This window comes from Gossypium arboreum, chromosome 9, assembly GCF_025698485.1.
Source record: "Gossypium arboreum isolate Shixiya-1 chromosome 9, ASM2569848v2, whole genome shotgun sequence".
Lineage (NCBI taxonomy): Eukaryota > Viridiplantae > Streptophyta > Magnoliopsida > Malvales > Malvaceae > Gossypium > Gossypium arboreum.
The window spans coordinates 85,651,954-85,717,613 of NC_069078.1; the positions used below are offsets into that span (position 1 = coordinate 85,651,954).

At 30.4% G+C, this 65,660-nt stretch overlaps 6 protein-coding genes and 1 pseudogene across 15 annotated transcripts; 2 read left to right on the forward strand and 5 right to left on the reverse strand.

The window, feature by feature from the left end:
• The first annotated feature begins 9,881 nt into the window (after positions 1-9,881).
• LOC108456697 (importin beta-like SAD2) lies at positions 9,882-19,532 on the forward strand. Its single transcript, XM_053019157.1, has 23 exons — positions 9,882-10,343; positions 10,440-10,575; positions 10,696-10,783; positions 10,914-11,063; positions 11,389-11,551; positions 12,255-12,439; positions 12,526-12,699; positions 13,244-13,389; positions 13,470-13,593; positions 13,701-13,881; positions 14,023-14,182; positions 14,380-14,421; positions 14,592-14,710; positions 14,793-14,991; positions 15,755-15,886; positions 16,595-16,698; positions 16,864-17,043; positions 17,417-17,556; positions 17,685-17,824; positions 17,959-18,113; positions 18,363-18,489; positions 18,595-18,790; positions 19,340-19,532. The coding sequence occupies exons 1-22, from the start codon at positions 10,254-10,256 to the stop codon at positions 18,756-18,758; spliced, it is 3,099 nt and encodes a 1,032-aa protein (XP_052875117.1). The 5' UTR covers positions 9,882-10,253; the 3' UTR covers positions 18,759-18,790; positions 19,340-19,532.
• A 322-nt stretch (positions 19,533-19,854) lies between these two features.
• LOC108456699 (protein SEMI-ROLLED LEAF 2-like) lies at positions 19,855-32,296 on the reverse strand. 10 transcript variants are annotated; one of them, XM_053019166.1, is made up of 22 exons: positions 32,132-32,296; positions 31,921-31,981; positions 31,486-31,546; positions 30,647-30,721; positions 30,046-30,161; positions 29,081-29,195; positions 28,406-28,534; positions 27,412-27,459; positions 26,871-26,998; positions 26,576-26,772; positions 26,192-26,481; positions 25,912-26,061; positions 25,463-25,828; positions 25,230-25,379; positions 24,261-24,336; positions 23,342-23,469; positions 23,048-23,239; positions 22,267-22,395; positions 22,079-22,189; positions 21,443-21,643; positions 20,502-20,637; positions 19,855-20,406 (listed from the first exon to the last, which is right to left on the reverse strand). In XM_053019166.1, coding segments are annotated over exons 5-22 (2,583 nt in total). In that variant the 5' UTR covers positions 30,048-30,161; positions 30,647-30,721; positions 31,486-31,546; positions 31,921-31,981; positions 32,132-32,296; the 3' UTR covers positions 19,855-20,371. The 10 variants fall into 10 exon arrangements, with proteins under 10 accessions (XP_052875126.1, XP_052875124.1, XP_052875120.1 ...); XM_053019164.1 differs by having other exon boundaries at positions 31,921-32,016; positions 32,132-32,293; XM_053019160.1 differs by having other exon boundaries at positions 31,486-31,651; positions 32,132-32,286.
• Positions 32,297-38,276: 5,980 nt separating this feature from the next.
• Positions 38,277-39,375, reverse strand: LOC108455885 (tetrapyrrole-binding protein, chloroplastic-like). The gene has a single exon (XM_017754457.2). It carries the CDS (start codon positions 39,211-39,213, stop codon positions 38,452-38,454), a length of 762 nt encoding a protein of 253 aa, XP_017609946.1. The 5' UTR covers positions 39,214-39,375; the 3' UTR covers positions 38,277-38,451.
• A 575-nt stretch (positions 39,376-39,950) lies between these two features.
• LOC108456516 (calmodulin-like protein 7) lies at positions 39,951-40,526 on the forward strand (annotated as a pseudogene).
• Positions 40,527-42,864: 2,338 nt separating this feature from the next.
• LOC108456448 (flavonol 7-O-rhamnosyltransferase-like) lies at positions 42,865-43,581 on the reverse strand. Its single transcript, XM_017755026.2, has one exon. It carries the CDS (start codon positions 43,537-43,539, stop codon positions 42,982-42,984), a length of 558 nt encoding a protein of 185 aa, XP_017610515.2. The 5' UTR covers positions 43,540-43,581; the 3' UTR covers positions 42,865-42,981.
• Positions 43,557-44,307, reverse strand: LOC108455287 (flavonol 7-O-rhamnosyltransferase-like). Its single transcript, XM_053018656.1, has 2 exons — positions 43,630-44,307; positions 43,557-43,586 (listed from the first exon to the last, which is right to left on the reverse strand). The coding sequence occupies exons 1-2, from the start codon at positions 44,305-44,307 to the stop codon at positions 43,557-43,559; spliced, it is 708 nt and encodes a 235-aa protein (XP_052874616.1).
• Positions 44,308-47,647: 3,340 nt separating this feature from the next.
• On the reverse strand, positions 47,648-49,241 carry LOC108455870 (flavonol 7-O-rhamnosyltransferase-like). The gene has a single exon (XM_017754439.2). The coding sequence runs from the start codon at positions 49,201-49,203 to the stop codon at positions 47,830-47,832; it is 1,374 nt and encodes a 457-aa protein (XP_017609928.1). The 5' UTR covers positions 49,204-49,241; the 3' UTR covers positions 47,648-47,829.
• Positions 49,242-65,660: the final 16,419 nt, after the last annotated feature.

A 65,660-nucleotide genomic window follows, 5' to 3' on the forward strand; every position in this document is an offset into this window, starting at 1 on the left:
GATTTATTTAACAGTACAACATATATTCTTTTGTAAAAAAATGAATAGGTTTTTGTTTCCTGTCAAATTAAACAGTACATTTTGTTGACTGCCCGTAAGGGTAAGAAATTTTAATTGGATTGTTTTCACGTTGATCATGCATGCATGTGCATAACATGCTTCTTGCAATAATGGCAATAGTTAATTACGATGTTTTGTTCTCTCGCGAGCGTGTGTATTGGATTTAGTAAGCGAAGTTAGACCCCGGTCTCTAAATTATTATTTTAGTTCTTAAATTTTTTTAAAAATTTTAAATTAGTAAAGATAAAATTATACATTGTCTCTCCCTAAAATTATAAAAATTTAATTTAATCCTTTACAAATTATAAAGATATAGACTATAAAAAATTAAAATTTCATCTTGTCCCCCTAAAAAAATTTTCTGGCTTCACCCCTGCAGTATTTATGACATAAAAATTAGACTAGGCACACAAAATTCAAGTAAAAGTAAGATTGAAAAATCGAAATAAAAATTTTTTATTTATAAAATTATGAGTTACAAATTTTATATAAATATTTTCAATTTTTTCTTCACTTCAAAGATGGTTGAATTTATTTTAGGTAAATGTTGTTTACTTCAAGGCTTGTCGAAAAGAGCATAGATTTAAGGTAATATTTGGTACTTTTTCATGTTATGATTTTAATGAGATGTGATTACAGAGAATGTGATTACTGAAAAAGTTACTTTATAATATTTGGTATGCATGAAAATGTATTGATTGAAAATTCGGAAAAATTACATTATCACGTTTGGTTCATTAAGTACTTTCCTAAGAAAGTAATGATAATTTATGAATTTACCCATCTTAAATAAAAGATAATATTAGTATATTTTATTTTTATAATAAACTTTATTTTTAATAAACATTTGGATTAAATATTTAATGATAAAATTTTAATTGATATTTAAAAAATAATTTATAATGTTAATTGAAAGCAAATTTGTTTCAAATTTGTCTTACATATATTTTGTAAATATAATAATTCACATATAAAATCATGCATATATTGTAACGCCCCTAACCCGAATCCGTCACCGGAATAGAGTTACAGAGCATTACCGGAGTTACCTATTTATTTATCAGATATTTCATTTCATCTAACGTTCATATTTGGAATCAATTAAAATCAAACATATTGTCCCTTAACGTACTTATTTTTCTCGATATGTTGTACTTGAATTTATTACTCGTCTCAATTTAATTAATTTCCTTGTATCAACGTATCAAAGATAATCACCTATTTACATGTCATGATAAATATTATTCTTTTGCCATTTCTTCATAAACATAAATCGGGTAATTCATTATATTGATATTTCATGCATTTAAAAATACAATTCAAGTTACACTAACTTACCTCGTTACTTGTTCATGTTTATAATTTTATTAATTCGATATATTTTCTTTTCCACGTTCAAGTTTTGTATTCTAGTCATCCGGATCTTTACAAATAAATTTGATCGTCGTTTTCATTTATTTCATGTTCTAATACATTCAATTGATGCTCTAAACAAAATTACCATTTTACCCCTAAACTTTTTAATTAATAACGATTTCATCCTTAGGCTAAAAAATAAAATTCTTACAATTTAATCCTTATTTCCAGCTGTTATTCTCAAACAAATTGATAACAACCCATGAATTCTATAAAATATCAGAATTTTCCATAATTTCAACAATTTTCAATTTAATCCTTAAAACATATTTTTCCCCGATCTTGAGCTAAATTAATAATTTCATTCAATTTTGTAATTTTAAATGATAAAATAATCCATTTCATGCAAATTGATCATTTCTAAAATTTTTACAAAATTACCCATAAAGTTTTACTTTTATTCAATTTAGTCCCTGAGCCTAAAACATGCAAATTAGCCATGCTAAATGAGTATTCATACATATTTTCCTCCTCCTCCTCTCCGTTCCACATCTTTAATTTATATAACATGCTACAAATAACAATATCAATAATTTCACTATTTACTTATATGTATATTCAAAACTGTCCATTTGCGTCATAGTCACTAAATTATTTATATCTTGAGCTACAGAACTCGAAATTAAGATCCGATAATTTTCCGTGAAACTAGACTTATGTATCTTCTTACCATAAAATTTTCAGAATTTTTGGTTTATCCAATAAGTACAGTTTATTCTTTAAAGTCACCCTTTGATACGAATCCCGACGTATCATGGTTCGACACAATTCGACAATATCAAGCATGGCCTAAGTTCGAGGGGCCCAAGTTCAAAATGAAGCCTGATCTTAAATTTCAACGAGCTCAATTCAGCCCGATTTTAGCTCAATGAGCTCGTTTGCTCATTTTTCTAGTTTATTTTAATTTAAGCATTTTATTAGTTGCTGGAATAAATTAATTAAGTCTAGTTAAACTTAATTAAATCAGCTCAATAATTTGGTTGTGTTATTTTAATAAATTAAAATCTGGACATTTTTAATTATGTTTAAATGTGTTAGTTAAATTAGTTAATTTGCTTAGCTCATAATTATGTTTAGCTTAATAATAGGGTTTTAATATGTTCCGACCGAAATTAATATGTCCGAATTGGAACATGTTTTAATTTGTTCTAGTACAGCCATTTAACTTGTCTTAGTTTAGGACACATTTATTTCTTGTCCAAATTAATGTGGTTTAAATTTGCATCAATTTAATATGTTCAAAGTGATTAATTTTGGTTTAAATGTGCAGCTATTTTCAACATTAAAGGAGCAAGCATGCGAATTCAATGTGCTTATTGCTACAAATTAATTAATTAGTGAACAAGGCATGGACGGCACATTAAAGAGTCTGGTGCATAGGGGCATGAAACGTGATTAATGCATTAAAAAGTCATGGTGCATGAATAGCCTAGGAGCATGAAACGTGATTAATCCTTGAAGCCTCGCTGGTTGGTGTTCCCAAATGGCCATTTAGTCAAAAGATGGTGAATATTCAATGTTCCAAGTGAATTAAAAGGCCACCGCTGTTTAAGTTTCTCTAGGTGCTTTTTCGGAATAACAAGGGCCATGGCTGATTATAATTAATCCCATTCAGCTGCTCACATTCAACTTCTATATCTATTGTCCATTGGCGTCCTCAATGAGCATTTAAGTCGCCAAGCCTATCCAAATTGGTCAAAGCAATATATTTAATATCATGCACTCTCTTTGGCCGAATATTACAAGATTTTTCAGCTCATTTAATTCTCCAATGATGAGAAAACTTCTAAGAAAATTCTCAACTCTTCTAGTCGAATTACAAAGTGACCATTCGGCTTTCTAGGTGGTGATTAGCTCACCTTTATTTTAAATGAAACCAGTGCATGAAGACACCTTGAAGCTGTCCAAATACGCTCTTAAGGCTGGAGGAAGCATCCTAGAATTTCCTAAATTTTTCTGGAAATTTCAGCTCATTTAAAGGTTTAATTAAGTGACCATTCAGCTACTTTTTGAGGCCATTCGGTTGACCATGTTTTAGGCTATAAATAATTGTTAAATTTCATTTGTAAAAGGTTAGACATTTTTTTTGTTAGACTTTTCACTCAATGAAACTTTGTTAAACTTTCATGGAATTTGTGAGATTTCTTTCTCTCATATTTCGTTGAGGACTTCGTTGGCTTATCTAGGAAGCCTAGTGGCGTCAACCCTATTCTTCACTATCCCGAACTTATCACTATCAAATAGTGTGGCGTTCACCCATATACCGAGGTTCCTACTTTGCTAAGTAGCGGGTCGAGGTTTATCACTTTCATCCTCCACCTTGAAAGGCTATAAGCATTTGGGTCGATATTTTCTAATATTGGTTCGTGCTTGCTTTTAAGAACCCTTTTCTTCCATATCCATCATCTATTTAATTCTTTCACTTTCCCTTCCAATTTAGCCGAACCTATGCATATTATTCTTATCCATAAACCATCATAGAACCATTATACATAGCTTCCGTCCAATTTTTCCATCAACTTCATTTCAAAAGTGAATTGAACGATACTTTCTCGTAGACGATCGGGCAACTCAGCATACGACTCGACTCTTCCCGAGGCGGTTCGTATCACCCTTATTCTGCTGTCTGACAATTCCGACCCTTTTTAACTAAAAATTAATTATCTCATTGTACAGAATTCAAATGATGTTCCCATTTATTTATCTTGAAAATAGACTCATTAATAATTCTAATCATATAAATTTAAGCCCCTAATTATTTTTTCTCCAATTTTTTATGATTTTCCAAAGTCAAAACAGAGGAACCCAAAATCATTCTGATCTTATCTCACAAAATTTACTATATCTCACAATTTACAATTTCATTTCTTACACCGTTTCTTTTATAAGAAACTAGACTAAATAAGATTTAATTTAATTTTTTATTTAACCTCTAATTCGATTCCCACAATTTTTGGTGATTTTTCAAATTTAGACTATTGTCATTGTCTAAAACTGCTTTTAGTGCAAGGTATTATTTACCATGTTTATAACACCCTTATTTTCTTTCTCTACACTATTTTTCATTACTTTCTCTTATTTTCTCTTCACTGACATGACAAGAACATAAGACCATATATAAGAAAACTCTAAATCAACATCAAGTCCATGCTTTTTCAACAATATTAAACTTAAAAATATATTGAAATCTGGATGTTCTTACCTTTTCTTATTGACTTCAATCTTTAACTTGATTTTTCTCTCTCCTCCAGCTTCTATTTCTTGAATCCAACTTGATATTCTTGCTCCCCATCATCTCCTTGCTATCTTTCTCTCTTGATGGCTATGGAAATTCTTTTAATTTTTAGGTGAAAACAATGAGTTTTTGGTGGAAGGACTAAATTGTAAAGAAAGAAAACTTTTTTTCTTCTTCCTCTCTCACGTTGGTTTGCATGGGAAAGAAAAGATGATGATTCTTCATCTTTCTTTCCTTATATATACTAAATAAAATAATAATAAAATAATAAAATATTATTTAAAAATTAATTTAAAGTATTAATAAACTAATATTTATTTATTTAATTTATCTAAAATATCTCCAACATCATCATTGTCTCTAGATTTCTCTCTCTTCCAATTGACCATTTTGCCCTTAGTGATCTTTTAAAATTCCATTCTTGAGTCATCACTTAATTTGGTAAAATTACAATTTAATCCCTCATAATTCTTCACCTATTCAATTTGGTCTTAATTCATCAATTTCCTTGGTTTCTAGATCATTCCACCCTTAAAATATTTGCACTATTAGTCCTTTAACTTTTTATATTTACACTTTAATCCCTCAAATTTTGTGTATTTACTCATGGGCCACAAAACTTTTCTCATTTTTACAATTTAGTCCTTTCTTGAATCAATATGTCATAATATACTTCCCAGTGACATAACTCAATTTTTCCTCTTCTTGTCACTTTATTTCCTTATTTTACTATATTAAGGATAATATCTTACTGTAGAAATTTTCGTGGTGTTACGATATAAAACTTATTTTTGAATAAATTTAAAAAATCATGTAAAGTAAAAGAGGAAATCAAGAAGTAAGAAAAAGAGGGTAATAGTTTTTTATTTTTATGTTTTTAATTGACTAATACTCTAAACCAATATAAAATATGGTTAATTTTGTCTTAATATTTTTTAACTTTCCAATTTATATTGGAATCACATTGTCATGTTCATGAGACCAAGGGAAAGTTTGATTCTAAGAAAAGTAAATAAAATTGGATATATTAGACATTAGAATCACTTTCTAATTGATTAATTTTTCAGGAAAGTGACTATTTTTCATCATACCAAATGCTACCTAAAGGTCTTCAAGACTTGATATTGGACAAATGATTTTGCTTCAAGGTCTTCTAAACATTTTAAAGAAAAAATTTATATTCTTTATGTTGATGCAACCAGATTGAAGAGAACTTTAATCTAAATATCATTTAGACTTGATCTTGGAAGCATAATTCTACTTCAAGGGCCTTCTAAGCTTGATATTGAATAACAGGCTTAGCCACATTTATATTGGTTGAATGAGATTGGAGAGTAGCTTTCTTTGGAACTGAAGTAGCGTACTTCAAAATTTCTTTAGAGGTCTCTTGAAATTTTGAAAAAACACTTTAGTCCCCAAAATCTTCTCTTTTAAGTTTTGATTCTTGAACTTTTAATTTGTGAAGTTATAAAGGATGATTTGAAAGTGATCTCTTTTTTATAGTGTCAGTCAAGAATAAAAGAGAATTCCTATAGAATAATGATTAAACTTTATAATTTATTATTTATCTCATATTACTTTAAGTTAATTGCAATATATAAATACATCAAACTTTGGGGTGCCTAGTAAAATTTTTAAAACTTTAATAGTTTAATGAGATTTTTTTGTAAAATTGAGGTCTAATTTCTAAAATATTTATGAGATTAATGAGAATTTTCAAATATTTTAAAAGAATTTAATTAATTTTTAATTAAAAGGTGTAATGAATTTTTTTAAATTTAAGAAAGAAATCAAAATTTTCCAAGGGTCAAACTCAAAACCCTTTAAGCCACCATAACAATCCACCTCTAGATTAAATTGAAATTTCATAAATTGTAAAATAAATATGAAAAAAAATTTAATGATCTGTCTTCGTGGCATAACAAAAAGCTTATTGGCAGCAAACAGTATCTCATATATTTTGACAATATCCTCGTTGCTAACGCTAAGGAGAGATTGAAAAAAAAAAAAAAAGCGTCGGTTTCATGCCAAGATTGTTGACACAGAAAACGAAAAAATTGTGAACCAAAGGATAACTAAAAAGAGAAGGTAGGGGAAGAAAGGAAATATGAATAACATGAGACTATATTTGGGCCTTTAAGTTTGAAATAAATTTTGCTTCCTATTTGGATATTCGGGCTTTTCTTTCTCTTCCATGTTACAAATTGTTGAAGAATTTCATTATGTATTTTTGGTTATTTATGTCTTTTTGACATAGTACTTAGAATTATTTATAACCTATCTTCAAGTCATAAATAAGAGGGTAATACGCACTCAAACCTACTTCCTCTTACATTGGTAACAATACTCATGCCAATCGAGTTAAGACTCTCAATCAGCGAGTTTTTTTATTGTTAGTTTAATTATTTAGTGATTAAATATTAATACGAATGATGAGAATAATATTTAAATATGTTAGCCAATTTTAAAGGATTAAATTTTAGGTTAAAATATGTTTAAATTTTTTTGTATTTTTTGTGAAAATATGAAATTTAGTCTCTGTATTTTTTCATGATCTTAATCTCTACTTTTTAAATTTTAAAATTCAGGTCAAACACTTTAATACGGCTAATTTTGAGATAATTACAATGTTATTTTTAATTACGTAACTATCAAATGAGTTCTTTTTTTATTTCAAAATGTAACAAAGAACAAATTTAACAATATTAATAGTTGAACTTGAATTTTGAAATCAAAAAGTAAAGGGATTAATTTCTTAGAAATAGAAGTAGAGGGATTAAATTTCAATAAAGTATAGGGACTTGTGGCTTATTTTAATCTAAATATTAAAACTAATGAACTTTGATCCAATGTGTAATTTGATATATGAACTTTGAATTTGTGTAATTGTGCACATGAAACTTTTATTGTAGTTTAAATGTATACACGAAACTTTAATTTTAATTCAATTATACACATTTAAAAATAGATATGTCAATTTATTTTATATTAGATAAATATAATTATTTGTATATGCAATATTTAAATGTAAAAGGGTTTCATATTGATAATTGTGTTAGTAGTTTGTGAAATTGAATCAAATCAAAATTGTCTGTATACAATTGCACAAAATCAAAATTCAAGTATAACATTATACATTTACATTTGACTAAAGTCCATGTGTAGTTTTGAGATTTATCCTAATTTTAAACATTTTCATGCTTATTGAATGGACAACTTGGATCTGGCATATTGAAAAAAATAGTACTATTCAATTCTAATTAAACTATCTATTTTTTTAATACATCAATTTCAAATGATATCCACGATAGATATACATAAGTTTAAATTTTGTTTTATGTGTTTTAAGTATGCCGTGGTCAGATTTCAGTTGTCATATAATTCCCAAATCAACATTATGCTAATGAAGGATGTGATTGATGATGCTAATATTTTAAAGATTCAATTAGAATATTTCGAGGCTTAGGGGTTAATTTAGAATATGAGCCATAGTTTTGAGGACTTAGTGCAAATAACGTATAACATAATGTTTCAATACAATGAAAAAATCGAGTGATGTCAAGGTCCAACCTTTTGAACCGAAAACTAATGGTTCAACTGATTGAATTGGTGGTATAGACCATGATACAAATTACATCACTATGAATTGATTAAAAAATCGAATATTAAGACATAAAATGAGGAGTCGATCGATTGAGTGATTTATAAATTTTATATATTTATTTAATTATTGTTGAACTGACAATTCAATTGAAAATTAATGATCTGACCTACAATATTGAAAAAAAATCTATATTGAATTTAATGAAATATAAATAAACAATTATTTGTTCCAGTGTTTTCTTTTATGGTTAATAAAGTTATTTAAAAACATTGAGGAGTAAAATGAAAGAATTTGCAACTTAAGGATTAAGATCAAATGTACGTTAATAATTTATAATCTATATTATATATAAAAGCACGAGGTTGGAAAAACTTTTTAATTAAAGAAACTACTTCACTTTCCATGATATTACTAAATTAACTTTAAAAATAGTTATATTTAAATTTAAATTAACTAACTAAAAATTATGCTAATTTTAAAATAAACTTATTTATCAAATAAAATTCTATGCATAAAATATAGGAAAAATATCATAATTATAATTTAATTTATAATTATTAATTATTGAGGTAAAAATTATATATTTTAATTTTCAAAAAATTGTGCTAATCTTATTGATGTGAAATAGTATTATTATTTGAATAGAACTCTAAGTATTTTATTTATCACTTAATTATTATTAGAGTTATATCAAATAAAATTTAAGTGTAGCTTTATAAATAGCATCCAATAGTTAGCATATAAAAAATTACTGATAAAAAGAACGAAAATTATTAAAATAATAAAAAGAATGAAGCATTAAATTAATGGTTCTTCAAAGAGGTAATATGGAATTGTAAGATAATATAATATTATGATATTTAAAAAAGTGTTTACATTATAAAGCATGCATTCTTAAAATTGTTTCATTTTTATCCATTTGTTATTTGTGTTGGTGCAAGTAAAAATGTATTTGAGTTTGTTTTGAAAAGAAAGTCATATTTTAACAATTATTTTTAATCTTAAATGTGTTTCTTAAATTAATATAATATATTTTGTATTTATCATTAATTATTATTATGATAAATAAATGCTGTTTAAAATATATTATTTAAAATTAAGAGATTATGAATAATAGATAAAAAGTAATTAAAAATACATCATCTAAAAATTATATGTAAATTGCGGGATTAATTATTATTTTGGAGTTCAAACAATTATTTTCATAATAAAAAGGGAAAAATATTGATACTATCGAGTATCTAGGCACGAATAAAAAGGAGTTATGCTTTGAAAGCGATCTCTTACTATTTATTTATTTTATTTATTTTCTTAAACAGAAAAAAAGAGCATATATCAGAAAAAAGCTTTTAAAACGAATAAAGTGAAGGCTAAGATAAAGTAAAAAAAAAGAAAAGAAAGAAGAATAAGCAATTTTCGTTTGCTTCCTTTAAACTAAGCTAATCCAACCACTCAATGGATCAAAAATCATATTTTATTTAGCTTTTAATTTTATTAATATTAATTTAATTAAAAAAATTAAACTTCAATTTTAATTATTGGGGATTAGTCTTTACATTTATACTGATACGTGAAAAACACGCTCGGAGGCATGCACGTGCGGTTGCTCTCCACGATTAAAGAAAAGAGCCAACGGCATCGTTTCTTACCAATTTAATAGTGGACGGCGCGTGAGAGTAGAAGTGCTGGTTTAGTTTAGTTTAGTTAAACTACCGTAAACCCTAATCATTTTAAATATATTTTCTCTAGCTGTTTAGCTCCAGCTCTCACTCGCGATCTTCACGGTTTTTTTTTTTTTAAATTTTAATTTTAAATTCCGATCTTTTTCCTTTTCGAAACCCTAAATTCTCATCTCATTGAGCTGAATTCAAGCTGCTTGGGCCAACAATTTTTTTTTTGGTTTTAAATTCCCACTTTTAATCATCGGATTTAAGAAATATGGATCTTCCAGGTCTTGTTGTTGTTCTTCAAGCTGCACTTAATCCTAATCCTGCTGAACGCAAAGCTGCTGAGCAAAGCCTGAATCAGGTTTTTATTTTATTATTGGTTTTGATTATTATTTTTAGATAAATGGATTGATTATTATTACTAATTTTTAAAATTTTGGATTTTATTTGGTTTCAGTTTCAGTATACGCCTCAGCATTTGGTGAGACTGTTACAGATCATCGTTGACAATAATTGTGATATGGCAGTTCGTCAAGTTGCTTCTATTCATTTCAAGAACTTCATTGCTAAGAATTGGGCTCCTCTTGATCCAAGTATCAAAATTTCAATCAAATCCTATTATTTCTTTTTTCTAAAAATATTTCTCAATATTTATGTTTATGTTCGTGTTTATGAATATGAATATATATTTATTTTGTTCTCAATAAATGTAGATGAGCAACAGAAAATTTTGCAAAGTGATAAAGATATGGTTCGCGATCATATTCTTGTATTTGTTACTCAAGTTCCCCCTTTGTTGAGGTACAATTGTCTGGTGTCTCGATTGTTTGCTTAGAACTATTTACTGTTTCATTGGCAGTGCAGGCAGTTGTAGACCGTGTGATTGAGTTGCTCTATGCATCAATAAATAATCAAATGGGTAATATTGCAGGGTGCAATTGGGTGAGTGCCTCAAAACCATTATACATGCTGATTACCCGGAGCAGTGGCCTCGGCTTCTGGACTGGGTGAAACATAATCTACAAGATCAGCAGGTTTATGGGGCTCTGTTTGTGTTACGCATTCTTGCTAGAAAATATGAGTAAGTATATACTATATTTTATCTATATTTAGCTGCATGATTTACTTTAATTTTTGTTGTCAGTTATTATCTTTGTATCAGTGCAATATTTATTTTGAATATAACTTGCTTGCTGAAGTGATGGGAAGTATTTGATTAATTCAATTCCATGGCTTTAATGCTTGATTGGAGTACATGTAGATGGAAGTGTCTAGTAAGAAGTGTCTGATGTTTTAATTAAATAACAACTGTTCATTGTTTCTCTTAAGTTGGTGCATACTATAATGTTGTTTCTCTTCAAATTTTCATTTCAATACTAATGTCATCAATTGCTTTACCATTCTAGGTTCAAGTCCGAGGAGGAGAGAACTCCAGTTCACCGCATTGTTGAGGAAACATTTCCTCATCTTCTCAATATATTCAACAGACTTGTCCAGATAGACAAACCAGCTCTGGAAGTAGCAGATCTCATCAAACTTATTTGTAAAATTTTCTGGTCATCTATCTATGTAAGTTTTTAAGCTGCTAGTTTCTGGCATATATCTGACCTTTTTATACTCTTTATTTTTTATTTTCTGTTCTCTCTTTTCTTTTCTCTTTCTTTTTAGACAATCTTTTTGGCATATTCATGAAAGGAATTTGTTATTTGAAATTATGCATGCTATTGTTTGTAATTGAAATGATCTTGACACAGTTTTGTGATCATAAATAATGCTATTGTTACAATCTTTACGGTCAATAAAATAGTTGGAAGTCTTACTTTTCTTTTTAGGCTGTTGCAAAATGGTACTCAGTCTAATGATAAGCAACCTAACCAATCTATACTAGTGTATTTCTTTTGGAGTTTTGAGGAAAAATCATTTACCAAATAAGTCAACAAAACTACTCATACTACAGTGTTTTTATGTCAACTACAACTAGTTTCACGTGACCTGTTTTTATAAGATTTGTCCTACTCATATGCCATCTTTGGCTTACTTTCTATACATTGCAGTTGGAGATTCCAAAACAGTTACTTAATCCAAATTTGTTCAATGCTTGGATGATACTTTTCTTTTGGAGTTTCGAGGAAAAATCATTTACCAAATATATCGACAAAATTACTCATACTACAGTGTTTTTATGTCAACTGCAACTAGTTTCTTGTGACCTGTTTTTATAAGATTTGTTGTACTCATATGCCAGCTTTGGCTTACTATCTATACTTTGCAGTTGGAGATTCCAAAACAATTACTTGATCCAAATTTGTTCAATGCTTGGATGATGCTTTTCTTAAATGTTTTGGAGAGGCCTGTGCCTCTAGAAGGCCAACCTGTAGATCCTGAGCTCAGGAAATCATGGGGGTGGTGGAAGGTGAAAAAATGGACAGTTCATATTTTAAATAGGCTATACACTCGGTAAGTTTTAGAATTGCAACATGTTTTCGGTAGTCTGATATGCCTCAAATTACTAATATTATTTGTGATTTTGGTGGCTTTTATAGGTTTGGAGATTTAAAGCTTAGGAATCCAGAAAACAGAGCTTTTGCCCAAATGTTTCAAAAGAACTATGCAGGAAAAATTTTGGAATGCCACTTAAATTTATTGGGTGTGATTCGTGTTGGTGGCTATCTCCCTGACAGAGTTACCAACCTTATTCTTCAATATCTAAGCAGCAGGTTTGGTACTTTATCCTGCATAACTGGTGTTTTTAATTGTCATTGCTTGGTGTAAGATGGTCAGTTATGCTTTTGTCAAAGCTTGCCAGTCTTTTAAGTAACTGGATCATCCAAATTTTCAAGGCTAGAGGTTGCCCTTCATTTAACCGGAAAGATAGCATTATTTTAAATATATTCTTTAGAGTATTACCTGTTTTTATCTCTCTATTCTTGAGCTTCTTATCTGATTTATGATGATCACCCAAGAAATTCTGACCATATCGTGTTACCTTGATAACTATGAAAGTTGTGTAGCAGTATGAATTAGATAATTTATTTTTATATACTGTGTAATTTTATCCTGTTTGTTACCAAATAAAGCCCAACAAGCCTAATTATACTTTTCTGCCTCGTGCTTTGTTGATGTAGTATTGTTTATCTGTGGCCTTTGTATTTGTGTCTAGACTATTGACAACGTTGCATCTTTTCTGATACTGCAAAGTATATTTATATTTGGAATCGTTAATAATGGATGTTGACTGGAAAAACATTTAATTATATGCAGCATCTCGAAAAATAGCATGTATACTTTGTTGCAGCCACAGATTGATGTTCTTCTTTTTGAGATAGTCTTTCCTCTCATGTGTTTCAATGACAATGATCAAAAGCTTTGGGAGGAAGATCCACATGAGTATGTAAGGAAGGGATATGGTAAGCTATCAAATCTGGTGTGCCTGTTGGAAACCTTGAATAAGCCACACTGTTTCATGCATTTTATTGTTGTACTGCAGATATAATTGAAGATTTATATAGTCCAAGGACTGCTTCCATGGACTTTGTTAGTGAGTTAGTCAGGAAACGTGGAAAAGAGAATCTTCAGAAGTTTATTCAATTCATTGTGGAAATTTTTAAGAGGTATTCTGTTATTTTGAAGCCTAAAGCAGACAGGCAATATTGGGATTATTTAATTTTGGTTTGCATTTATTGTGTTGTATTCATGGTACAATTTTTTATTGTTCCAGGTATGATGAAGCACCGGTAGAATATAAGCCTTACCGACAGAAGGACGGTGCTCTCCTTGCTGTTGGAGCACTTTGTGATAAGCTGAAACAAACTGAGCCCTATAAATCTGAGTTGGAACATATGTTAATGCAACATGTTTTCCCTGAGTTCCGCAGTCCTGTTGGTCATCTTAGAGCCAAGGTTTTATTTTTCTTTTCATTTTTTTTTCTGGAGACATCTTAATGCTCCTACTTCATTGCTCTTTTTCTAGGTATCTAGTATACGTAGTCATTTCGATTTGAGAAATTTCTCATTCTTATGCTTTTGTGATTGTGATATTAGGCTGCTTGGGTAGCAGGACAGTATGCCCATATAAACTTCTCCGACCAGAATAATTTCCGCCAAGCATTGCATAGTGTTGTTTCTGGATTGCGTGATCCGGAACTTCCTGTTCGCGTCGATTCAGTTTTTGCATTGAGATCGTTTGTTGAAGCTTGCAGAGGTATATAGCTCATGCGCTTGAATTTTGTTTTATAATTTGTCCAAGTTGGATTTGGATTGAGCAAGCTTGGGACCAAATCTGCATATGTAGTTAGATTGCTATCACTGGTTACTATTTATGTTTGACTATTCCCTCCACATTTCTTCATTTATTGGAATATTGGCTGCTTAACAGAGAAGAAAATGTTTTATATGCAGATTTAAATGAGATTCGTCCAATTCTTCCTCAACTACTTGATGGTAAGTGGTATTCTAAAATGATGGTTGTCTCAAAATTAACTTCGCTGTAAAGACTGTTGCTGGCATTTTCTTTTCTTCTTTTTCTGAAAATTGGGATCATGTACACGATACATAGTTGCTCTTTATCATTCAGGCGACTTGGTCAATACATTCCAATTTCTTTCCTGCAGAGATTTTTAAACTTATGAATGAGGTTGAGAATGAGGACCTTGTCTTTACTCTGGAGACTATAGTTGACAAGTTTGGGGAGGAGATGGCACCATTTGCTCTTGGATTGTGTCAGAATTTGGTAATGCACGTTTATATAATTTTTTAAATACCAAGTTTGAAATTGTCTGTACCTGAAACTATTTTCATGTATCTACTATCAGGCTGCTGCATTTTGGAAGTGTATGAACACTTCAGAAGCTGATGATGAAGCTGATGATCCTGGTGCTCTGGCTGCAGTCGGCTGTTTGCGTGCCATAAGCACAATACTTGAATCAGTTAGCAGGCTTCCGCAACTTTTTGTTCAGATTGAGCCAACTTTGCTTCCAATCATGCGAAGAATGTTAACAACTGATGGACAAGGTACATATGTTTTCTTCTTTTTCCCCCTCTTGTTTCAATGATTCTTTTTAATCATTTCATATGCTTAAATATAATACATAAGAGCCTGCTACAAATGAGTTGACAAGTAAAATGAGGCTGGATTGAGTATTAGGTTTAAGTTGAGTTTAGAATCTGAAGTTTAGATGTGAACATTGAAATGAGAAGCTGCCCTAAGGTGCTTCTGCTTTTTCTTAAATTGTGCAAGTTATTAGGTCATTGATTTCACAGTATGCAACTTGAGGAGAAAGGGAAGCTTCTCTTTATCCGTAGATATTAATTACTCTTAAAATACATTCATTTTAAAAATAAAATACGACTGTAGATCAAAGAGCATCCTTATAGGATTAGTCACTTCATACTGGTTTGGACTTTAGTCTGTATCAAACTATCATGACAGTTAAGAATGTGGTTAGATCCAGTAGGGGTTTGTATAGAATTCAATATATTGATAAACACATTTGCTAAAATAACCAGAAAAAAATTGATAATGGCTAATTGAAGGCTTGCTACAGGGAAGCCTATGCTCTGCTCAAATCATTCCCAGTATGGGGACTACGTGTGAAAAAGATTTGAGTTTTACATTTTTGCAGACTGAAATGTAAAAGTGAGTTGACAAATTTAGTTATTAAATAGTATATTTGCTTTTGGATTTCAATCATGCCAAATTTGTCTTGTATAAGACAGTGCTTAGCCTATATCATTGTATGTCATTTATTTTATCATTCTCTCTATTCTCCTGCAGAGGTTTTTGAAGAAGTCTTGGAGATTGTCTCGTATATGACCTTTTTTTCTCCGACTATATCCCTGGAAATGTGGAGCCTTTGGCCTTTGATGATTGAAGCATTAGCTGATTGGGCTATAGACTTCTTTCCAAGTATGAATCTATTTACATTTTCTGCTTTTCTTAGTTGCTGTTTTATTTCAACACCTGAATGTTCTAGAATTGTTGACTTGACTTTTCCTTTCATGCCCTTTTTTTTGGCCAAATTTCCTTTCATGCTTTTAATCAGTTCAAATGTTTTCTTTGTTGTTTAGTTATTAACTGAAATTGTATTGGAGTGACTAATGGATTTTCTTCACAGTCAACTGCATGATAATCTTCTGAGTGATACCATTGCTTTTTGAAAAAACAATATGCCATATGTTACCTGAACTTGTTGGTTTATGTATGTGTCTAAGATACACATGGCTAAATAAATTGACAATATTTTTGCATGTGTCTAAAAAAAACAATAAATTGAACTTATGGTTTATGCATATGTTACTGTTACTGATCTGAACTTTGGTTTATGCGTGTGTCTGAAAAAACAATAAAAATTGAACTGTTTTTAACACAACAACTATCCCTAGTTTTGGGATCAGTTTGCCACTGCAATCTAGATGTCTGGATTACATTATCATAGAATGCAGATATTTCATTTCTATTTCTGTTTTATCTATGAGTTCCATATAAATATTTTACATCATAGCAGGAAGTGAGGAGTTTCAATCTTCCTTTATCCAATTGCAATTTATTGTTATCTATTTTGAAGTTGTCCATACTTTTTTGTGTTGTTCCTAAGTGGTATCTGTTTTCATGCAGATATTTTGGTTCCTTTGGACAACTATATATCCAGGGGAACTGCACATTTTCTTACTTGCAAGGAACCAGACTACCAGCAAAGTCTTTGGAATATGATTTCATCTGTGAGTTCATTTCTACTAATAAGATGCATGTAGATGGTAAACTGTCAGGAAAATGAACATGAACAATATACTTTTCAGTTTGTGTTTTATTTTTCAATATCTCTACCTTTATGTTGGTATCCATTTGGTTATAAGGACTATTCTCATTTTCTTTTTCTTTGGCAGGTTATGGCTGATAAAAATTTAGAAGACAATGATATTGAACCAGCCCCCAAGTTGATTGAAGTAGTGTTTCAAAACTGTAGAGGGCAGGTGGATCATTGGGTTGAGCCATATCTGAGAATCACACTTGACCGATTGCGTCGAACGGAGAAATCAAGGTTAAAATGTCTTCTTGTACAAGTGGTAAGGTGTCAGGACTGCCTTAGTTTTCTGCAAGATTATGTCATACTTCATATGCATATTGTCTTGGCAAATATTACACATGATGTTCCTCAATTATGCACCCACTCAAGCTAATTATGCAATCTTTACAATGTATCAGAAAGCACTAGTTGAAGATCTTAATTTATTGCCAATTTAAGTTTAACACCTTTTTTATCTGTCTCAAATTTTCTTTTATGGGTTCCTGTTACAATGTTGAGTTAATGGTCAACGTTACTTGCTGTGAAGTAGCTAGTAATAGCAACAACTTTTGCTTTTTTAAATGTTAATGTACTCTTTTGGGCATACACCTACCTGTGGTTTTCTAACAGAACACTGGTCATTTTTATCCCAGATTGCCAATTCAGTTTATTACAATGCAGTATTGACACTCAGCATATTAAATAAGCTTTGTGTTACGATGGAAGTGTTCAACCTGTGGTTCCATTTGTTGCAACAAGTTAAAAAGAGTGGTCTACGGGCTAATTTTAAGCGGTAGGTAGTTTTTGTATTTGCTTTAATGCCTTCACTCTGTACAAATCTTAAGCATTATATCATTACTTCTATGATGAAATTTACCTTAAATATTGTCTGAGACCATACAAGTGATATGGATGCTACAGGGAACATGATAAGAAAGTGTGCTGCTTGGGCCTTACATCACTACTTGCACTTCCCGATGAACAGTTTCCCGGGGAGGCTCTTGAGCGTGTCTTCAAGGCCACCCTCGATCTACTAGTTGCATACAAAGATCAAGTTGCAGGTGTCTCTCTCTCTCTCTCTCTATATATATATATATACATATATATGTGTGTGTGTGTGTGGAGGTGCACGCATGCATTTCATGCCTCGTGTGTGTCTTTTGGAGGTTTTATCCCCACATCTGTGTGTGAACAGAAGCTGCAAATGAGGAAGAGGTTGAAGATGATGATATGGATGGTTTCCAGACTGATGATGAAGATGATGCTAATGCTTCCGACAAGGAAATGGGAGTTGATGCAGAGGATGAGGATGAAGCTGATAACATCAGGCTTCAAAAATTAGCCGCCCAGGTATGCATTGTTTTGATCCTTTAGGTTTCTTGTTACTTGGCTTTCTATCCTGAATATCACAATTTAGCAGGGAAGAAAAACCCTTCCTTTGGCTGGCTAGAAATCTTAAGTGCTGAGAATGAAAATCCTTATTGCCCTTGGGAGAATGTCTGCACCCTTTAATGAGTCTTAATTTTATGACATATCCATGTAAATAACCTTGGACTTTCATATCTTCTCTTTGATTCCACCCAACATTGTTTTCTATAGGCTAAGGCTTTCCGTCCAACTGATGATGATGACGACGACTCTGATGATGACTTTAGTGACGATGAAGAGTTACAGTCACCAATTGATGAAGTAGACCCTTTTGTTTTCTTTGTTGATACCGTCAAAGGTAAAATGTTTTATTTGGCCTTTTCAGTTTGTTTAATGTTCATGTTCATTTTCTACTTTTTGTTTTGCATGGCATTGTCTGAAAGAGCAACTTTTTCTTTACTAGCTTTGCAAGCATCGGATCCTATCAGGTTCCAGAACCTTACACAGACACTGGATTTCCATTTTCAAGCTCTTGCGAACAGTGTTGCTCAGCATGCTGACCAGAGGAGAGCAGAGATTGAAAAGGAGAAAATGGAGAAGGCATCAGCCATCGCCGCTCCTTCTTGAGTTCAGATTGAATTTTTGGCTTGACCTATGAGGTATTGATGATTTCCATTCAATTATGGTTTTTAATGAAAATCAAGAGTTGTTTCTGGTCCAGTCAAAGCATTCATAGGTCCATATGGTCCTTGAAGGGTATTGAACCTCAAAATGGTTTTTGAGGTTCAACCGTGTGGAGCTTAGTGTGTGTACAGGTTCTCGATCATAAGCAAAGCACAGGGGGTTAGGGAACTCAAGAGTTCGCCACGTAGTCAGGGTTGTGAATTTTGGTCAAGTCTGTTAGAGTCTGGCTATTCTTTTGGCAGAAAATGCCAAACTCAACCACTGTGTTGTAGTCAGTCGTGTCATTCAGTCTCACTCTTTTTCTTCCACCGTTTCTTTTTACTTATTCACATGTTTGGTCACTCTATCAATTGTTTCTGGCTGGAGGAGTCTGATCTTTCCTCACTGCCGGTCGGGTTGAATCATAGTCTCTTATGCTGTCTTCCTATGTTAATCAGATAGGCTATATATATATATAGGTTATATAGAGGTTTTGTATTGATGATGATTTTGATGAAATGGTAGTCTTAAAAAAAAATTTCCAGGTACAGTAGTGAACCAATATCATGGAATACTAGTTTTTTTTCTTTTTTTTTTGCTTTGGGTTATGGAGAATTTGTTTTTGGGTTTCAGAGGGTTCTTATAAGGTAACTTGGTTGCCTATTTGTAATAATATAATAACTAAAAAAAATTATGACAGTATTCTTTTTATATAATGTTGGATTAATGAAAAATAAACTGCGGCTATTATTTTTATTATTTGTTGGGGTTTAAGCTAAGAGTCTACCTGGTTTCATGGTAGAATGTTGTCAATTTTTTACTACACTTGTTCAATTGAAAATTTTAACATAAACTTTTTTCTATTTATTATGAATTCGGCAATTTTGATTAAATTGTAGATTAAAACCTGAGGAAAATTGCAAGACAAAGCTAGTTGTTTATTAATAAATAAATACTTATATTTCATATATTAAAATCTCGTCAACAAGCACTAAATATCTTCTGCAACTAAAATTTTAGGTGTGCAAAATTACTTGCAAAAAAAGAAAAAAAGTTACAGTTCCACACTATATCGATCACACAATCGATATCATAAATTTCCCTTGCCTTTCTCATAAATGTTGTACATTGTATAGAATCTAAAATTACACAATGATCCTTTTTGAACAATATGTTGGAAAAAGGAAGAGTAAAACAAACTTTGCTAAAACTACGAGTACTATTTCAATGCCCATACTACAAGCCACGAAATCAGGTCTTCCATCTTGTCATGATGTGTAGAAATGCATAGAATGAGCTTTCATAGTAACCAAAAACAAAAATTATATATACATACGTATGAAAATAATTGACAGTTGCCCAGGAATCGATAAAGAAAGCAAACTATAGATTCACTGATACGTAAATATACATATACATGTATACACATATTATTAGTGTATTTATTAGTATAAAACATATCGAACCTCTGTAGGATCCAGCTGCTCTCAAGCACTTGTTGTAAGGGCTTGAAGGCGATCATCTGTATGCTTTTGAATAGAGGGCAAACTGCTTCCTTAAATGAATTTGTTTCTTTGCTAATTAACTTCAGATCTTCTGACAACCCCACTATCTGAAATACAAGATGAGAACAATTCACCACAACTATTATTATTGGTTTCATAATATCATATAATAAAAAAAGCATACCATATATATATAATCAACCTGAGGATCCGGCTGCTTTCAAGAACTTGTCATAAGGGCTAGATGGCGGTAATCTGAAAGAATGTTGCATGTGTTCCTGTGAACAGAGGGCAATCTGTCCACTTATATGACCTTGAACGTTGTTAAACTCCGCTTTCTGAAATAGAACAATTCCCGAAAACAACTATTATTGGTTTCATAATACCATTAAATTGATTAAAATCATGTCGTAATGCATGCCATTTTGTAATATATAATAACATTCACAAATATTCTCGTATCTGGAACTAGACTAGACAAGCACAACTGAAAAATGTCTATTACAGGCATATGGATCCTAATAAACAAACCCAATTCTAAATCAAGGATGTAAAAAATGTATTTAAAACATTTAAGTATTCTCTTTCTCGGGTTTAGGGTAAATATCAAATTACCACCAAAGTTTAATCAAGATACATATCACGCTAGTTGGTTCACATATAACTTTTTGGTGAAGGAACCACATTTAATGCAAGCATCATAGCAACAAAAAGAATATTGCTATTTTAAACTACAAAGGCACAGTTTGGCAGGTGCTTTTGCAATTTACATTTTCCCCCCCGAGGTAAGTGAAAAGCAAAAAACAGAAAATGAACAGAAAAACAAAGGACAAATAGCAAAAACCAAAAGCACCATCCAAACAAAACCTAAGATATCAATGCTATATAGAAATTGGAAGACATTTTTGGAATTCAACTTTTAAAAGAAAATTGAAATTATAAAACAGTAGAAAAAGTTTACGGTTGTTATTGTTCTCTATTTTCTAATAATTAGTGCTGTTCTATTATGAAAGGCAATGATTACAGGTTATGGTTTTGCTTAGGAAAGAAAGTGAAAAGGATTAAATGATAATTAAAGGTTCCATTAAAAAAACTAGAGATATTCTTACAGATGTTTATCATGCATATGCAGGCCAAACTCACCTCACTTGGTAAATAGAGAATTTCATTTTCAATTTCCTCTGAGGTTGCACTGGCTTCCTGTTGATGCTTGAAGTGATGAAGTATTGACATCTTCTGCTGTTTACCCATTACACTAGCTTCACACTGACTCTTCATCTGGTCATAAGGAATAGGTGCTGCAGAAACCGAAAAGCTTACAACTTGCCGGGCAGTTTCCAGAGCCTATTGGTGCAACAAACAGTTATAGTGAGAAAAATTGAAAGCTAGATAAATCTCTGGAGACATAGGAAGGGAAGGGGGGGGGGAAGTAATGATGCATAAAGAATGTGAAAATAGAAAACTAGTTCTCTGAGCTGAACAGCCAGAAAGGCTTGAATAGTTCCTCGAACTTAATATCAATAATCTAATTCAGGTCATCTCCACTTACATTCCTAAACATCCACTGAGAACAGTTGGGGGGGGGGAGGGAGTAGACATATTGTCTGACAAACAGGTGCTTTTCCAAATATATTGCATGATAAGAGTTTCAAGCAGCACCAAGATCCGAATGGTCAATGGAAAAGAATAAACACATACCATCCTACCGTTTCCAACTTTGTTGAGAAATTCTAAATAAATAGAATAAATAAATATATTAAATAGAACTGCTCATCTTACCGAATCCAATAGCTCATTGGCACTTAAGACATCTAGTTCATTTATGGATAATGATGCTTTGCGACCTGACTGACTTCCATTGGCTTCATCTGTTACAGCAGCTAGAGGCATCTGAAAGTTAAACAATTAAGTTAACCACACAATATCCTAATGTTGTAGAGAGTGAATGTGATCAGAACAAGATCTACCTCATCAAATGACTGAAACTTCATCTGCGCAAGAGGAGAACATGGTCTTGACAACGGAACACCTAATGAATATGCATCATCGGGTGAAAAGCCCTCAAGAAGCTGTTTCTTTATACTTGATAATTCATCCTGGAAGAACACAAGAGATAACAATAATCATTTTGCAAAAACACTCCCATAGATGCTAGTAATTCCTTTTGCATGAAAATGGAACAACTTAGTAACATGCAACAAATTATCATTTTATCATAGCTATTCAAGAGTGTTGATAATGTCATTATTACTCTTACAAGCAACATATCTGAAAATAGGGAGGGGAAGGGGCCGGGGCAATAATTCACTTATGACAAGCAAATTACTAATTAAGAGTAGATTCACTCAAATTTATCTGGTTCTTGTCTTCAGACCTTTTTTACTTATATTTCAACCAATGCAGTAGTTGCCACCACTCAAGTAACATTACTCCTAACTACGTTCTATACCATGATAATTGATTCTAGTAGTTAACAGTAGCTCCTCAAGCAAAGATCTTTCACATAATATAGTTTAAAGAAGAATCCCAAATTAATTAGTCTAAAGCACCTTTGGTTCAAAACTTCATTCCTTCAAGTAAAAAAAAGGCTCAACATTAATGCAACTGATAATGTAGTGAAAGCCAAAGGAACCACTCCTGCATTCAACCTCCAATTGTAAATACTAATCATTGTCAATAGAGCTAGGGAAGCTAGCACATCATAAACCTCAGAATAAACGACTAATAATCAAGATACTGATGTATCACCTCTGATAATTTCTTAAATTTGGTCATGAAATGGGATATGACAGTCTCCTTCAAATGGAGGTCATCAAGCGTTATTGCCAATAGGGATTTTAATGCAGCATCTTCATCTTCTTTTGATCCATCTTTTATATCAGATTCCACACATACAGCCTGAAGTCCAGCATCTTCAACTAATTTGAGATAAGGATCAATCTGTGAAAAGGGTGATAAACTCAAGTATAAGCAGAAGGCTCAGAAAAAAATTGTGCCGTTACAATAAAAATGACCTCTATAGATCAAGGATAAGAAACTGACCGTTTTATCTGTCAGAGATGCTTTAACAACAGGAATTAACTCTGGAAAATTGCCTGCCCTGGCTGAGAAAATAAGCATGTAGGATGCCAAGGTAAAGAGAGACCGTCTGCGAGATGGTTGCAAGCGTCCTTCAACATGCATGTAAGACACAAATGTCGGTAGAAGTTTTCACCAAATTTAACGACCCACAGAACTTGAGCAATTCCTAATGTTAATTTGCTTTTCAATTATTATTGTTTTTCCCTTGCTCCTAATATTGGAAAAAAAGGCTATTCAGTGTAAACCACTGATGGTAGCGTTATTATGTGCATGATTTAATAATTCAGAAAAGGAGAGAAATTTTCAGAGGAACAGAAGGTAGCAAAGTTATGTAAATGTTATACCGAGTGTCACGTTTGATGAAATAAGGGAGAAAATTGGGGAAATGAAGTTTGACTTCAGTAAATTCTAAAAGATCGACTCAAATTAAATTCTTTATGAGGAGACCAGGTTGGTTTAGTGATACCATCTGAGCCAGTTGCATTAAATACCAATAAAGATATCAATTTCCCTTTATGTTGATTGTGAGAAACATTAAGAGAGCATTTGAGACCAAATCAGCTAGGATCTATAAGGTTAGGGACGTACAAGGAATATTCTTTGGCATGCGTTGCATGTGCATGCATGCTTGTATGAAAAGAAAAGGCATAAACTTTGCTTAGCCACAGTATACTCTCCATTTGCAGCTTGAGATGGCTGAGCAAAATTAACATAGCATCTCTAAGAAAAAACAAGATCATGGAAATGTATGGTATAATCCAGTGCATGGAACTTCCAACTAACAAAATCGACAGAAAGCATAATCCTATTGCATGCATATGTGTCACACTATTTTCACCCTGTAAGAAAAAAAAATGACAAAACGATAGATGTAACGTACCTTCTTGATCCAGAGAGATGCTCCGCAGGGAGAATGCCAACTGAAAACTCCGAGCTAGGGCCATGTGACCAGAGGTCTGTCATCAATTTATCAACACAGCAAGTTCAGAAAATAGCTACCAAAATTGGAAAGAGAGAAGCTCTACTAGAGATCAAGATATGTCAAAAATTTTCCATAGACAAAAAGCAAATGATAAAGGAATCTTCTTTATTAGAAGATCTAGGACATCCTCTTAAAAACACAAGGTAAGACCCCAATTCCATCAAAGCTAGCCCAATGACAAATCTAAATTAGTGCTTGGAACAGAAAGGCAGACCGTAGCCACTTTGAGTTCCTAGATAATGGTACATGGTGCAGGTAAATAGAAAGAGGTGATGAAGGAGCAGTCACCAATTTTCCACGTTCATGTAAAGAGTCATGGTGACAATTAAGAACTTCTAATAATAATTGTAAAGGATGTTTGCAATGTCAAATTAAGCAGAGACTCTCACTAAAATAAATAAGTTGTCCATTCTTCTATTTTGGGTTCTAACATAATTTTTTTTAGTACCAAAAGTACCAATCATTTGTCATTTCACCATTGTACCCGTCATTAATACAGCATCACCGAAAACAAAATAAAATCAATCATTAGGTAACATCCTAAATGATTTTTCCCTTGTTAAAATTAGTTAAGTTACACTTACAGTAATATTTTACAGGGTTTTGATAACAAGTGCCCTAAGGGCACTAATTAAGGTTACATATTAGGCAAGTTACAATCTTCAATCCAATGTAATTCATCACATTAATTTAATGAAATCCTGTCATTGGAAATAGTAACTTACCTAATATGGTAACCTTAAAGAGTGCTCTTAGGTACTCAAGAACAAAACCCTATCATAAAAACCAACTATATTTCTTGAATCCTGTCCATTCACAAAGGAGACTAATATCTTGAAACAAAGGCATAAAAAAATCATGATTAACCTTGACTCGGGTAAACAATACTGCAATGCTATATGAACGAGCCATAGCCTCAAAATTTGTAGGGGTATTTTCAACAGAATTTGCCTGGACCCATATTGTTGAAAGCAGAAGACTCACTTGATGGCTACTTAATCGAAGGGAATTAAGCTCCTGAAAATTTAAAATATATAAGAATACTGAATAGCATCTCAATTGATAATAACACTAGAAACATATAGAAGGCTGTTTCACACCATTTTTCCATCACGCAGAAAATGCTCGAAGCTATATGAATGTCTATGAGACTGACGCATTATTGGATTTCTCACAGCCATATCTGATGCTTGGTTTCCATTTTCTTTTAATCTTTCATCAATGAATTCTACTTGGTCTTTACCTTTATCCTGGAAAGCAAAGCTCTGACTCCTTAGCTTCTTGGATGCACTAAGTGATAAGTCAGAACAAACAGCTTCAGGCGTTCTTTTATTTTGATCTGATGAAGATGAAAGCAAGGATGGCAAAAGCACAGCAGAAAAAATATCATGTGCCCCAACCCGTGTTTCATGGTCTGGATGGACCATTGTGTAGAGCAACTGGTGAAATAGAGCATCAGGGAAGGCCTGGAACATATTCTAATTTCAGAACTTGGATGCTCATACAAGATAAGAACAAATATAGCAGTATACTACACAAGAAAACTTGCCTTCTTGTGATATGATATGTTTGGGATAGAAGAGATAATATCTGCAGTTCGATGAACAGTAGAAATAGCCGATCTGGCAACAATACTGTTGCTAGAAATATTCTCTAGTACCACAGCCATTGCATCAAGAATTGGTCCCACCTCCCCAACCTGTTACATAAATGCAGAAGAAGTTTCAACTAAATGGGGAAAATTTGAATAACAAGAAAAAGTAGCCTATGTAAGTATCTATAATCAGATTCAAGTAAAACTTGGATGTGAAAAAGAACATATTCCCAACCTTATTTGAGAGCTGTGAGATACACTTTTCTAGTCCCAACTGAAGATCAGTGTTATATTTATTATCGCCCCCAGAACTTGATAATTCAGCTGAATTTTGTAGGCATCTTCTTAGATGCTTCATCAAGTCAGTTATGGTACCAATAGTTGCTACTGAGGGCAGAGATTTGGCATTTTGTGCAAGTTGAGTAATGACATTGACAATGTTAACTTGTATATGAGGTTGCTTGGCTATGTTCTTATGCTCCATGTGCTTCACCAAGATAGCCAATAATACGTGGGACTTCTCTCCTGGAATTAAGACATAATAACATTATATCTATAAAAGAGTCATTAGAAAAAGTATATATTTATGAAGGGTACCCATTGAAACTCCAAAAGTAACCTGTTTCTTCCATTAGCAATTGCAAATACATTAGAATAGAAAAAACAATTCCATTCTCTTGAGACCAGTGATTTTCAACATCAAAATTCTTAAGAACTGGTTCAAGAACACGTCGGATAGTTGTTGCTTCTTTTGCCAATCTGGCAATATTATGTAAGATAACCTTTGACCAGTAAGAAGGATTCTTGGAAGTATCCCTGTTAAATAGCCAATTGAAGTTAAGGATGATATTCGAACAAGAAATATATCCTAATAAATTGAAGGCAGCGTGAAATATACTTGAAAAAAGCCTCACATGGTAGGATCAAAGTCAGAGGAATTCTCAATGATATCTGGGAAAGGCGAACCATTTTCATCCACTTTACTGCCATTGACAGGTGTCATTTTGGTATCCATGTAATTCTCCAAGGTAACTGACATGATCTATACAAGATGGAAAAAAAACAATTTCAACGAAGAAAAGAGCCAGCTCCTACTGCACATCTGTTCTTCTAATGTGTGCTTTAGTTTTAAATATGTTAAAGGAGATTCAAGAGGCTAAAAGCTGAAACTACAAAATGGAGCTTTTATGAGGAGCTGACCCAGAGAAACCAATAGAGGTTAATCCAAAATTTGGATGGACAATTATACTTGGTTATTTGTAACCATTCCAAAACCCTATTTCAATATTTTTAATGAAGCTCCTGTTAGGCCAAAGAGACTTAACAATTTCAGATTTTTAATTAAGTTATCTAGGACTACAGTATACTGCACAGTTAAACTGCATCAGATCAGAAATGAATCGAAATTTGAAAATAGAAATGTAGGAAAAGGCACAATAAGAAGTGATAACTTACACTATCAAACTCCATTGATATATGAGACTGCTCGCCCATGAACGAGACCTAGGCACAAGAAGTGTATGAGTAGAAATTGAAGTGAAAGAAAACAAATACGGGTAGAAAAATAATAAGTGAGGAAAGAAGCATAGCAAATGCAACAATACTAATGAATAAAATATCTGAATAAAATGATCTTAAAAAGAAAAAATCAACAAGAAAATTTCAGGACTTGGTCTACTACTTTTCGGATTTGTAAAGACTTGTATGCAAATTGAACATATTAGAACATTAGGCTATTCATAGATTACTTAAAGCAGTAAGTTCAACCTAAAACACCTGATAACACTTTTGTAATGAATTTCAGATTTTCCCATCAGTTTATTCCTAAAACCCCAATATTCCGCTTCGCTCCACAAAAGCAAAGTGGCTTCTTTCAAATCTAGAAAGAACAGGGAAAAATAAGTTTAATTGTTTGAACTTTTGACTCATCTGAGTTCAATCTCAACCTAGTGTTACAAAACACAAACCCGCAAAAATCAAACCCATCAAAATATATTGTAGAAAGTTAGCCTCTCGGTTTGAAGGATGTCTTCTAACAAAGGGTTTTAACTTTTAATTGTTGCACAAAGGTAGAAGCAGAAGCTACTTGAAAATAATTAAACCAACCAGCTATATCATAATATTACTAGGCCCATACTGTTATAAATTGGTAGGGGGTAGTCACTGCCAATAACAAAACCAATAAATTCATTGGAAACAAGTCAAAATCAGCAGAGGAGGAAATCTGCAAAGAAGGAAAAGATTGGAAAGATATGCACACAACTCCAACAAGTATTACATACAAGAAATGGCGAGGAAAAAAGAGTGACTGCTTGCACAAGCATCTGTTCCACAGAAGAAAAGCTATGGCTATTTATAAATGTTAGTTTGAGCTAATGTTCCACAAGACTTTTTCTGGGAAGAAGAGTTTTTTTATCCAAAAAAGATTCAAGATTAAAGAGAATAATACCATGGAAGCCAGCACTTTCAATCCTGCTGAACGTAAACGTAAAGCGCGGTCATCATCTCCATCCTCTTCAGCCAATTGACAAAGTTTAGGAATAAGGCCCTCTAAGTGGAACATGTGTGTACTGTCAATCTAGTTTCAAATCCCATACAATTAGAATAACTCCACTACTTACAAGCTAATACGTAAAAAGATTCTAGTTAGGTGGTATTACTATTATCTCACATCTGTTAAGTATTGGGTTTCCTATGGTCTTATATTAAATGTTGAGCCTCTTTGCTTATTGCTAGTTGATTTTAGATTAGATCTCAACAATGCTGTCTATTGTCTGTCTGCAATTAAAGCCTACAACTGAATGGGTAGAGATCATGTCCATTACCTTTTTATTCATTATTTTCCAATAAACTAATCATCAAAACTTTCAAAAGTGTAGGACCCATCCATGAATTGTGGAATTATATATGTTAATGGTGATTAAACTTTTATTGGATAGTAATGGATACAAAAGTAATGGAGGGAAGCCAGACTTCAACTAAATTGCTATGTAATAATTCTTCAAGAGGAGTTGTCTACTTCAACAACATAAAAGCAGAGACAGAAAGCATAAAGTTCTGAGGGCTACTTAACAAATATTACCCAGTGACACACATAATTGTACTACACCATACTACTACACACCTGACTATTTACAAACTCTGCAAGAGCATCGCAACCTATAATTAGCATTTCATCCAGTCGGGTTTGCTCCAAAAGAGTCTGAATGATCCCTAATAAACTACTAGCAAAAAGTGCCCTGCAATAATAAAATACTCCTGAGTGTCACGTATGAAAATTATTGACACTAAAATACATTTACACTAAATGGAAAACTAGTAAACTAAAATCAATACGAAACAATGACTACAACCCTGAATACTAAAAACTTATAAAATTGAACATATGAAAATTGATCAAATTATTAGAATACTTCTCTAAATAATTTACTCCGTCAATAAGCATGATCTTTTCCTGCATCATGAACTTTTTCTTTTCTTTTTTTTTTTTTTTCAAAACTTTAGTTAACTTTAAATAAATAACCCACAAAAGGTTTATTTAATATAACAAAGAAAAACCTTTTATGGAGGCATCTGCACAATAGTGCCATAACCTCACAACAAAAATATAAAAAGCATTAAATTATCAATTATCGAGCAAATCTCACCTTTAAACATTAAAACCTGAAAACTAAAGGAGTAATTGTATACATCTTTACACTACCAAGGCTTACATAGATTTTATAGTACTTGAGAGATAATTAATCATTGTTAACTAATTCAATTTTCTTTCAATGCAACCAAACACAAAGGAAAACCTTAAATGATAACAGAGGAAGTTAATCATTTAGATTATAAACTGATAGGCAGCTATCTTCTAATGTTTAATGCCTGCTAGAATTTGGTCCACCAACACAAGCCCCCTTCACTAATGGTGTGACAATAAAAAACAAAATATTATGCTCTAACATTATCTTATCTAAATTCAGTGGTGCATTCTTTGAAACTCCTTTACTAGATGCTCACACAAAAATGGAACTTGGCTAAAAAAATTGATTCTGCAAAATTTTTAAATCAATTAAATATATAAATTTCAACATACAAACTTACATCTGCTCCTTACATGTCGATAGCAGTTTTGTGTAAACACACAATACGACTTTCACACAACCAAACTTCTCATTCCGTAACCCCTTGAAAAATCTTTGCTCTAGGTTACTTGTAATCTGTGCATACGGAAAGATATGAAAAACAAATCAAGGCAGTTCACTGAAGTTATATGTATTACAGGATATGGTAAATTTACTCCACAAAGCTTCTAAAAATTTGATTGCCTGAAGATTGATGCCAATCAATATCTTTAATCAGTTTTCAACATTTCTTGACAAAATTTACCAGCATTTCAGAAAATAATCATCTTAAAAACAAGATTTAAATCCTAAACTACAAGAAGATATCAAACATAGTTAACTTTATTAAAAGTAGAAACCCCAATTATAGAAGAGAGTTAGACACCCACACTCTCATTAACGAGTTTCACATTTTCATTTAAATTAACAGAGTAAGCAGTTCCCAGAAGAACTGTGGAAATCAACACTGCAAACAGAAAATATGAAATATTTGAACACAGAGCCAACAAACTGGTGGAACCAAAAAGAAAATCCATATCAAATTCCACCAAAGGAAAAATGGAACAAAAGAAAAGCTATACCTTTGGTATTCGTAATGGATTCTTTGCAGCATATTCACAAAGCTTCCCAATTTTCCTATCATTCGGTACGGGTTCCTGTCAAAGGTAATTGCAAAAATGCTAAGCATACCAAGCACAATTTTTTCTTCCTTTACTATTTCTCCCCCTTTTTTACCCAGGGTCAGGGATAAGGTGGTACAGTAACCTTCAAAGAGGCCTAAAGACCTTGCAAGCATCATATGAATTCCCTAATTCCCAAATATCAGAAGAAACTAATAGCTATAAACCCACTTCTTCGTCAACATTGGTTTCTTTAAATAATATAAAATACCACAAACATTAGAAATTTATGCAGGCCAAACCAAAATAGCAGAAGCAGTAGCTCTGATAGACCTTACAGACAAGTTTATAGGTATCTACACTTTCAAGATATGTTACCGATTACATGTATTGAAGTCGTCACTTGATACAAATAGGCATTATCATAACTGTATAACACTTGAATGAATTTAACACCATTTGTCATTAATCATTCAGTATAAGACAATGAACAGCTAAACTAATACCCAAATTCGAAAACCAATTTTTACTCGAATAACCAAGCATTAACAAACAACTAGTTGGAATTCCCAGAATTCAAATAAAACCTTTCACCATCGGATATCGATTACATGTATTGAAGTCATTGCTAGATACAAATAGACAATACCATAACCACAATGTACTTAACTGAATCTATCACCACTAATCACCAATCATTGAGTACGAATTTGCTCAAAAAACCAAAGCATTACCAAACAACTAGTCAAAATTTCCAGAATTCAAGTAAAATATGAGAGAGTATGAGCTAAAAAGAATACCTGATTATGGGGAAAAATGTCAGATAGTAACTTCTTGTATCTTTTAACAGGCTGTCTTGACCTGGCACGCAACGAAGGGCAGAAGAAACAGAGGTTACCGCAGACAGGCAAAACCCGTCTTGACATTACCCCCATTTTCTCAACGGGGACTCAAATAAACACTTATCTGAAAAATCCAAATTGACAATAAAAATTAAACTAAAAATTCATACCAATAATTGAAAAACCTAAACAAAATTTGCCAATTTACTCATTTGATCATTAAGAGTCAAATTCAGAACAACACCAAAAGAAAATTAACTGAATTTCTACCACAATGTCCTTATATCCAAGGTAGAATTTATGGTTCATCAAACTTTAAAAAAAAAAACAATAAAAATACAGATTAGAAGCAAGAAATGAAAGCAAAATTACAGAAAATTGAGAAAAACACACCAATTCAATTGGTCGAGACGCCTAATTACCAAGAGGAACTAGCCCGTCGGATCCGCATTAGCTTGAAAGCGGATGAGCAATTAAGAAACAGTTCAACTAAAATAATTCCAGAATTAAAAAAAATTTGAATTCATTCTACTTTTTAAAGAATAATAAAAACAATTAAATAAATTTGCCATCAAATTAAATTAAAAATTGAAATTCATTTTACCTCAAGAAATTGCCAGTTGCGGGAAGAGACGAGGCTTCTCAGGTCTCCCCACTAGGCCCAAACTATGATTTTTATTATTATAAAAGTAATTTCATTTTAGATAATTTTAAAATTTTTGATAATCACTGTGTTAAATTAAAAGAACTATGGGTATAAAGTTACGGACCCCGTTGGTATTCGATAAGTAAGGACGTCCACGTGTAATTTTCTCATTCACTAAATCATGTTTTCCGGTGGCTGTGGTTGTAACTATGGTATCTCTATAACAACAATATAAACTGAATAATTAAACAAAATTGCACTACGGTTCCGAAACTTAAGAAATTGTTTGTCTTTGTTTTGAATTACCCTAAAATCTTATTTAATATAATATGTTACTACAAAATAACAATAATTATAATATGGGATAAATCCCAAATTTATACATAAATTTTGATTAATATGCAATTTGATACATGAATTTTAATTTGATATAATTGTATACATAAAATTTTGATTGTGGTTCAAATGTATATTTAAAACTTTAATTTTGATTCAATCATATACATTTAAAGAAATAAACACATCAATTTATTTTTATATTGGATAAATATAATTATATGTGTATACAATATACAAACATAAAATTATATTATATCAATAATTGTGTTAATAATTTATGAGAATTAAATCAAATCAAAATTTCAAGTATAAAATTGCATAAAATTAAAGTATATATATAAAATTACACATTAAATTAAAATTCATATATAATTTTAAGATTTATCACTAAAATATAATCAACATAGTTGTAACGCCCCTAACCCGAATCCGTCACCGGAATAGAGTTCCAGAGCATTACCGGAGTTACTGATTCATTTATCAAATATTTCATTAATCCAATATCTTTTCTTTTCCACGTTCAAGTCTCGTATTCAAGTCATCCGGATCTTTATAAACAAATTTGATCGTCGTTTTCATTTATTTCATGTTATAATACATTCAACTAGTGCTCTAAACAAAATTATCATTTTACCCCTAAACTTTTAATTAATGATGATTTCATCCTTAGGTTAAAATAAAATAAAATTATTGCAATTTAATCCTTATTTTCAGCCGTTATTCTCACACAAATTGATAACAACCTATGAATTCTATAAAATGTCAGAATTTTTCATAATTTTAACACTTTTCAATTTAATCCTTAAAACATGTTTTTCCTTAATCTTGAGCTAAATTAATAATTTCATTCAATTTTGTAATTTAAATAATAAAATAATCCATTTCATGCAAATTGGTCATTTCTAACATTTTTTTTTACAAAATTGCTGATAAAATTTTACTTTTATTCAATTTAGTCCATGAGTCTAAAACATACAAATTAGCCATGCTAGCTGAATATTCATACATATTTTCCTCCTCCTCCTTTCCATTCCACATCCTTAATTTATATAACATGCAACAAGTAACATTATCAATAATTTCACTATTTACTTATATATATTCATAACTGTCCATTTGCGTCATAGTCACTAAATTATTTATATCTTAAGCTACAAAACTCAAAATTAAGATCCGCTAATTTTCCTTGAAACTAGACTTACTTATCTTATTACCATAAAATTTTCAGAATTTTTGGTTTAGCCAATAAGTACAGTTTATTCTTTAAAGTTGCCCCTGTTCTTCTGTCTGACAGTTCCGACCCTTCTTCTCTAATAATTAATTATCTCATCGTACGAGATTCGGATGATGTTCCCACTTATTTCTATTGAAAATAGACTCTTTAAGGATTTTAAACATATAAATTTAATCCCTTAATTATTTTTCTCCAATTTTTGATGATTTTCCAAAGTCAGAATAGGAGAACCCGAAATCATTCTGACATTGTCTCACAAAACTTATTATATCTCATGATTTACAATTCCATTGCTTATACCGTTTCTTCTATAAGAAACTAGACTCAATAAGTTTTAATTTCATATTTTATTCATCCTCTAATTAGATTTCTACAATTTTCAGAGATTTTTCAAAGTTAGACTATTGCTGCTGTCGTGCAAAATGTTGATTTTCATTTTGCCCCAAATTTTACAGTTCATACAATTCAGTCATTGCTTAATTAACCCCTCAATTAAACTAATTTTCTCAATTAATACTTTTCCTAGACATTATAAGTTATTTCATAACTATTGAAATTCATAATTTCCACATAAAACTCTAACTTCAAACTCTTTTACAATTTAGGTCCCAAACATTCACTTTCTATTCAATTCTTTCAATAAAATCAGCATATAAACAATTTAAAGCTCTAATTCTATGTCAAATCATCATATACTTCCAGCACATATTCATCGAAACTTTCAATTTCTTTCATAGAATCAAGAACTATTGAATTCAACAAATGGACCTAGTTGTAAAAGTCACAAAAACACAAAAATTACAAGAAATAATCAAGAATTGAACTTAATTGCAGTAAAAATATGAAAAACCAGCTTAAGGGAGCTCTTCCATGGTGTTTTTGCTGATGAGGATGCAGAAAAATAAAGAGAAATCTAGATAATTCCACTTTAGTCCTAGCTTTATTAAGTAAATTTTGTAATTTCCAATTTTTCCCTTAATTCCCCTTATTTTCTTGGTGATTTCATGCTCTTGCCGTCCAGCCCAAATAGACCTTGGGTCTATTTTCTTTTAAACCCTCTTTCTTTTATCATTTAAGCTATTTAATCATTTCCCACAATTTTACATTTGATACAATTTAGTCCTTTTTGTTCAATTAGCTATCAGTACTTTAAAATTTCTTAACGAAACTTTAACACTAACTTATTAACACTCCATAAATATTTATAAAAATATTTATGGCTCGATTTAAAATTTTCGAGGTCTCGATACCTCGTTTTCAATTTTAATTATTTTAATATATATATTTAGTACATTTCACTATTTCAAAATCTTTCCTAACTTCACATTTAACTTATACTCACTAAATTAATAATATTTCCTACTCATTTGTCGGATTTAGTGATCTCGAATCACTATTCCGATACCACTGAAAATTAGGTTGTTACAATAGTTTTATGAAAACAATAACAATAAACTTAATAAAAAATAAATCTATCTTTTTTTCTTTTTTTTTAAAATCAACCCAACTTATGAAAACGTTTAAATAATCCCCATTCTTCAATTAAAATGAATGGAATGTCCAAACTTGATAAAATTTCAAGGATACAGTTAAATTAAATAAAATAATTAAAGTGACTAAAATTTTCGACACAAAATTTGTTTCATATATCTTATAGATTATGTCTCAATTATTAAGTAAAAAAAAACAATTTTTTTATTTAGTGTACAACTATATGTGGAGGTGTTTAAACTTCGGTTAAAATTAAATTAATTGACTAAACTAATCTAATTTGGTTAATCAGTCGATGGTCGAATTTAGTTCGATCGGAAGTCGATTAATAGTTTTTTAGAATTTTGATTGTCGGTTAATTTGGTTCGAAATCGGGTAATTAAACGAACTTAATAATTAATATTGTGTGTTAATTTCAAGACTTATGTAGTATTTTTAATTACGTAGTGTTTCAATACATAAAATTTCGATTAATTTCAATGCATTTTTTTATATGTTTTATACTTGTTTTAGCCAAAAGACAAAAAACATATAAACTTCATTTAATTTGGTTAACCAACCAAATTAATTGAAATATTTAGGTTCAATTAAATTTTTTTAAAAAAATTCAGTTTTGATTGACGGTTAAATGATTATATAGTTCGATTCAGTTAATAATTGAACCGACCATTTGAATACCCCTAACTATCCGTTGAAGAGAAAATATTTTGTTTGATGATTTATCTTAATGAAGGTTAAACCAACAATTTTTTATCGTAAAATGTTTTGTTTTATTGCGTTGATTAGCTAATCTTGAGTCAATTTATTAAATCGTTTTATTTCTTAAAATAATAAAATTAAAAACATTCTTAAATTAATATTAATATATTTTATAATTAAATTAAATAAATAAGATATTTTATCATTAAAAGTAGTGTAGAATGGATCAAACTGTACTAGAAGTATTCATGAATGGAAAAGTTTTTCATATTTTCTTTGTCTAAGTTTGTATTCTATCCATTGGCCCTAATTTACTATTTATCTAATATTAAAATTTTAAGAATGTGTTTTACAATATTTAAATATTTTAAAATTTTTATAATAAATAATAATTCGAGCCGGATTGAAAATACCGAAATTCTCACCAACCCGGAATAAATAATAAAACCGGACCTCACCAGCCTATATTACCACTCTTCATTGTGGTACATGTTTGAGATATACAAAGAAAAGGGATTTCAGTTTTTGATACGATGTGGACCACTCATTTTATTTTTTGTAATTTTAACAATTTTAGGCAATTCACGAAATATATTAAGTTTAATGAATATGAAAACAGTATAATAAATATGTTATTATGTGTTAACTAAAACGAATAAGAAATATTTAATAAATTGACAAATATAATATTTTGTTTGCAATTTTAGTATGAAATAAGTGACTTAATTGTTACAATTTGACCTATTCATGGGTTGAATTATCCGTTTAAGTTTAAGATTCGTCTGAAAATAAGAAGATTTGAATTTAAGACTCATTTTTTATATGAGTTGAGTATTGGATAAGATATTTTGCTCGTGCCCACCTGACCCAGCCCGAATACTATATTATAAAACAACAATATATTAGTTATATATATTAAATAATAATTATATATTTATATTTATATTTATATTAAATCACTAACAATAACAATTAAACCACCCAAAACTTAAAAAAAAAACTTATCCAACTAAATAATCCAACCTAAAATATAAAATTTTAAAATTTATATTTAATACAATAAATATTTATTTGTGCTTTTTAATATAATAAAACATTTATTATATTTATGATAATATTTATTAATATATTTTTAATGTGTTAGAAAACTTTTATTTTAGTATTTTTAGTACATTTAGTGTATTATATTTAAAAAATTAATCTAAAAATTAAATATGAAGGATTAGATTCAAGTTTAATTTTCTTAAATTGAGCCAGACCTCGAAAGAAATAAACTTATTGCTCAGACCAAGTTGGGTCCAGACTTAGAATTTTTTATCAAAGTGCAATGTGGTGTACTTATTGTTACTTTATTTAATGTTATAAATTAAAATTATCATTAATTTTTTAGACATGTGTAACTTTTGACACTTTTTTTTGTTAAAATGCTTACATATATTATCAATTAATACAGTTAATCCAATATTATTTTTAAAAATAATATATCTATTAATCTTAATTTGAAAACTCTACATGTCTTTTGTTGGAATCTTTCTATGTTACTTATCCTTGATCTTATTTATCCAAGTTTATTTTATAAGCAGTTGAAAAAAAATTAGTTGATTTATTTTTATGTAAATTTTATAATTCATCATAAAATTTATTTGATAAAAATTATAAAATGTGAAAAATAATAAATAAATAGATTAGAATATACTTCAATTCATTGTAGTAATCCTACATTTGAAATTTAGTTTTCCGATATTAATTTTTTTAGAGCTCTACTTTTCATATTTAAAATTTATATTTAATTTGTTAATACTATTAAAATTATTCTATTAAATTTAATTTTATTGTAAAATTATTTTTGTCAGCAGGGACGTAGTTAGGGTGCTGGTAGGGGCCTCGACCTCCTCTAAAATAGAAAATTTTATTTAAATTTTTAAAATTTTAAATTAGTAAAAATAAAATTAAATTTTGACCTCTCCTATAAATGATAAAAATTTAATTTAATAATTTAAAGATAATAAAAATATAAACTGTTAAAATAATAAAATTATATCTTTATTATTATAAAATTATAATTTGATTTTGTTCTCTTAACAAATTTTCTAATTTCACTCATGTCCATAAACAATTATTACGTGAATATTTTTATTTCAAAAATATCATGTCTAACAAATTTAACTTATATAATTTTTAAGAAAAAAACACTATTACTCGATATCTATTTTGTTCGGGAATAGCATTAAAGAACTTCAACGCCCACATTTAATATTTGGAGAGTACCAATATGTCACTCTACCATTTGGAAAATCATGCGAGAAAATCAATAGTTTACAATGAAAGAAACTGAAGAAATCACAGTAAAAAGTAGCATTAATTTCAACCACTTAATGATGAATATTACAGACATTGATTAAATAACCAAAAGGTTTATGACCCAATTCAGATTTTACACTGTATTTTGCTAAATAACCATTGAAAATCCCGATTTAAAAAAAAAAAAACTTATAATCGGCCATTGGAAACCTGATCAAAAGCTATAATCTGGTTTTGGAAATAAGCTGCTAAGAGGCTTCGGACCATTATCTCTTAAACTCCCTTTAACTTCAGCTTCTTTTTCGTCTTCTTCACCCTCAAAAGCTGGGTGGCTAAGAATACTGTTAAGCAACTGCGTTCCTCTCAAAGCATTGGTTAATGGCAGATGACCCTCGGGTGTTTCATCGTTGAGTTCCCATGTAAACTCATTAGGGAAAGCTCTGTAATTGTATTGTTCAATTTCAGTGTCGAGCTTCTTCATCCAACCCACTTCGATGAAGAATTTGGTGAAGTCCTTGTTGGCTTTTTGCCACAACCTTTTCTGCACACTGTAACCGAACTTGTTGTTGCTGTACTGTTTCCAGAGCTCGTCAATAGCTTTGAGGTCAGCTTCGGAGATGAACTGGACCTCGGAGAAGAAGACATATCGGCGTTTCTGAGCTGCTTCACCGGCTAGAACTATGAGCAAGCGGCGTGTCTCTTCGTCGGCTTGGAAGAAGTTCTGAGTGGAAAGGTGGTGTTTGAGGGTGTCAAAAGAGATAGGGTTGGAAGTGGTGGGGGTGGAGGAGGAAGTTGTAGGAGAAAGAGAGAAAGTGGTGGTTGTGGAAGAGGTTGTGTTGGTAGTGGAGGAGGAGGAAGAGGAGGGGTAGGGGTGGAGGAAAAGGGAGGAAGGTGGAAGGGGGATGGATTCTGAGTTGGAGAGGCGTTTGAGGAAAGAGTATTGGTGGTGAAGGGATGCTAGAGAGTGGGTGGTCATGGTTTGGGTTTGTGGTGGGAATAGTGTGACAATTGGGAATGGTAAAGAGAGAAAGGCAGGTGTGATTGGGCTTAGATAAGATACGAGTGAGGGAGGGCAAGACAAGACCAATATCAGGAGGATTTGGGAGTATTTCAATGCTGGATTCTGATTGGCCACCTTTGGCTCAGATTATATCTTTTTATCTCTCTCCTTCCAAATAAATCTACTTTCTGCCTTTTTTTTCTTTTTGTTTTTAACGTGTCAAAAGACATACCTTTCTATTTTATTTGTATATGTAGGTAAAAGATAAATAATATAAAAATTTTGTATTAAGAATTAAATTATATTTTATTTTTATTTTTTTAAAATAAATTAAATTTTTTAAAAATTATTTATTAAAAATTAATTTTTATACATGAAAATATAATTTTCACTGTCACAACGCACATATCCAGTCCCCAACTTCTTAAATTTCATTCCCTAATATCTGTTTTGAACGGTACAATTATTCGATATAGAAAACATTATGTTATATTAGTATGGTTAATTGTTATGCTTAATTTTGAGTCCTAAAACAAGGGGGGGTTGGTTTCATTTTTCGATTTTGCAGCTATTTTTTCTCCAAATTTTGCTCCCAAATGATGTCATCACCTTAGAAATAGTTTTAGTTTTTGGTGTGTTTTTCTGTTGTCCTTTCAATGCCAACTGGTTTTCTTAATAATTTTGTTGCTATACAGTATTTGTTATTTGGTCCCTAAGGAACTTAAATTATTCTTTGCTCACTCATGGATTGATCCAACTTTACCCGCCACCGTTGTTTTCAGTCGGTAGTGAAACTTAAATGTATATTTTAGTTTTACCGGCAAAGCAATTATCGTAATGGACAGAGTGGAGATAAACACGGTTTTCGAAATGTTCGACAAGAATAGAGATGGACAAATTTCAAGGAAAGAGATGAGCGAATCGTTGCAGAACTTAGGTATCTATATCCCCGAATAAATTTATCTCAAGTGATTGAAAAGGTTGGTCCCAACGGCGATAATTGTGTTGATATTGATGAGTTCAGTGAATTATATCGATCCCTTATAAGTGATAAGGATGAAGAGGATGATATGAAGGAAGCATTCAATGTTTTTGGCCAGAATGGGGACGGGTATATTTCTGTTGATGAATTGAGATTTGTTTTGATTTCACTTGGACAACGAAAGAAAACTATTGATGATTGCAAGAGGATGATAACGAAAGTGGATGTGAATGGTGACGGTAGAGTCAATTTTATAGAATTCATGCAAATGGTGAAAGGAGGTGACGGTTTCAATGCTTTGGCTTAACTTGCAAGGCAAGGCAAAAAAAGTTTATAGACATTCTTCCGCAAATCAATATTGATGTGGGAAATCAAAACAATCTTTTAATTTTGCCTCTTAGTTGCATTGCATTGATTCAACCTAAAGTGTGCAAATATAGATCCAATGAGTTACTCTCAGTTGTCAAATGGTAGCATCACAAATATGGAGAAAGTATGGGGAAAAAGTGTCCCATGGAGAGGTGGAAAATCTTTTTCGCCAAGTATATGAAATGGTAGTATGAATTTTTCCCTTTTTTTATTTATTTTTCTTTTCTTTAAGGTTGGTATGGAAAATAGTGGTATCATTGTTTGTTTGTCTAATACTTCCATGGTTGCTATCACTTTGGTTCGATTTTAAAAAGAAATTGTTATAAATATTTTATTATTTTAACTTATAATTTTATAGTAATTCATTGTTACTAATTAGAGGTGATAACACGTTATTAAAGGAGACAATACAAATATCAAGTTGTGGTATATTTACCCAGTGTTAACCTTTTTCAAAATTAGTCTAAATTTAAATAATCATTGTAATAGAAAAAGATGATAATACAAATTAAAATAGACAAAGCCTTTTCATATTAACTAATATATAATTTATATATTAACTAGTTGGTGCCATTTAGTTCACTTACGTCAAATTCATTAATCTAAATTTTTATTTATTTAGACCTGTTCATGGTCTAAAGGTCTGCTTAAAATGTGGAAGGATTTGGGCAAAAATATAAGCTCGAAAAATAGACTTGGACAAAAAATAAAGCCCGTTTAAAAAATGGGTCAATCCTCAAGTAAGGTATTTTTGGCCCGGACCCGGCCCAAATTCACTAAAGGATAAAAAAAATCTTTTTTTAATATTATTTTCTCTCTGTTTTGCTACCTTTTTATTATTATGTTGCAACTATTTTGTTATTATTGTTTGGATATTGTATAAAACTTATTTTATTGCTAATTTTATTTATTATTTTAAAGACATTTGCTTGTTAAATTGCATCTAGAGGTGATCATGGGTTGGGCTACCCGACCTGGCCCGAAGGCCAGCCTGAAAAATGAGAGGGTTCGGGTAAAAATATAGGCTCGAAATATGGGTCTAGGCAAAAAACGATGCCCGTTTAGAAAACGGGCGAGCCTTGGTAAAACTTTTTCGCCCCGTCGGCCCGAATTATATAAAAATAATTTTATTTATTTTTAATCATATTTACTTTTTATTTCCAATTTTAATATAAATACTTTTTATTTTATTTTCAATTTTGTATTGTTTTAAGAATTATTTTAGTCTCACATTTTATTTGTTTCTTGTTTTAATATTTGTTTTTATGTTTTTATATGTTTTGATTTATTATATTTTTAATTTTTTATTTAATGAAATAAGCTAAAAAATTAATATGGGCTTGATTGGGCGGGGCCAGGCTCGGCTTAGTAATTTTATTTTAGGTTGAACTTGGAAAAATTTTTAGGCCCATATTTTGGGCCGGACTGGGCCTAGGAAGCGGGCCTAGAATTTTGTCTGGGCTTGGCCTGGCCCGTGATCACCTCTAGTTGCGTCTATCTTAATATTATTTAAGTATACATATTTTTTAAAATTTATTTTCAATTTGTTGGAAAATATTTATTGTGATGTTTTTAGTGTCTTTAATGTATTATATATATTTTAAAATTATATAAAAATTAATATGAGCAGGTCGGGTCGGGCCCGAATTTTAACATTTTTATCTCGGTCGGGCTTGAGCAAAAATTTAAGCCTATTTTTCGGGCCCAAGCCCTAACAAACGGACCTAAATGTTTAGTTGAGCCCGACCATGTTCACATCTAATTTATACTACACTTAAAATTTAGGTTGAATTGGTGTCTTGAGTCAATTAGATATCAACACAGTTAAAAAACAAATAAAGTCATTCTTTTACAAAGCAAATTATATTATTATGAGAATTTTTTATCTTTTATCTTTTATATAAAATCAATAAAAATTTTGTAAAATTTGATTAAGATCTTATGGTTTTTCTTTGAAAGCAAGGCAATATGATTTTTAAATAGTCAACTTTAACATTTCAATTAAAATTTTATTTAATTCTTATATCAATTTTTATTAAGTACATTTTTACTTAAATTTTTGGACTCGCTTAGTAGATGTGTCGTAGTCTAGTTTTTTATGCAATGTATGGTAATTTAGACAATTTTTTAATATTAATCTCATTATAAATTCTTATTATATTTGTTCTTTTTTATACAAAACCTAAAATTATTCATAATCTCTCCCAACACTTAAATAGGAGAATAATGCACTTCAACACACTCAAATCTACGACCTTCTACATTGACAACAATACTTACGTCGAACTAATACTCAATCAACAATTTACACTCTTTTTTTTTCAATATAAAAACAACATATATGGTGGAAATTTTTTATTTAATTAAAGTTCACAGTTCCTGGGTTCATCTTATTACTTTTCCTCCCTATTCATTACACTGAGAGAAGATAGTTGTTCCACAAAGCCATCTAAAGCCTTATAAGAACTTCCACCTTCTCTAATGGAGTCCAGTGCAGTCTTCCTTAACTTCTTGGTCCGAATCCTCTCAGGCAGGTTCATGGTCAAGGAACCAGACAAGGCTCGAGCCAGTTTGGATGCATCAGGGACAGTCTCTAAACCCTCACAAACTCGAACCGCAACTCCTAACTCATCAACCAACAGCGCGGTATTATGGAAATGATCAGCTTGCATGGGCCATGCAAGCAAGAGAACCTCGGCAAGGATGCCTTCAAGTGCAGAATTCCACCCACAATGAGTCAAATACGAACCAACCGCAGGGTGGCCAAGGATAGCCAACTGGGGTGCCCAGCCTTTGATCACAACACCCCTCTCTGCAACACGATCTTCGAACCCTGGTGGAACCACGTTTCGATCATCATCATCAACAATTCCCAGTCCTTTCATTGGTTCCTTTACAACCCAAATGAAACGAACCATACTTTCTTCTAACGCTGAAGCGACTGCCTCCATTTGTTGCTTCGTCAATGTTATCTGTGTTCCAAATGCGACATATACCACTGATTTGCCAACTTTCTTACAAGAATCAAGCCACGACATAACTTGATATTGTTCTTCCCCAAGGGAACTTAGTCTACCTTTAATGGGGAGCAAAGGACCAACAGCCCATAAACGATCGTGTTCGGTTAACTCTTCTTTTATGAGCTTCAACTTTTGATTGTCTATCTCATTAAACGAGTTGAAGACCAAACCCCAGCTCTGAATACAACCGAGATGCTGTTTCCTATAACATTCAGGCATGGAATCAAGATCATTCACCCACCAAGAAGACACTGCATGAGCATTGGTGACGACGAAACATACATTCGGGACCCCAAGACGGGAAGCTAACAAAGGAGTCCAAGAACTAAGCAACATGTCGGAAACAATGGCGGTAGGAGGCAAAACGTGATTTTCAAACCAGTTAACTAAAGGATCATGGAGCTTACTCAAGGCAGCTTCAAAATCTGGGACAAAAGATATGTCGACGTCTTGCATATTTTCGACACCATGAGGGATTGAAGAGTGGGAAGGGAAAGGAAGGACCAAGGTTTGAAGATTGGAAGAAGAATGTAAAGAGAGGAGCGAGTTGAGATAATGACGGTTTTTGGGTGTGACCATGATCGTCACTGTTAAGCCACGAAGGAGGATTTGGTGGGCTAAATCCGTAAGGGGAAAAATATGTCCCGATGCTGGGAATGGGATCATTAGAACGTGGACTCCATTGCTGAAGTTTGTCATTGCTTATTTTCTTTTTCTTTCACTCACTTTCTTGCTCTCGTAGTCGTAGTCTGATTTGTACCATAATTTATATGCAAACTTTTCTTTTATTAACATATAATAGGTTTGTATTTGATATAAACGTTATACATACCGATTTAAATTTATTTTAAAATTTAATATAATATGTATTTTATTTATACCTTGCCAATTCAGTTTTATCTCTTATCTCAATTGATATCGGAGGATAATTTTTCATCAAACACTAAAAAAAAAAAATTAAAATTTTCTAGAAAATAAATTATTTTTCAGAATTTATTTTCAATACGACAAACGCAACCTCATATTCAATACTAATACTTAAATCACAACTTGTATATAAATAGCCGGAGAATATTCCATGTTTGTTAAAATTGTTAGTAGATGAAGATGCTTCTCATTATATTCCAAACTTCGTAAACAGAGTAGAAACAACTTCAATTGATTTGTTCAAGTGTTTCGTCATTTTCACCAAAGCTAAATTAATTAGCAGTAGCATTGATTTATTTTGTTCTTAATTAGTATTTGACTAGTGTTTTGCTTTTATTATTAATATTTAAAAAATATTAGTCATATATGGTATTATTTTCAATAGGGAAGCAGATACTTATCTGAGAAACGGACTCCCCAGTTCTGTTACCCAGGCCGTCGAGGAGGATAAACGCGATGGAAGAAGAACACAATCGACGAGTTCAAGTTGGGGATAAGGAACCATCGACGATATGACAAGGAAATGATAAAACAGGGATACCTATATCTGAGTCTTTGGAAGATTGGGGAAAAGATTGGGGAAAAGAAATGTTTTTGACAGTGACAATATCTGGCTCAATTTGCTCAGATACCAGAGTAATTAATTAGCGAATCAAGCTCTCTGAAGGGATATCTGAGTCATTGTTTTCATAGTTTGTCAAACGAATCTCCCTTGGAAATGAAATGAAGAAATTGTGAAAAAAGACAGGGATAATAAATGAAGACGGGCAGATGATTTTTTAGGGTTTATTAGGTTTTTTTAATTATTATTTTAGGAGTTTTGTTTTATGCTTTTGGGCCTCGGCCTTTTTCCCTTTTATTTGTTTTATTTTCTTTAAATGTGGGTTTTCTATTTACTTAATAAAAGCAGGCCAGGTTTTTTTCTCAAATTTTTTTTTTTAAATGTTGAATGAATTTGTCAATTATTATGTTTAATATATCAACTATCTTTAAGAAATGTCTTGAAAACAACCATTGGCTCTTAATTTCTTGACGTAGCTGTTTAATGGAATAAATTATTATTGTTTAATTAATATATTTATCTAACTCGATTAACAATTTGTCCTAATCTCATGCACACACACGTCTAAGTTTTTACTTTGCACATGATATATACATTGAAAAAGTTAAGTTGGAATCTTTAATTTTTACATTATTTAAAAGATAAAGACAAAAAAAAAAAAAAAATTGGGCACGAAAAATAATCGAATGAAAAGACTCAATTTAAATGTAAAATCACAAATAATTTAAATTCATTGAAGCTATGGAAGGGGTGTGAAGTGTGATTAGAATGAAACAGTTTAAATTGTAGATGGTGCAATCCATCTATAGAAATGATGATTTGAGGGATTTGAAGCTCTACTTTAATAGAGTTTAGATTCTATACGTTGTGTGGAGGTTTTTATAAAGGGAGATTAATTATACGCGGATCTTAATAATTGAATTTTTTATTTATGAGTATAATGTTAGGATGATGAATGTTAGTTGAAGATAATATTTGTGTCGATTTGAAGAGATTAAAAAAATTGCATGTTTATCACGTCAACATATATTTCTTGAGGATTATGTGAGCTCACTTAATATAAGAAAGTGTTTAAGTGTTTAGATGAAGTGTACTACTCCTTAGGTGAAGTGGAGAAATTGAATTTCATTATATTTTTATAATTGTTAAATGATTAGACAAATGAGTTTCAGACAAGAATATACTAATAAGCTTTAATTAAAATTTTTATGAATTGATTTAAATTGTCTCGTGATCTAAGCCAGTCCAAATTATTAGACCTCTTTCCGAGAGCATGAACCCGAAAATAATTCAATCCTCATAAAATATTAATCAGATAAGAGCGTATTTCTTTAAAAAGAAAAAGAAAACATTAAAGCATCTTCATCCCCATTTCCCTTGTTTCTTCTGATTTTCTTAGCTCCCACACCGAAAAATATTCCTAAATTTTTAAAACCAGATAAGAACAACAGGATCCAACTATGTTAGAATTTGTCTCTAAGTCTTAATCATATTTTCAACGCCAAATTTGTAATTATCATATAATTTTATGGGTTCGGTTATCTGATTCTTATTATATATATCTGATTAAAAATATTTAATTAAGATAGTCTTTTATATTTAAGGTATTACTTTTAACGAATTAAAGAATTATTTAAGATTTATTACATAAATTATACTGTTTTTCTACTTTGTAGCTAAATTTTTTTCTAAAATATCTATTGTACTTATGAAATTAAAAATCATGATAAATATACATACACTTAATTCAAATATGAAAGTAGACCTATTAAAAGGTGAATTCTTGGCTTAACTCAGATTTTCTGTGATAAAATAAACTTGATGTTCAGAGTTTTTATTTAAATAATACAAAATTACCAAAGTAATATATTTTGAAAATTATTTATTAAAATAATAACAAATAAATAGTGCCATTTAGTGGCTTGCTAAAGGCTATTTACCTTCTTTTTTTTATCTGGTTAGAGGGGGACTCAGGGTGGATCTTATTGGCCTGTGTGGGTCATGATGACAATTTAGGCTCGAGAGACAGCAACGATTCTCTGCCGCTCACAGGCCAACAACACCCTTCAATATGCATTGATGGACGGGCCATAACATGCCTCCCTCGACGGTCGGTCTGTTCCTCACCTCGTGACCTTTTCTTTTTGAAATACATATCCAGCCCTCCTACAAAGTCCTACAATTTTTATTTTATATAATTAATGTATTATAAAAATGAATTTTAAATTCAATAAATATTTATAATATTTAATATTTTAATTATATATTTTTAATTTGTATATTTCATGTAATATTTTCTAACTTTTATATAATTTATATTTTAGAACTTTAATAAATGTCACTTCATCAATTATCACTATGTGATACTTTTTTATTGGTTAATTAGATATACCATATGTTTAATAACTTACAAGAATATATCATCTTAACTTTACAGAGCGAGACTATTTGACCGATGAATTCCAACCATCTCTCACGTATAACAAAAAATATATCCAAAGGCCTCATCCTTGTATATGTTTAGCATTTCATAGTATTTCATACCAACCATTTATAATTGTAATGAGTGAGTTTTCCTTTTATTTTGTCTAAATTTTGTTATGTTCTTGGGCCGTTATGCCTTATATCGATTGAATTCCTAGTTTACATTATTCTCAACCCAATGATTAAAGCTTATTTTATCAATTCAAAATGCAGAGCTAAGCCAAGGCAACAACAATGGCCAATCTTTTTTACAGAGACGATCTTATTGTCTTCATCATCTCAGTTCTATTGCAACCAAAGCTAGTCAATTCTTCCGCCACTTTATCAAGAGCCTGGTAAGAACTTCCACCTTCTTTAATGGCATTCAATGCCGTTTTCTGCAACTCCATGGCTCGAACTCTTTGTGGTTGTCCCACGTTCGTGGACTCGACAAAGATCCGAGCCAGTATGGTCGCATCGGGTACACTTCTTAACCCTTTGCAAACTCTGATCGCCGCACCAACTTCATCTGCCAACAGCCTCGTTATCTGAAAATGGTCGGCCTGCATCGGCCAAGCAAGCAACAATACTCCGGCAACAATTGCTTCCAGTGCCGAGTTCCACCCACAATGAGTAAAATAAGACCCAACTGCTCGGTGCTTAAGAATCGTCAATTGGGGTACCCACCCTTTGATCACTAAGCCTTGTCCCTTAACTCGATCTTCAAACCCGTGAGGGATCAAGCTTTGATCATCGTCACCATCTTCAGCTCTTTCCATTGGTTCCTTCACCGCCCAAATGAAACTAACTCCACTCTCTTCCAACGCCGACGCCACCGCTTTCATTTGATGTTTCGTCAATGTAATCTGAGTTCCAAACCCGATGTAAACCACTGATTTATCAACCTTACAAGAATCAAGCCATGAAATGACTTGATCTGGTGGTATTGAAGTTGCCCCACCTCTCTTATTTAACCCTTCGTCACCAACTTTCACCGGCGGCAAAGGGCCGACACCCCAAACCCTATAATGTTTAGCGAATTTCTCCTTGATTAAACCCAATTTTGTACCTTCCAACTCTTTAAACGAGTTGAAAACAAGCCCCTGGCTTTGCATACTCATCGTAAAAGCTTCCCTATAAAAGGGTAACAGGAAGCTCGGTGTACTAATCCAGAAGTAAACTGCAGCAACATTGAAAGGAACGAAGCAGATATTTGGGATATTGAGATGTGAGGCGAGGTTAACAGTCCAAGAACTGAGCACTATATCAGATAGAATCGCGACGGGTGGTGATTGTTGGGCTCGAAACCATTGAACCAAAGGGTGGTAGAGTTTTCCCAAGGCGTTAACAATGTGGGGAAGAAAGGAAATGGGGAGATCTTGCATTTGTTCGACTCCATGAGGGAGGGAAGGGTGAGAAGGGAAAGGGAAGACGAGGGGTTTAACGTTGGGAGAGTGTAAAACAAGAAGAGGATTTAGATAGCTATGGTTTTTGGGTGTCACCATGATTGTCACTGTTAGACCTCGAAGAAGAAGCTGGTGCGTTAAGTCCATGAGAGGAAGAATATGACCGCATGCTGGGAATGGGATGATACAAATGTGTCCGCCGCCGGCACCTGTGCCGGAATATTTCACCTCACTCATCTCCTTCTCTGAGTTATATGCTTGTTTTGATTGCTGCTTTTTTGTTTCTTTTATAACGAATTTGAATAGACTGATTGTGAGAAAAAGCCAACGTTAACCTAATCTTTTCATTATTTTAACCAGAATTATTTCCTTACTTTGCATAGAAGTTTTTAACTAAAAATTATTTATTGTCTTAAAAGATATATTTACATTAATATAGTTCTAAAATTAAATTTATACAACTATATATTAAAAATAATTCTTTTGTCTCTTTTGTTGACACCTAGCTTCCATCTATGAGCAAGGATTTCTTGTTTTTGGTCGAGACGAGGAAGGATTTTTTTTTTTCGTCAGGAAAGGTGAATTTCCATACAATTGATGCGGTACGTGACTTGCTGCCTTGATATGCGTCCTCTGTTGTTCATTAAGTTGCCATTTGTGTGAACACGTGGCAAAAAGCTTGTTTATTATATTTGATTACGACAGGAATACAAAATCAAAAGCTTTGGCGTGGGTCAATTTTTTATGATAATTGTGAAGGTTAAATTCTTTTTACGATTTAGTATACATATTTTAATTTAGTTTTAATCTTATAATTTTCAATTTAGTTAATTATAATTCTTATGTTTTTCAATTTTATTATTTTAGTTCTGATTCAAAAATAGTAATTAAATCTGTTTGTTTATTAAATTTAATTATTAATAATGTATTATATATACAGTTATAAATTTAATACATATTTTTAATTGAATAACTCTAAATCTTAAATTTTAAAATTTTAATTTTCACAGATAACAATTATTAATTCAATTAAATTTTTAATGAATAATACTTGAAAATAATAAACTAAATATTATTTTAAAATTTGAAATGCGGATATAATAGCGAGCTACCAAACAACCTCAAGCTTCAGTTCAAATTCCAATTTCCAATCTTGTCTTTTAGCTTTGCTTTAAGTTCTTACATACCAAAAAAAAAAACAACTCTAAATGATTTTTAAAAAATGTAAGTATAAAAAAGTGCGAAATGAATTTATTAATGTCCCAATGTTGTTGCAATTGATTGTTGTGCAATTTTTTTAATGCTTAATTTTCGTATCATAATTATTTATTATTCTTTTCAGACAATTTTGAGTAATATTTTAACATTATAATTTAAGAAGAGATTGGACCAAGAAAAAAAATTTAAGAGTCTGATTTAATTTATTTAAAAAGAAATTAAAGTAAAGAAAATCTATTTTATTATATTTCATAATAAGTGATTTAATTAGGGTGAAATTTTAAATATTCATGCTCTTTTACAAAATATTACAATGTCTATTTATAGATATGTGTTTTAACTTTTGAAAAGAAGAGGAAACAGCATTTATTTTGTTCATCGTTAGGAAGTGATTTTTAGTGCAAAATTCATTGTAAACAAATTGATTAATATTAAATTTGAAGTTAAGTTTTCAATGATTTTAAATTGATGTAAAAGAGTGAGATTGTAACTTGACAAGTGAGTTAACTTAAATCATATATTGCACTGTTGATTTATAGTGGTTTACTCCCTAGGTAAGATTCTGAAGAAGTTTCGAACTACATAACAAACTTCTATATCCATTTCCAATTCTTACACTTCCAACTACTATAATTCGTTATAATTGAATGTGTAACTAGAAGACAAATTCACTCGACTTTTAAAATTATGCAATTATGACTCAATTAAAACAAAAACTTTAAAACCGGACTTGCCTCTCCATAAGTGTACAGAGTTATAGTCCTCATGTGAATTTTCTTTAAGGTTATTTTATAACCGAAAGTTTCGAGTAATTCTTGCACTCAGTAAAGTTTAGTACTAAGCACAAATCAATATGCAAGTTAATCATAACGCACCAAAACCTAATTAATTCTTTAATCAATCATTTTCACACATGTTTATGAGTCAACACAAAAAAAATTTACAATTAGGTTGAAGATAGATGATGATTTTTCAAAAATACTTTGACAAAGTGTAAAATAAGTAGTGTAAAATAAGTAAATGTAAATAGAATAATTAAACAAAAATTCCAAAAAAATTTCTAACAACTTATTTACTATGATGTTCAATTCTATTTCGAGTTAAAATAAAATCAACATGTTGAAACTCAACAAAATAACTCTCATATCTTACACTTTATTTTCCATTGACATCTATTTTACGTTAGTATAATTTATACTTTCTCAACAATAGACTCACCTACTACCTCTATAGAAATCTTTCTTGTTTTTAAAAAAATTTCTACTTGCTTCATTTTCATCCCTTGTTTAGTTGCAAAGTGAATTACAACTGATGGTTGCAATTTATAGTACTAACAAACATGTCTCATAGTTTTAAATATAGAATAATAATAAAATAATTAATGATATATTTTTATAGTGCACTTGTTAATTTTTTATTATATTGGTGGAGTCTAAAACTCCAATAACAATGTACTAAATAATTTCCCTAATATTATTAATAATTCTGTTAGAATTAAACAATACACAAACTTGTTCTTGAATATAAATAACAGAACATATTGTTTTCAAGATTAGTTATTTTAATAATGTTAAATCTTACTATTAGTGCTTGTTTTATGTGTAAGTTGTGTATTTAGTCCTTTTGAATTTTAAAATTTCAATCTCGACAAATTGACTGTTGTTAATTAAATTCATTAAGTTTTGCTATCTCCAAATCTTATAAGGCAAATATATTATCATATGTGTAATGTTATCTTATTTTGGTTTTCCAAATATTACTCACAAAAAAAATAGTTAATGAATTAAGGGTTTTATTTGCGTTAAGATTAAAATTTTAAAATTTGAAAAATATAGAAACTAAAATGATCAAATTGGAGAACAAGGACACATCTACAATTTTACACCTAATATATGAATAATAACATAATTTAACTAAATGAATTTAACTGTAATCGTTTGAGTAAGAATTGATTAACCAATTTTAAAAATATAAAAATTAAAATGAACCGAATTAAATAATTTACATTATAATACATACCACACCCAACTTCAAAATTTTGTTTGTAATTAGTTTTGAATAAACATTAACCGAATATTCCTAACAAATCTGATGCAATTGGTCAGGTACGAAGTACCATCTTTTGAACAACTTGGTTCACAGGCATTTATTTTTATACATACTTAAAAGTGATATAATTGCTGTTGCATTAGAAGAAATTATTACATCATTTATATTATTGTTTTTCTATTTTTATTTTTATTTTTGAATATAGAGACTAGGCTTTTATTTATTGAGAATATTAAAAACAAAACCAAAAACAATTAATGTTGGGCTCAGGACCATAAAAAACATAAATAAAAGACAACTGGGCTTACCTTTTAACATAAATAAATAAACAAATTAAGTATATATTGCATTAAAATATATTTTTAAAATTAATAATCATTAATTATATTCGTAAAACTTAAACTTTTAATATTTATATATGTATTAGAAATAAATTAGTATTTTATCTACTGCGATGCACAAGTTAAGTTACATATATCAATTTTAATATTATTTATTTATTTATTATAAGATTTGTAACATTTTAGTAATATTATGATCGAGAAAGTAAAAACAAAATGGTATAAATGTTTAATTTTAAATTTACAATAGATTATATTATTATGAATATAAATTAAGAAAAAATATAACTTAAAATGAACTTGAATTAAGTAGTGATATTTATCAAAATAATAAAAAATAAACATTTAAAACAGAACTTATGGTATGAATGTTCCTTATCTTCAATCTCTGCCTTCAACAATTGTTTCAAAATACTAATATGATGAATACAATTTTAGAAAGAAAAACAAAGCTAATAATTAATCACATGTAATTAAATTGAACATAAATTTATTAAATTAATTACCAAATGTAATTAAATTGAATTTTTGTTAAATAATGTTTAGATAATATTTTATAATTTTTAAAAGTGTTGAATTTATAGTTTTGCATCTTAATTATTGTTTCACATATTAGTTTTAAAAATATTTTTCAATAATCAACTTTTATTTTTATATCATTCCTAAAATTATAAATAAATTAAAAATATTTAATATATTTAATTTATACATATAATTAATCCGTACATTAATTGCACGGGATAAGAAAATTAGTATATATATGATTTTGTTAATAAAACTTTAGAATTGTTGGCAAAGGTTGAGGTTTAAAAAATTGATATCAAAATTGACTTTCACTTTGCATAAATCATATATATATATATATATATGATCATACCTTATAATACTTAATTTTTATTATAGTTGATTAGGATATATTTATTATATTGTTTGCAAATATAATTATATTTGTAATTAAAAATATATTAACTAAAGCATATGTCAATTTTAGAATCACCAGGGAGACAAACTACATATACAAAATAACAAAACAATCAACAACAAATTGCTCTCTTATTGTCCATAATATTTCAGAAAAGGATGAATTACTTGAATAAAAAAAAAAAACTAATCTAACGGGCAAACTATTTAAAGGAGAAATCCTCCGCTTTTGAAAGAATAATAATCAAATGACATCATTTTATTTTGTTTGACATATGCTTATATATAAAAATAATGTTGATGACGTTCATCAGCTGGGACGTCGTTAACTTACTGTTATCGCAACTTTTTTTTTTTTTAGGTTAATATATATAGAATCAATTCGTACTTAAATTTAAAAATAGTTTAATATTTTTTAGATATATGATTAACACTGTTAAAATACGTTAATGTGGTACTAACAATGACAATTAATAGCATGACGACACATAAAATAAAATATAAAAATTAAAAAATATATATTTTAAACTCATAGAGAATAAACTTACGAATGATTGTCCAAATTCATTTTAATTTAAACAATAATTTATTCAAATTTATTCTAAACATATATTTTTAGTATTTTTATATATTTTTAATTTTTATAACAAATCATTTTTTAAAATTTTTTAAAACAAATCAAATTTATAAAAAATATTAGAAATATTATTTGAGACTAGAATGAATCTGAACAAATGATTGTCTAGATACATTTGAACTAGGACAACCATTTGTCTAAATCCATTCTAGAGGTGTTTTGAATAATTTTATATATTTTATTTTTCATAAAATACAATATTTTTATATTATTATTATGAAGTTAAAATATATAAAATCTTATAAAACCATCTCTCTCATATTTAACATGAAGTTTTATCAAATTCCTTACAATCTTACAAAACCATCTCTCTCATAGAGATCCCATAAGTATTTTATGACTTTCATAATTCTGAAAGCGAAAATCAATTCTATTTATAGAACCTATTATTTGATTATTAAGAAATCCCCATTGCAAGAGACTTCTTATTTAATACAATATTTACTTACTAAATAATGATTAACCAATAGAATTATACTAGAATTTAAATTAAATTATAATTAAAATTTAAGCGAGAGGAGTGGGAAGTCCCAATGAAGTGTTAGAAGTTGATAGAGTTGGTGTGTTGGAATATATGGAGTATTCGAAACAAGTTTTAGCAGAGCAATGAGGATGTGGAGTTTTCTAAAGTTCTTACTGTTGTTCCAATAGGGTTGGAAGCGTGTAAATTATTGTACTAATTTTTCTTTCAATATTTGAGGGTATAATAGTAGTATTTAATTGTGCTGTTAAATTACGATAGAAGGGATATTCTGATTAAGGAAAGACTTGGTACTTAAGAGATCCTTGTGATCCATCTCTCTTTCCTGGGAATTGAACTTTGTGTGATTTTTTAGTACAATAATTTACATGCTTCCAACCCTATTGGAACAACAAGTGGTATCAAGAGCCGAAGGTTAATCGTAGTATGCTCTGTGGTTGCAGTTTAAACTGATCTTCCACATCAGAAAAGATTTCCTTAGGTATATTAAAAGATTATAGAGATAACGGACGATTTAGGAACTTTAACATCGTCCATGTGGACAAGATTGGCCGTGGAGATCTTTGATGGCACGAGCCATTTCGGTATGTGGCAAAGTGAGGTTCTAGATGCCCTTTTTCAGCAGGGTCTAGACATTGCCATTGATGAAAAGAAACCAGATGATATACAAGAGAAAGATTGGAAGGCGATCAATCGGTTGGCATGTGGCACAATTCGATCATGCCTTTCTCGAGAGTAGAGGTATGCTTTTTCAAATGAGACTTCTGCAAATAAGTTGTGGGTGGCACTTGAAGAAAATTTTTTGAAGAAAAACAGTCAAAATAAGCTCTACTTGAAGAAAAGACTGTTTCGTTTCACTTACGTCCCAGGTACCACAATGAATGATCACATCACCAAATTTAATCAGTTAGTCACTGATTTACTGAATATGGATGAGACATTCAAAGATGAAAATTTGGCTTTGATGCTGTTGGGGTCACTTCCTGAGGAGATTGAGTTCCTAGAAACTACTCAACTTCATGGAAAGAGTGATATATCTCTGAGCGAAGTCTGTGCGGCCTTATACAGTTATGAACAGAGAAAGAAGGACAAACAGAAAAACTCAATCAGAGACATAGAAGCTTTAGTAGTCCGAGGCCGTTCATACACTCACAGAAAAACTCAGAAGGGAGATCAAAGTCAAAGTCCAAACTTGGGAAAGATGAATGTGCCTTTTGTCATGAGAAATGCCACTGGAAGTGTAATGACCTAAATTTTACCGTTACCGAAAAAGTGTATTTCCGGGTCTCCGTTTTTGAAAAATGGATTCGTAAATATTTATTAAAAATATTTACAAAGTAAAATGAGTGGTTAATTAGAGTTTAATTAAGTGAATTTAATTTAATTAAGAGTAATTAAGTAAAAGGACCAAATTGAATAAAGTGTGAAAGTTGAATTACAGATTAAAAGAAAATAAAAAAGACTAAAAGGGCAATTATACAAAAAGTATAAATCGAGGCGGTTTATCGTGAAGAAAATCTAAGATTTTTTTATGTTTAGTATATTATTATATTATTATATAATAAAGATATTTTATGTTTTAATTATATTATATTATATTTTATATATATATATAAACTAAAGAAACAGAATGAAATTGAAACGAAACAAAGAAGAAACAGGGGAGAAAGAAAGAAAGAAAAAGAAAAAGGAAAATTTGGGGTTTCAAGGTTCAAAGTTAATATGGTAAGTCAATTTGATCCCTTTTCTTGCAATTTTGATGTTTATGGAATTCTAGAGAAGAGTACTACATTTCATGTTCATATGCAACATTCTTTATAATTCAACTATTATTTATAGTTCATTCAAAGCTGTCTACTTGAGTCATAGTCACTAAATTATTTATAACTTGAGATACGGAACTCCAAATTAAGATCCGTTAATTTTTCCTAAAACTAGACTCATATATCTTTTTACCATAAAATTTTCAGAATTTTTGGTTTATCCAATAAGTACAGTTTATTCTTTAAAGTCACCCCTGTTCTGTTGTCGACAGTTCTAACCCTTCTTCACTAAAAATTAATTATCTCTTCATACAGAATTGAAATAACGTTTTCGTTTGTTTCTCTTAAAAATAGACTCATTAAAGATTCTAGACATATAAATTTAAGCCCATAATTGTTTTTCTTAAATTTTTTATGATTTTTCAAAGTCAGAATAGGGGAACCCGAATTCATTCTGACCTTGTCTCACAAAATTCATTATATCTCAAAATTTACAAATTCATTACTTACATATTTCTTCCATGAGAAACTAGACTCAATAAGATTTAATTCTATATTTTTTTCATCTTCTAATTCGATTTCTAAAATTTATAGTGATTTTTTCAAAGTTAGTCTACTGCTGTTGTCCAAACCATTTTTCCCCTAAGCTTTTAATAAATGACAATTTCGTCCCTACTCAATTAGCCTCTCAATTGAGCTGATTTTTCTCAATTAACATTTTATTCTATCACCTTAAACTAGTTTACAACCTTTAGGAATCAGAATTTCAGCAATAGACTTTAATTCCAAGCATTGTCACAATTAGGTTCTAAAAATCAATTTCTATTGAAATTACCTAATAAAATCATCTCATAAACAAATTAAAGCTTTAATTTCATTCTATTTCATCATAAACTTACATAAATAAACCATGGTGACTTTCAATTTCATCCATGAAATCAAAAACTAATGAATTTAATAGTAGGACCTAGTTGTAAAAGTCTTAGAAACACAAAAATTACAAGAAAAAGGCAAGGATTAACTCACTTGGTGAAAAAATTATGAAATAACAGCTTAGAGAACCCTCCTATGGCATTTTTAGCTGCTGGAATTGAAGAGAAATGAAGAGAAATCTAGATATTTCCTCTTTAGTCCTAGCTTTATTTAGTTAATTTTACAATATTTCAATTTTACCTTTAATTTATTAATTTTTCTGCTGATCCAGCCCAAATAACTTTTGGGTCTAATTTCCTTTTAAACCCTTTCTCATTAGACTCTTAAGCTATTTAATCATTCTAGAAACTTTTATACCTATTACAATTTAGTCCTTTTCATTTAATTGACTACTCAAACATTAAAATTTCCTAACGAAATTTTAATACCACATTAATAACATTTCATAAATATTTATAAAATTATTTTTGACTCGGTTTTACGAGATAGAGGTCTCGATACCTTGTTTTTTACCCAATTTCTTCAATAATTTCTTTTTCTATCTAATCACTAAATCGGTAAAATTTTTCTATCAATATTTCCATACGATTTTCCTATCATATCAATTTTCATGCAAAAATATTGAAATAAATTTCTCTTTAAATCAGATTTGTGGTTACGAAACCACTGTTCCAATAATTTTGAATTTAGGCCATTACATCCGGTGAAGAAACTTGTGATTTACAGGGATAACAATGTTTTGATGCAAGAAAGAAAACTAATGAATCATGTTTTGGAGAGTTAGAATTACATGAGAAGAATTATTTGATACATGATTCGAAAGTGATAGCTATTGTATTTGCACTAAAGAATCATGATTTGATAATTGAATATCATCCAGGAAAAAGCAAATGGAGTTATGAATACTCAGAATTGAAAGTTTTGCTTTGTGTTATGAGATATGAACACTCTATTGTCATTATCTGATGATCGCTCAATTCTAGTTGAAATAAAGGTTAAACTTACTTCTCTACAGTAGGTCTGCAAAGTTCAGAAATGTGATAATGAGTTACTAGTTAAATAGGTATAGTGTATAGATGATTTCTGATTAAACATTTCGAATTGGATATGATGGTTGTTTGCTATTTAGAAATAAAAGCTGAACAGAGGGATTCAGAACTTATACAGGAGAATTTACATGAAATTATAGTAGTACTATGTCTATGCATTCTGGAAGAATAAGATGTACAGTGATTTGAGGCAGATGTGTTAAAAGACTGGGAAAAGAAAAGCAATACTTTGAAATTGTATATAAATGTTTATATCAGATACAGATACCTTCAGAACTGTTACAGTTGGAAAAGATATCAGAATGAAAATGGGATATAATTTCTATGAGTTTGAATTGGAATTACCTCGATCTTCGAAAAAGAAAGACGGTATTTAAATAATCGTCAAAAGTATGGCAAAGTCTGCATATTCTATTCAGGTATGAATACATTTCTTACTTAATAATTGTCTAAAATATGGGTTTTTGAGATTGTTAGATCATATGGTTTGCTAGTTTTTATTATTTCTGATCGAGATACATGGTTTATATTATGATTCTAGAATGAATACAAGAAGTTCTGGGTACATAATAACAGTTTTCAGCATTGTATGAAGTTCTGAATGATTATGAATATAAAACTGCATGGGATCTGATTGAATACTGTGAGAAAAGGAATATGCAGAGTTGTTTGATTTGTGAAACTGAAGAAAAAGTGCAAGTAATTCAAAACAGACTGAAAGCAAATTGTATGTAGATTTAAAATGTCGGGATATCGAGCATTCTGCCAGTGATGCGGTATTTCTTAAAGTTTCACATTGGAAGAAAACTTTGAGATTGGGATGAAAAAGCGAAATTGAGTTCTCGTTCTGTTGGGCCATGTAGAATTTTTAAAACAAAAAAAAGTCAGACTGGTAATATATTATTAGGTTTTACTTCCAAAATTACAAGAAATTTATGGGGATTATCAGGATTTGATGCTCAAAAGATGTAAATCAGATCTTTTACATGTTAATACCATAGAGGATATTAGAAGTTGGTCTGATTTATCGTATGAAAAAGAGTCAGTTGAGATATTAACTTGAGTGGTAAAGTCATATCATCGAGGAAGCAACATGGGAACCGAAAGAAACAGTGAGATCACTGAACCCCCACCTCTCTTTTAGGCAAATTTCAAGGACGAAATTTCTTAAGGGGAGAGAATTGTAATGACCGAATTTTACTGCTATCAAAAAGTGTATTTTCGGTCTCTTTCGAAAATGGATTCGTAAATATTTACTAAAAATATTTACTAAGTAAAATGAGTGGTTAATTAGAGTTTAATTAAGTGAATTTAATTTAATTAAGAATAATTAAGTAAAAGGACCAAATTAAATAAAGTGTGAAAGTTGAATTATAGATTAAAAGAAAATAAAAGGACTAAAAGGGCAATTATACAAAAGTATAAATTGAGGCGATTTATCGTGAAGAAAATCTAAAATTTTTTTATGTTTTGTATATTATTATATTATTATATAATAAAGATATTTTATGTTTTAATTATATTATATTATATTATATTATATATATATATATATATATATATATATATATATATATAAAACTAAAGAAACAGAATGAAATTGAAACGAAACAGAGAAGAAACAGGGGAGAAAGAAAGAAAGAAAAAGAAAAGGGAAAATTTGGGGTTTCAAGGTTCAAAGTTAATTTGGTAAGTCAATTTGATCCCTTTTCTTGCAATTTTGATGTTTATGGAATTCTAGAGAAGAGTACTACACGAATTATATCAAAAGTTAGGAAGTTAATGAATTTTTATGTGTTGATTAAGTTGAACAAAAAGATGAATTAATGGCTAAATTGATAGAAATTCAAGTTAGAAATGAAATAAGGATTGAATTGTAAAGTGATTCATAAGTTTTATGCTTTAAGGACTAAATTGAAAGAATTTCGAAATTATGGTTTTATGATGAAAAATAGATAATTATGTCTAATTTTGGTTAAAAATTGAGTAGAAATAAAGTATGAATTAAGATAGAAAAGTAAGTGAATTTAGTTAGGATTAAATTGAAATTAAAGTAGAAAATCAACATTTTGTACTAAGACTATTTTGGACAGCAGCAGTAGTCTAAGTTTGAAAAATCACCAAAAATTTTAGAAATTAAATTATAGGATGAATAAAATATGGAATTAAAGCTTATTGAGTCTAGTTTCTTATAGAAGAAACTGTATAAGTAATTGAATTGTAAATTATGAGATATAATGAATTTTGTGAGACAAGGTCAGAATGAATTTGGGCTCCCCTGTTCTGACTTTGGAAAATCACCAAAACTTTAAGAAAAATAATTAGAGGCTTAAAGTTATATGTTTAGAATCTCTAATGAGTTTATTTTCAGGAAAAATTAACAGGAATATTATCCGAGTTTTGTACTGTGAGATAATTAATTTTTAGTGAAGAATGGTCGAAACTGTCAGAGAGCAGAATAGTGGTGAATTTAAAGAACAAACTGTATTTAATGGCTAAACAAAAAATTCTAAAAATTTTATGGTAAGAAGATTTGTGAGTCTAGTTTCAGGAAAAATTAGCGGATCTTAATTTATAATTCTATAACTCAAGATATAAATTAGTAATGTATTAATGGTTATGAATTGTATTAAATTATGAATTAATGTGAATAATTGAGATATATATATATTGAATTGAATGAGATTGTGAAAATGTGTGAATATATGTAATTATTGGAATGGTATATTAAGGAAAGAATTATTGAATTGAGAAAGTGAATTATAATTGATACTGAACTAAGATAGAAATTATACTTAAAAGTGAATTAAATACCTTATTAACTAGTCGGATTGAGTCGGATATAGTTGGCATGCCATAGGATTTGGAAGTGTTCAGGCACTGAGTGCCATACTGGTGTGTTTGGTTGGAATCCGCATATCCGCCAAAGTCTGAGTCTTGTTAATAGGGGTAAATATGAATATTAAGTAAAATTGAAATAAGAATTAAATTCCCTATTAACTTGTCGGGCTAGTCGGATATAATTGGTATGCCATAGGATTGGAAGAGTACGGGATTTATTGGCTTTACCGATCAGGCACTTTATGTGCCGTATTTTAGGCACTTATGTGCTGGTTACTGTTACCGCTACTGCTACTGTTACCAAATCGGCACTTTGTGTGTCGAATATTGTTACTGTTACCGTTACCGTTACCGATTCGACACTTTGTGTGTCGAATATTGTTACTTATTATTATCATTCTCGCTCCGATTTGTTCGATGAGGTACTCTATGTACCGCATCGCCATCTTTATTATTATTACTGTTTCGCTTCACCGATGAGGCACTATGTGCCGTCTTCGGTGTGTTGGTTGGATCCATGTATCCGTCTGAGTCCGAGTCATGTTAATAGGGGTAAATAAAGGTATAAAATAACTAATTATTACTGAATAATTGATCATACGGATAATTGATTCTTCGGATATTAGATCATTCTTGAATAACTGAATATTACTGAATAATTGATCATTACTGAATAACTGATTGTCACTGAATGAATGACTGTTATTGAATAACTTAATTGTTACTGAATATCTGATTTTACTGAATAGTTGACTGTTACTGGATAACCGATCAATTGATCGAAACTGAATAACTGGTTATTATTGAATATTTGATTGTTACCGAATAACTGACTGTTACTGAATAAATAATTGTTCTGAGAGTTAATGAACATTACTGATTGATTAATTGCTATTGAAAAATAATAAATGATTTTGAATTTAAAGTAGACCAAAACATTGGTTGGAAAGTGAATGTTTGAATTCTCATTGAGTTTGAACAGTTGAATATATATATAAATTAATATGTTTTATAATTGTTTAAGTGTTCAGATTATAAAAATACCGCTGAGTGTATACTCAGCGTATGGTTTGTTTCCGTACGCAGGTTAAGTTAAGGCTAGACCATTGAATCAGCATCCTAGGCCGATCCCAAATTCAATGAGGTAAAGTATGTTGATCATTGGTAATGGCATGTACCTAGGATGTTTTATAAGAGTCATTTAGGTTGTAGAAGTATTGATGAAATGAGTAAATTATGGTTGGCAACGGTATGTAGTATGAATTTTGAAATTTACTAAAAATTCGTAGTGGTTCTAAATTAGTCCCGAATTGAATTTACTGTTCATATTGGACCGCGAGAACCCATTAAAGGGACGACATCTTAAAACTAGGATGTGTGTGAATATTTATTTTAATTAATGACCAAAATTGGACTGTACTGACTGGTAATGTCTCGTAACCCTGTTCCGGTGACATTAATTCATAATTTAATACAATTCAATTCACTTTTTATTTTCATATAATTAAATTCCACAATAAACACATGTTCATAATTATTTCACCACATTTTCAAATCAAATCATTTCAATAAAAACACAATACCAATAATTCATACTTCAATTATTTACCATAACATTCAATTAAAATACAACAATTATTAATTAAATTCACCCTTCGTTTCAATCAAGATTCATTTTATTTCAAATAATCTAATCAATGCACCTACCATACATAATAAATAATAAATTTAATAATTAAATATTAAGTTCGGATTATAGAAATACAAACCGTAGTTTTCGAGCTAACTCCGTTGACTTTGTCTTGTCCTTTCTTAGCCAAGATTTCCGGTACCACATTGACTACGGAAATTAATACAATTCATAATCATTAATACATTACTAATTTATATCTTGAGTTACAGAATTCTAAATTAAGATTAGCTAATTTTTCTTGAAACTAGACTTACAAATCTTCTTACCATAAAATTTTTAGAATTTTTGGTTTACCCATTAAGTACAGTTTATTCTTTAAATTCACCCATGTTCTGCTGTCTGACAGTTTCGATCCTTCTTCACTAAAAATTAATTATCTCACAGTACAGAACTCGGATAATATTCTTGTTGATTTCTTCTGAAAATAGACTCATTAGAAATTCTAAAAATATAACTTTAAGCCTATAATTATTTTTCTCCAATTTTTGGTGATTTTCCAAAGTCAGAACAGGGGAACCCAAATTCATTCTGACCTTGTCTCACAAAATTTATTATATCTCATAATTTACAATTCAATTACTTACACCGTTTCTTCTATAAGAAACTAGACTCAATAAGATTTAATTCCATATTTTATTCATCCTCTAATTCAATTTCTAAAATTTTTGGTGATTTTTCAAACTTAGACTACTGCTGTTATCCAAAATAGTCTTAGTGCAAAATGTTGATTTTCTACTTTTAATTTCAATTTAATCCTAACTAAATTCACTTACTTTTCTATCTGAATTCATACTTTATTTCTACTCAATTTTTAACCAAACTTAGACATAATTATCTATTTTTCATCATAAAACCATAATTTTAAAATTCTTTCAATTTAGTCCTTAAAGCATAAAACTTATGAATCACTTTACAATTCAATCCTTATTTCATTTCTAACTTGAATTTCTATCAATTTAGTCCTTAATTCATCTTTTATTAAAAATAACAATATCTAGAAATCTAACAACTTTCAAAATTTCACTTAAATCAAGTAGTATTCATCTCTAGGATTCCATAAACTCAAAATTTACAAGAAAATGGATTAAATTGACTTACCAAATTAACTTTGAACCTTGAAACTCCAAATTTTCCTTTTTCTTTCTTTCTTTCACCTGTTTCTTCCCTGTTTCGTTTCAATTTCATTCTGCTTTTATGTTTCTTTACTTATTTATATAATATAATATAATATAATATAATATAATATAATATAATATAATAACAATAATAAATTTTAAGTAATTATTTAGTTGTATTACAAGTGTATGTATTTAATTTATTACACATGTATTTATAATTACCATACAATTGTTAAAATAATATTATAATATCATTAATATAAATTACAATATAATAAAATAATAATATAGTCTTATTAAATAATACATTCATGAAAAAAATCTAAGATTTTTATCCACATTTGCCGCCTCATTTATGGGATTTGGTATATTTGCCTATTTAGTCCCTTTAACTTTTCTTTAATTTATAATTAAACTTTCACACTTTATTCAATTTAATCCTTTCCACTAATTACTCTTAATTAAGCTAAATTTACTTAATTAAAGTCTAATTAACCACTCATTTGTCTTCGTAAATATTTTTAATAAATATTTATAAATCCATTTTTCAGAAACAGAGACCCGAAAATTTACTTTTTCGATAACCGTAAAATTTGGGTCATTACAGTTTATATGGGCAATGACAATGCTTGAAAACTGTTGGGATAGGTTCAATCCAATTAAAGAATCAAGATGGATCAACCAGAGTTTTGACTGATGTTCGGTACGTGCTCAGTTTGAAGAAAAATCTCATCTCATTGGGACCTTGGAATCCAAAGGTTCAGTTGTTACTATGAGAGATGAGGTTTTGAAAGTGACATCTGGCGCACTTGTGATATTGAAAGGCATAAAAAAAAATAACTTGTATTACTACCAAGGTAGTATAGTTAGTGGAGCAGTAGCTGCAGCTTCCGGTAACAAAGAATTGGACTCAATGCAGTTGTGGCATATGAAGTTGGGACATGCCAGTGAAAAATCCTTGCAAATTCTAGCAAAGCAAGGATTGTTGAAAGGTGCAAAGCCTTGCAAATTAAAATTTTGCGAGCATTGTGTTCTGGGAAAGCAAAAGAGAGTAAAATTCGGCACTGCTATCCATAATACAAAACGTATTTTGGAATATGTTCACTCAGATGTGTGGGGGCCTTCCAAAACACCTTCGTTGAGAGGAAAACACTACTTTGTTACTTTTATTGATGACTTTTCTAGAAGAGTTTGGGTGTATACCATGAGGACTAAGGATGAAGTGCTTGGATTTTTTCTTAAATGGAAAACTATGACTGAAAACCAGACTGGCAAGAAAATCAAGCGACTTAGGATGGACAATGGAGTGGAATATAAAAGTGATCCGTTCTTCGATGTGTGCCAAGAGTATGGTATTGTTCGACACTTCACAGTTAGGGATACACCGCAGCAGAATGGAGTGGCAGAGAGTATGAATCGAACATTGTTGGAGAAAGTTCGATGTATGTTTCCAATTCTGGGTTGGGCAAGCAATTTTAGGCTGAGGCTATGACATACGTTGGCCATCTTGTTAATCGTTTGCCATCATCTGCATTAGAAAGGAAAACTCCTATGGAGGTATGGTCTAGAAAACCAGCTACAGATTATGATTCCTTACATGTGTTTGGATCCACTGCATATTACCATATGAATGAGTCAAAATTAGATCCG

Bases quoted from the DNA above. Each gene is read 5' to 3' on its own strand.
- LOC108455885 (XM_017754457.2), bottom strand. From the start codon at position 39,213: ATGACCACCCACTCTCTAGCATCCCTTCACCACCAATACTCTTTCCTC.
- LOC108455870 (XM_017754439.2), bottom strand. From the start codon at position 49,203: ATGAGTGAGGTGAAATATTCCGGCACAGGTGCCGGCGGCGGACACATT.
- LOC108456699 (XM_053019160.1), bottom strand. From the start codon at position 31,620: ATGGGGGTAATGTCAAGACGGGTTTTGCCTGTCTGCGGTAACCTCTGT. The intron at 26,062-26,191 runs GTTGGGAATATG...TTTATGTAACAG, and splicing joins TCTCACAGCTCTCAAATAAG to GTTGGGGAGGTGGGACCAAT. The intron at 25,380-25,462 runs GTGTGAAACAGC...TTAAATTTTCAG, and splicing joins TTCTGCGTGATGGAAAAATG to GAGCTTAATTCCCTTCGATT.
- LOC108455287 (XM_053018656.1), bottom strand. From the start codon at position 44,307: ATGACAAACTTCAGCAATGGAGTCCACGTTCTAATGATCCCATTCCCA. The intron at 43,587-43,629 runs GTTATGTCGTGG...TTGGCAAATCAG, and splicing joins TTGGGGAAGAACAATATCAA to TGGTATATGTCGCATTTGGA.
- LOC108456697 (XM_053019157.1), top strand. From the start codon at position 10,254: ATGGATCTTCCAGGTCTTGTTGTTGTTCTTCAAGCTGCACTTAATCCT. The intron at 10,784-10,913 runs GTACAATTGTCT...GTAATATTGCAG, and splicing joins CAAGTTCCCCCTTTGTTGAG to GGTGCAATTGGGTGAGTGCC. The intron at 15,887-16,594 runs GTATGAATCTAT...GTTTTCATGCAG, and splicing joins GGCTATAGACTTCTTTCCAA to ATATTTTGGTTCCTTTGGAC.
- LOC108456448 (XM_017755026.2), bottom strand. From the start codon at position 43,539: ATGGAGGCAGTCGCTTCAGCGTTAGAAGAAAGTATGGTTCGTTTCATT.